This window comes from Miscanthus floridulus, chromosome 6 (genome assembly GCF_019320115.1).
Source record: "Miscanthus floridulus cultivar M001 chromosome 6, ASM1932011v1, whole genome shotgun sequence".
NCBI classification, from domain to species: Eukaryota; Viridiplantae; Streptophyta; class Magnoliopsida; order Poales; family Poaceae; genus Miscanthus; species Miscanthus floridulus.
In genome coordinates, this window is record NC_089585.1 from 93427098 (window position 1) to 93499186 (window position 72089).

Genomic DNA, 72089 nt, shown 5'->3' on the forward strand with positions numbered 1-72089 from the left:
TGTAATCGAGCACTATTAGGAAAGTAGAAACAAATAGAACCTGCACATCAAGGAGAATGGCACGATCAATCAATAATTAGGATTAACCTGTAATCAATGTGTAATCGGTTTGACCAACCTATAGTACACTGTATATTATTTATATGAACCTAAAAAACGAAATTGGTTGCAAGTGCTACATCTACAAGAAGCGGCAACACCTAGGGAAGTTTCAAAGGCGTTGTGATATAGGTTTTCTTGTTGGTTACTCATCGAAGTCCAAAGCATATAGAGTATTTAATCATGCCACCGGCTTGGTTGAAGAAACATATGATGTGGAATTTGATGAATCTAACGGCTCCCAAGGAGCACATGAGAATCTTGATGATGTAGGTGATGAACCATTGAGGGAGGCTATGAAGAATATTCTGGTGGGAGACATCAAGCCAAAAGATGATGAAGATGATGTACAAGTCATTAACCAACCCTCTTCATCAAATGTACCACAAGATGGTGATAAAGTTGGGAGAGTAGAAAATGAAGATACTCACATCTCCCATGAGCAAATGGTGGTACAAGCACAAGATGTTAATGCTCCACAACCTCCTCCTCAAGTGGTCAATAGAAGAAATACACCTCTCCTACAAGATCATCCACAAGATCTCATCATAGGGAGTCCAACAAAGGGGGTGATGACTAGATCTCAAAAACTTACCTCATTTATTACTCATCACTCTTTTGTCTCTTGCTATGAGCCTACCAAGGTAGAAGAAGCTCTAAAAGATCTGGATTGGATCAATGCCATGCATGAAGAGTTGAACAACTTCACTCGCAATGAAGTATGGAATCTTGAAGAGCGACCAAAAGGTGCAAGAGTGATTGGAACAAAGTGGGTGTTCCGCAACAAGCAAGATGATCAAGGTGTTGTTGTGAGGAACAAGGCAAGACTAGTGGCAAAGGGGTTCTCTCAAGTTGAAGGTTTAGATTTTGGAGAAACCTTTGCACCGGTTGCAAGATTAGAAGCCATCCGTATCCTTCTTGCATATGCATCACATCATGAAATGAAACTATATCAAATGGATGTGAAAAGTGCATTCTTAAATGGCTTTATTAATGAACTAGTCTATGTTGATCAACCTCCCGGGTTTGAAGACCCTAGATATCCTAATCATGTTTATAGGTTGTCCAAGGCACTATATGGGCTTAAGCAAGCCCCAAGAGCTTGGTATGAGCGCCTTCGGGATTTCCTTATTGAGAAGGGCTTCACCATTGGGAAGGTCGACACCACACTATTCACCAAGAAGCTTGATGGGCATATCTTCATTTGTCAAGTATATGTTGACGATATTATCTTTGGATCATCAAATGAAGACTCATGCAAAGAATTTGGTGAATTGATGTCTAAGGAGTTCGAGATGTCAATGATTGGTGAGCTTACATTCTTTCTTGGTTTTCAAGTCAAGCAAATGAAAGAAGGCATCTTCATCTCTCAAGAGAAATACACAAAAGACCTTCTCAAGAGATTCAAGATGGATGAATGTAAGCCAATCAAGACCCCAATGCCTACCAATGGACATCTCGACCTAGATGAGGGAGGTAACTCGGTTGATCAAACTCTCTACCGCTCTATGATTGGTAGCTTGTTATATTTAACCGCATCTAGGCCTGACATCATGTTTAGTGTGTGTATGTGTGCTAGGTTTCAAGCTAGTCCTAAGGAAACACATTTAATTGCCATAAAAAGAATCCTTAGGTATCTTAAGCACACTCCAAGCATTGGCCTTTGGTATCCCAAAGGAGCTTTATTTGAATTAATTGGCTATTCCGATTCGGATTACGCCGGATGCAAAGTTGATAGAAAGAGCACATCCGGAGGGTGCCATTTGCTTGGTAGATCACTTGTGTCTTGGTCCTCCAAGAAACAAAATAGTGTGGCTTTGTCCACCGCCGAAGCGGAATACATTGCCGTGGGTGCTTGTTGTGCACAAATATTATACATGAAACAAACTTTACTAGACTATGGAGTAGTTCTAGAGAAAGTACCTCTTTTGTGTGACAATGAAAGTGCGGTGAAACTTGCAAATAATCCAGTTCAACACTCTCGCACCAAGCATATAGATATCCGCCATCACTTTCTAAGAGATCATGTAGCTAAAAATGATATATCACTAGAAGGTGTAAGATCCGAAGATCAATTAGCGGATATCTTCACTAAACCGCTAGATGAAGCTACATTTTGTAGATTGCGGAACGAGCTCAATGTACTTGATTTTAGTAACTTCACAAAAAATTGAGCTTGTGTTGTCCCTTGCATTCATTGTAATATACGACATGTTTAATTTGTGGAAATGCATATAGGGCTTATCTAACATGGTTAAGATAACCGCCGAAAAGCGTGTGAAGAAGCTTAACCTTGGATCAAACTTGACAAGCAACTAGATTTACTTACAAGCATTACATATGCATGATTGTTGTTTTGTCGTTGTGTTCCATTTGCCCTCTTGTTGCTTATTTTCTTAAAAAGAATTATAGCCTAAGGCAAAATACTTTGAAAAATATGAGGGTTTGAGAGAGGTCACTCACATCAGTCCCAATTGGTATTTATTTGGATCTTATTCAAGTTGGGACTTGATTGGGAACAGGCAGCGCGAAGGGAGTTTGAAGATTTACTGGAAAAGGTGCACCGGACGCTGCTGTCCAGCGTCCGGTCAGTTCATAGGGGGTGAACTGCTGTTGAAGGAGTGACCGGACGCTGCGTCTGTGCGTCCGGTCAGAAAGGGTTCAGCGTCCGGTCGATTGGAGGAAGATCAAATTGTACTGACCGGACCCTGCCTGCGTCCGGTCATGGACCACCGGACGCGTCCGGTCCCGATTCCAGAGGATTTGGACCTCTCTGGAATCGACCGAACGCTGGGTGGTAGCGTCCGGTCGCTACCACCGGAGCGTTCAGTCAGTGGATCTCACGTGGCTTCAAGACTCTTTTCCGTTTCCTTTTCTGTCGCGTTTTGGGGGCTATTTATCCGAACCGTGTTTTTCTTCTTCCTTGATCTAAGCCTGAACCGCAGCCGTGCCCTAGCCCTCGCGCCACCAAGCCGCGCTGCCGCTGCCTCGCCGCGCCACCGCTGCCTCGCCATGCCGCCGCTGCCTCTCTGAGCCGCCGCAGCCTCGCTCGCCAGCCCTAGCCCGAGCAGCCGCGTTGCCGCCTCCTCGCGCCTCTCCTCGCGCTCGCGCCTCCGTGCACCTACCCAGTCGCGCCCGCGCCTCCGTGCCCCTGCCCAGCCGCACCGCAGCCTCCTCGTGCCCTGCAGCCGAGCCACCGCGCCAGCTCGACTCTGCAGCACCGCGCTGGCCACCTCGCGCCGAAGTTCGCCGCTCCACCGTTGCCAGGCTGCTCGTCTTCACGCCAAGTGCTCTTGCCCTTTCCTCCCATTGGTTGGTAAGGCGAGTTCTACGTTTCAATCTTGATCTCCAATTGTGATCTAGATCAATTCTAAATGCACTGATTTCCAATTGCATTCAGGGCGTTTGACCTAACCCTAGCCCGGTTCCGAGGATCCCCCGCGTGACATCTTATCTCTTCTCGATTCGCTGTTTGTCAGGTAGAAAGCCATTCGATTCAATTTCGCATCTACATTGCTTTCTCTGCTAGGGTTTCGTATCTATTAGACATATGGTATTTATTTGTATATCCATCTATTCTATCGTGCAGCGAGTCGGTTCCGTTGTGGTTCAATTGGCAGTTGGCAGTTAACTCGGAGCCAAGCTCGCGAGTAAGGATCGAGGCCAAGCCTCGAAAGCGACAGTTTGATAGTTGATCTTCATCAGCGTCAGTTCACCATCTTGTCAGTTCAGATGGCTCGCACCAAGAATGTTGGTGGTGGCCCAGGTGATGATGATCGGAGGCCCCCACCTCGTCAGCCAGCCGGATCTAAAGGCAAGTCAACCAAGCAGGTAACATCCAAGAAGCGGAAGTACCCCGACGTAGAGACAGCTAGAGCAGCAGCTGTTGCAGAGGCCGCAGAGCGTGCCGAGAGAGGTGGCACCCGCAGCGGAATTGTCATTGCAGATCAGCCAGTTTCACCCGCAGTCAGAGCTGCGATTGAGGAGGTTGAGCGTCGTCATGGTAGTCCAGCTGGGACTGCCACGCTTGTAAGACGACGGGTTGCCATTGAGGAGGGTCCGTCAGCACAGCAGCAGCCTCCACCAGGAGAGCCTCAGCCAGCCCAGGAGACTCAGGAGAGTCAGGAGACCGAGCCGGCACCTCAGCTACGCCGCTCGAGTCGTACCAGTGCTGCATTTCCACCGAGGCCAGCTACACAGCGTAGGGGTTCACACCCTCCGCCCAGACCACAGGGTCCGCCTCCAGTGGTTCACCTCGACTTGAGGGCTGCTACAGCCAGGCAGGTTCAGCAGCTGCGGTTTGTTGAGTTTGAGGTCTGGTTTCCTCCGAGGAGGGATAAGAGAGCAGCTGAGGGGTTCTACACGCCACTGCAGGAGGATTTCTACAATACATATCTAAACAGTGGGGCAGTGTTCAGATCACAGAGGGTCTGTCCGATAGAGTCCATTGTGGCAGCAGCCGGAGAGGGCATTCGGCAATACTTGTCATATTTACCAGGACTGTCAGATCTGATTGGACGGACAGGGATATATGCACCTTCTTGGGTTCATTAGTTTTATGCCTCGCTCTACATCGATCCTCACCACAGATTCATTCACTTTGCCTTCAACGGCAAAGACTATAGAGTGACGAGTAGCAGGGCCAAAGAGATACTGAGACTATAGGAGCAGCCTGTAAGGATGCATGAGGTTTGCTATGGACATCAGGAGCCTCCCAGGCGTCCTCATGGAGGGTTGGTGCCCCCTACAGACTTAGTGCGCCATTGCTTCAAGGAGCCGTTTGGTGAGGGGTCGAGCAGGAACCCCAGTGACTTGACTCCTACAGCGAGGATACTAGAGGCCATCATCAGGAGGACATTGCTTCCCAGGTTGGGATACAGGGAGGGCCTGACTCGCTTACAGCTCTGGCTTCTCAATGCCATTATGCAGATGACAATGTTTGACATCTGGGACCTCCTTCTTTCAGAGATGGAGGATACTATAGCTGAGGGATTCAAGGGTCGTAGGCAGCTTCCCTATGCTCACTGGATCACGTTTCTCATCCGCAGAGTTGTGATTGATAAGCCCCCTGGCATGATGGATGAGTATACAGGTGCCACTACGGAGTTCCTAGCTTACAACCTATCACAGAGGATCAGACACGCCACTCCTCCGGCACCCAGACAGCCTAGCCGTCGTCCCGACGTGCTAGAGTTCGCAGCTTAGCAGGACGAGATCATCAGAGGGATTGCAGCCACTAAGGAGGCGGAGCTAGAGGCACAGCAGGAGGTGAGTGAGTACAGTGACAGCTCCGACGACGACTACCAGCCTATACCTCAGATGCCTCCACACAGACACGATGTAGAGGCAGGTAGCTCCAGTTCTGCTCCACCAGCTCCACAGATAGACCCCGCTCTCATTGCTATTCTTGAGCGGATGCAGCAGGATCAGACACGACAGGCACAGGAGACTGCTACAAACTTCGCACAGTTTCAGGCTCGTCAGGACAAGTTTCAGCGGCAGCAGCAGCTCCTTCAGCACCAGCAGTTACTTATGCAGCAGCAGCTCATGGGATTCATGCAGCATGTAGTGACAGCCATTGGGATCCCACTGCCACAGACTTCGCCCCAGCTTGCACAACCTCCTACCACTTCGACGACTCTAGCAGTACAGCCTATCGGGCTTCAGAGTCAGGGACAGCCTCCAGCTCAGTTTCCTTCACCTCCTGTACAGGTGTCCCAGTGGTTAGCTTCACCTGGTATAGCCCCGCAGTTCACTCCTTATCACACGGGTTTCTCACCAGAGCAGACGTCCTCACTATTCATGCCTGAGTCGTCAGTCTCCAGGAGTCTTGGAGCATCATTCAGTGAGTTGACCGGCATGCCTACCCCGCCTCACATGCATACTGCCAGTCCGTCTACAACCGCTCCAGCTATCATGACTACTCAGCGGCTCCCCTCGTCTGTCGCCTCGTCAGATCCTATGACAGACATACTTGCAGCTTCACAGGCAGCACCAGCTCAGACCCAGACCACTTCAGCAACACTTCCTGCTTCAGAGGGTCAGTCAGTTCAGAGCTCAGGGTCAGATGATGTTGGCGCCCAGTTCCATCTTGCTCCACGTACTTCAGCGCTCGACTCGTCCGCTGTAGCCCCGCCGTCCGACCCCTAGGTTTTGGTGTTTGATGCCAAAGGGGAGAGGGTTTGAGTATGTAGACTTAGGGGGAGCGAGTTTCAGGGGGAGCTAGTTATCTAGTATTAGCTTATTATATACTTTTGGAGTTTTATTTGTGTGATACACTATTACTTATGCATTCGTGTGTTTACTTTCATGCATACTCTTATTTATATGTGATAGTGCTATCTACGTGGTTGTGATATTTGACATGTGTGACTTCTACTTTGCTTTATCTCTATGTCATATCACTTGTGGAATGCTCATTTGCTTTTGCTTCCGCGTTTACACTTCGAAGCAAATGAGCTTTGTTATTGGTACTCATGCTCAATTCATATCCTTTGAGTACATTGTTTTGGCTTGAGTCATATAAGCTTGACTAACTCTTTTTGTTCTTATTGACAAAAGCTTATATGAACCAAGCCCGTCAAAAACCTCACTCCATAACATACTCGAGGTGGTATTGTCATCAATCACTAAAAAGGGGGAGATTGAAAGCATCTAGGCCCCTAGTTGGATTTCGGTGATTAATGTCAATACAAGATTACTATGACTAACGTGTGTTTTGTAGAGACAATTAAGTTAGGTCATGGTAATAGAGATCGATTGGGCAATCGAGGTTGTCATGCCCCTACGATGGAAATCGTTTTGGTTTTTCAAAGGATGGACGACAAGGTTAAGGATAACTAGTTCTAAGTGTCGATTGAAGTTGGAGAGACACTTAGAGTAGTTTAGGACTTTGTTTTTCCTTTGGCCGTACTATGAAGGGGGGTATGAACGGGTAGCTTGACCTAGTTGAGTCTAGTGAGTTAGGTGTGGTGCACACTTGTTCTAACTAGCTCTAGGTAGCTCCTATGAATGCCTAAGATCCTTTGGAGCAAACTTCATTCACATATGTTCGGAAGTTGGAAGTGAATAGAGGGTCAAATACTGACCGGACGCTGGCTCCGGTGCGACCGAACGTTGGCCGCAGGGTCCGATCAGTTCATTTGACCGTGAAGATCAAGTCTGGTGTGACCGGACGCTGGGAGGTCATGTGACCAGACGCTGAGGGCCAACGTCCGGTCGACTCCAGTAAGGGTCCAGACTTGGAAAAGAGTGACCGGACGCGTCCGGTTAGTGTGATCGGACCCTGTGTATCCAGCGTCCGGTCGTTTATAGTAAGCATCCACGAGCGACTGGACACGTCCGGTCGGTACTGACCGGACCCTGACAGCGTCCGGTCATCACTTGAAAACTGATTCGCAGGTTGAACTGACCGGAGCGTCCGGTCATCATGACCGGAGCGTCCGGTCATCCCGCAGAAGCTCATTACGGTTCGTTTTTCAGGCTGGCTTATAAATAGAAGCTCCACTCGTGAGTGGAGCATCTTTTGCTCATTCCAACAGCTGAGAAACATGTTTGTGAGTGCCAAGAAGAGCAAGGTCCTAGTGAGGTGTTTGTGATTCGAGAATCCAAGAGAGTAGCCTCACTAGCAAATCAAGAGTAGCAAAGTGTGCATCCATCTTCTCATTAGGCTTTGCATGGTCAAGTGAGAGTTCATGCTTGTTACTCTTGGTGATCGCCATCACCTAGATGGCTTGGTGGTGATTGGGAGTTTGGTGTTCACCCGGCGGAGCTTGTGGGTGACCCAACTCAAGTTGTGAGCGGTTTTGGGTGATTCGCCGCGACGGAGTGTCGAAGAATCAACCCGTAGAGAGCACTTGATCCTTGCGCGGATCAAGGGGGAGCTACACCCTTGCGCGGGTGCTCCAACGAGGACTAGTGGGGAGTGGCGACTCTCCGATACCTTGGCAAAACATTGCCGCGTTCCTCTCTCTCTCTCTATTTACTTTGAGCACTTACTTTGAGCATTTACTTTGAGCAATTCAATACTTGTTTTCATTTCCATAAGAATTGCTTGCTAGAGTAAGTTTGGAACTTAGGTTGAGAGGTTGTTGTGCATTAGTTTGATATAAACACTTTTCTAGGCACAAGGGGTTAATTGGGCTATCCGTAGGATTTGATTATTGCAAGAAAATTTAGAATTAGCCCAATTCACCCCCCCTCTTGGGCATCTTGATCCTTTCACACTTCATACACTTGTGCACACCCTTTGAAAGCTGAGCAACACACTCCACTCACTTATTCACTTGATTTCATCATTTTGAGTGAGTTTGGAGAGCCTCTAGTGCATTGCATTGAGTTGCATCATCTTGTGGCACTAGTTGGGTGATTTGGGCTGATTGTGAGCTTATTACTCTTGGTGTTTGCTGACACCTAGATGGCCCAATGATAGAAAGATTGTTGAACGGAGTTGGTGATTGTCTCTGGCCTTAATCGGTTGCTTGTGGTGTCTTCCCCAGTGGAGCATCAAAGGCAACTCTAGTAAATTGCCCGTGTCATTGAGCTACCTCACTTGTGTGTAGGTTCTTGCGGCGCCCCTTATGGTGAGCTAGGCGTGTGATACCTATTAGCCGCCGAACCACCAAGTGTTGGTTGACACACGGGGACTAACGTGCCGGCAAGCACGTGAATCTTGAGAGAAAAATCTTGTGTCTTTTGTGTGATTGGATTTCTCCTGGTGAATGGTCATCTTCATATTGTGATTGGTTCATTCCCCGACATGGCGGTATAATCACCCTACTCACTCTATTTACTTTCCCCCAAACTAGTTATAACAAGCTCTTTAGTGTAGCTAGAATTGTGTAACACCCCTAGTATTACGAGCTTGTTTAGCACCGAAATTTAGGTCCGAGAGGAATTAGCCAAACAAGTTTTTGGGTTTTAAAATTTTAAAACACACATGAAATGAGAAACAAACCATGTGCGACTCTCTTTTATGGTTGAGAGAAATCAAATAAATATCTAAGTTAATTTACTCAGTGCGTAAAAGTGCTAATGAAAATCCTAACAAGAAGAATAAAATAAGTAGTTTTAATTGTTTGATGCGAAAAACAATTTCTATAAACAAAAATAAAACATAACTTGTATTTAGTACTTAAATAAAAATTGAAGTACAAGTTTAGTAGATGGAAATGCAACTTTAACTTTTGGAAAATAAATATTGTTAACTAGTGTTTTGGGAGCTCAAAAATCAAATCCGAAATTTAAATAGAACTTTTGTTGAATCAGCAAGAAGTCAAAATTGTAGTTAAAGTGTTATTTTTTGTGAATTATATTGAGCAAAATAATTAAAGAGTGTTTAAATGTTTTGCTCCTATGGGTTAGTATGAAGTATGGACTATTGTGTGAAATGCTTATTGGTTGAAATTAATAAGGTTTAGGCCTTTTAAAAATTGTAACAAAAGAGTTAATGGTTACTTAGTTCCAACCGAAAACCCTTAACTTTTCTAAGTATGGAAGGGTGGCAAACAATGCTATTTTGACATTTAAGTTCTAACTAAAATACTTAAACACTAGTTTCGTGTTTTTTTACTATTGGTTGCTTCTAAGTAAGCACTTGAGCATGGTGTAGGTTGAAGTTGTGTTGGGTGTCACGTTGCTCTCGTAAAAATTGTCCAAACCTCCTTAGAGCGCGTTGGAAACCATGATTTGGTGCTCGGTTCGCGAACCGGTGTTCAGCGTGACGATCTTATCTTGGTGTCTCTCCATCTTTCTCTTGGGCCATCTTCTGGTCATAAGCATTGTTTCGCTAGTTAGCTGTTAGCACTAGGTACATGTTAGTGGAATTGGTTGAGTCTTAATCGAGACGCTAAGTAGTTTTGGCTCGCTTTAAAAATCGTGCTTGGCACCGTTTCAGACGCTAGCCCCATGGGCGTGGTCACCACGCGTGCGTGTGCTACTAGCGCCGAACTCAGGCTATGGCCAAGCTATTGCCGCTAGCTAGCTCATGTGCCCGGTCGATGCCACGCCGCGCCTTTGGCCTCGTGTTGGCCATCCCGGCTGGCTATGGCATGGCCCCGCTATAACTTTGTGGGCGTGTCACCCTCTTGTCGTCGAGCCGCCCGTGGGGACGAGACAAGGCTACGGTGAAAGTGGACCGTGACGTCTATGAGGGGGTGAATTAGGCAACTTAAAACTCTAACTCTAATCTATGACCACTTTTTCTATTCTTAGCAAAACCTATGTAAAAGATAATCTATCTAAATGTGCAACTACGGTTTTGCTAGTGTGCTGCTATTTCTACCGCAAAATTGAGTTATACAAACAATGTGAATGCGAAACCTAAAGAGTAAGGTAGAGATATGTAAACTCCCATCGATGACTCCAGTATTTTTACCGAGGTATCGAGAAGCACGTAAGGTTCCCCCTAGTCCTTGTTGGAGCCCCTCGCAAGGAATCCCTCGTAAGGGCCAAGCTTTCGGTCGAGTAACTCCGTGGATAGCCCCGAGCCTTCCCCACGCGCAAGTGGGTCTCTGGTGTGCCTTCCGGCAAGCCTCTCTCGGACCACTCCCCGCTGTCTTCACTATCAAGCTTCCGGCGGAACTGCTGCGGGTCTTGTTTCCTTCGGTACACGGTGGCGGCCACACCACAAACACGGTTGGTGTGATCTCGCAAGACTATAAGCCCCTCCTATATACAACAATAGTGCACGCAAGCACCGAGTGGTAAGAGGTATGCAAACCTCACTAAACACTAGGCTTAAACCTAGAGCAAGCGCATAAGCGGTGGTCTAATCAACCTAAGCACTTCGCAAAGCACCTACGCTAATCACCTAATGAATCACTAAGCACTATGCAAGTGGAGATCACAAAAATAGTGTATCAACACCCTTAGTATATTTTCTTAGCTCCACTCCCACTAAATGGCTGATTGGGGGTCTATTTATAAGCCCCACTGAGAAAGTAGCCGTTGGGGACAAAACCTAGCTTTTCTGCTACTGACCGGATGTTGATCACGTCTTGACTAGACGGGTCTGGTCATCCTGACCGTTGGAGCGCACGTGTTGATCGAACTCTAGCTGAGTCCAGTCATCATCGACCGAACGTGTCTAGTCGCGCTGGCTCCGCTCTAGAACCTCTCTAGACTCGATCGGACGCTGCACTTCGTGCGTCCGGTCATCCAGTCTGCTGCGTCCGATCACGCTGAAAACACTACTGTGATGATGAATAGTGTTATAGGTGCGTCCGGTCACTGCTGCTCAACGTTTGGTCATGCTGAACACACTACCGTGATGATGAACAATGTCGCCGGTGCGTCTGGTCACTGCTTTGATCAGTGTTTGATCACAGTTGCTAACGCCTGCTGTTGCCTGACACTTGATCGGAGCATCCAGTCACTTATAGGGCCGTGTCTGGTCACCTCTGCCAGGCTCGTTTCTTCACGATCTTGCATCCGGCTTGGTTCCAATCTTTGTGCTTGGACTTTGCTTGACCTTGTATGTCTTCTATGCATCTTCACATGTCTTTCTTGATGTGTTGATCATCGGATCATCACATCATCTTCGTCTAAGTCACGTTTTGCATCCTAATAAACTACAAAACAATTACTTATTAGTTCATTAGTCTAATTTGGTTGTGTTGGTCATCAAACATCAAAATTCAAAGTAAATGGGCCTAGGGGCCATTTTCCTTACAGCTGTGGCTATCATTGCCTTGCCATTATGGCGCTCGCCTCACCCCTCATTTCACCTACCATGTCGAGGCTCTGGGCAGGTGCCAATGCCACCACGTCTTGGCCAATGACCTCGGTCGCAGGGGTGATGGTGATGTCCCTCTACCGTGCTTGCCCCCGCTAGCCGACGCCGGTGTGACCTACTCAGGTCCGGCTCCTCCAATTCAAGTGCTTCGCGCTAAGCCTCTAGGTCTCGTCGTCTGTGCGCACGTGCTCGTACTGCTACCATTGATCGGGTTCACCTCGTCTTAATCCGCTCGGGCTCACTCGTGTGACCTCCCCATAGCCGCACCGTGTGTAGAGCCATCCTTCCTTCCTCTTCCTAGTCACCAGCTCAGGCTTCATAGCATAATTCCCCGCATCAGTGGGTGGCATAGGTGGTCAGCTAGGCGCCCTGTTCTCCTCAAGCCCGACCGATCACTACCAACTGACAATTTGGCGTTTTGCTCACCGCCGGCCGTGGGCGCCACTGAATCGGTAGGTTAGGAGGTAAGGCATGTAGGAGTGGTAGCAGTTAGATTGCTAGTAACCCTAAGCTTGCCTTGACTCCCTCCATCCGATGCTCTCGTTACTTTGGCCAGGATGCTCGACGACAGAGTGTGGACATGTCGGTGCCGTGCTCGGAGCGCCGCCACGCCGTGCGGGCACGCATGGCCAGATCGCCACAGCGCTCCCCTGCTTCAACCGTCAGTGGGATGTGCACCACGGTGAGCCACTGATGCTTATCCGCCACTTCTACTCTACCAAGCATATGAAGGTTCGTCGAAACAGGCGTGCCACTGCCGCAGATAGCCGCTCGCCGCTGCAGCTCACGCCAGTGCGTCTTTGAGCCCCTAGCCGCCACCCATCTTAGTGTGTTTAGCCATAGATGGCAATCAACCCGCTAAATGGGTCCGTGCAGGCCTCGGTAGCTGGCGTGGACGCCTAGTGTCGTCGTGCATGGGGTGGCCGGGGGTACGCATGGGGAATTTGGAAAAATCTAGGGGGTTAAGTGAATTCGTCAGAGAAAGAGAGAAATAGTATTAGAACCTAGTCGTGGTTCAAGAAAAGTCCGAGGGCTCATTTGCTAAAGTGCTAGCGCTGGGCCGCCGGGCTGCTGGGCCGAATGGTTGCCACCGACCCTTTTTATTTTCTAAGTATTTTCTAATTTAGTTTCTAAGGTAAACTTGTAAATTCAATATAAAATTGTGTAGTTAACCGAAAATTATGAAACCAATTTTGTTAGATTCCTAAAATCATGATCTACCTGCTAGTATATTTTGTTCGTATAGTTTTATAATATTTTCATAAGTGACCTAATTAATTTGGGATGCTTAATATTGTTAGGATATAAACTTAAAGGAATTTTTGTGATAAATTGGTGATAGTGTTGACTCTGAAACTTTCACAGTAAATTCCTAACATTATTAGATGCTCACCGTAATTTTTGTAGCTCCATAATAATCAATTTGTTAAGGTAGCTAAATGAGTCCTAGTTCAAAAATATATATTTAATCGATAAAATACCGAAACACCTTTGGGATTGTAGGACAAACATTTTTTTAGAGACAACCTTACTTGATGACGTGGACACGTAGACTAGTACATTAGTCATTAAAGCTAGCTCGTTAGCTTGCAAAGTGTAATCGTATTTTAGAGTTGCAGTTACCGTTGATTATTTACGTCTCTGCGTTGCGTCCACGTATATCATAATAGGAACAACGATGGATCGTGGAGTCATCTGGAGTAGCAGAAAGGATGGTGCCTTGATGATCGTGTCACCAATGGATTGCTAATCTTTGATTATATCTTGCCCAGACAAGCCCCGGTGCGTAACCCCTATTATTCTGTACTTTATTTTATGCTTGTGCGTTAAGTTTTAAGGAGTTGAATAAAACCACTTGCATATATAGATCATTTTCCTATGAATCCTACTAGTATGTCAGGATCGTGTAGATTGCTATGCTATAGGATCCGGTAGAAGTCGAGTGATTACCTGTCACTTGCGAGAGATAGGAAATATATTATTGTTGTTATTATAATTATTACTATCACATGGAATATACATGAAGGATAATTGGAGACCGAGCGAAATGGTAATTTAGATCTAGACTTGGTTAGGCATTCGAGCGAGGCTTGGATTGTACTTGTTCCGCCTGTGTCGATTGAGGACCGTCTATTGTTGTAGATGATAGACATATCGCAGACTTATTATCCTGTGCACATACTTACTTATGGGAGCGGGAAGGCTCGTTACACTCTTGTGGCGGGTTCTGGCTCTTTTCGAATCAACTAATTGAAGGCGGGAAAAGGTGAAGGTCTAAGCACCATACTAAGATGGGGTCTCAAGTGTGGGGGCTTGGAGTCCAAGTTTGGACGGAGACCTGGACCCCTCGACAGGAGTGGAATAGGTTAGTCTTGTTTGTGTCTAGAGTACAAACGGGGTGTGTGTTTTGGGGTACCCAGCTGGAATACATTGATTCACGAATAGCCGTTTCTGTGAGATGATACAACTTGGCTATGTTCTAGCATCGTAGTAAGAAGTGGAACTTAAAAGGTGATAAAATAGTTCTGATTTCTTACCACCTGCTTAAAAGTAGCATATGTACTTACATAGAATGGTTAGTTAATGAACTAATGATGTCTGCTAATAAAATTAAATATAAGGACACACGTTTAGTAATGCTTCCGTAGATGCAATAACCCACAAGTCAAATAAGCCTTGCATATTCTTGGAGTCTTTTATTTCCTCCTATCGGATAAGTCTTGCTGAGTAAAATTGAGTACTTAGGGTTTTATTCCCCCTGTTGGAGATGATCGGAGGATACTTAGAGCTGACTCTTGTGTGGAAACCTCCTGATGGGCTCAGAGAGGATTTCTTCACGCTACGACCATTGTGTTTATTTATAACCCTCACTATAGATTTTTATAAGAAAAGATGTAAAATCTGCTAGCATCTTTTATATATAAATGTCCATTATATTAATGCTATACTATGTCATTAAATTAATCTTTGTTTCCTCTGTAACTCTAATAACATTATTCTATTCCACTGTTATAATCAATTAAGATAATATTCTGTTATTGTAATAAAGTGATGTGAGAAATGGCTTAGGAATGTTGTAAGATTTATTCTCTCATTCATGATCCTGATGGAAAAATATGGATTTTCGAGTTCTTCCTTAGGGTGTGCTCGACGGAACAACACGATTTAGTGCGCTCTATTAGGTACTTAGTATCTAATAAAGACAAGTACTCTTGAGAGGGCATTAGATTAGGCGGTTCTACCATAAATTGAGAGCTTGCTTTGTGGTTTAGTTTCATCTAGTGTAGCTCTTTAGTGTAGCTTTCTTGCGAGCTCTTAGTGAGTTGCAACATAGCCTTGTTGTGTGCCTAGCGATCATAGCAACTAGAATTGTTGGGATACGTGGCTTGCAACCCTTGTAAAGCTACAACAAAATTGCATTACGCCATTTGTTATACTAATTAATTGATCTAGTCAATTTGTAGAGTTTTAAATAGGCTATTCACCCCCTCTAGCCATATTAGGACCTCTCACCCTGTCGCGGCGGCGGCACCTGCCCCAGAAGCCGCTGCATCAACGGAGAAGGAGCATCCGCTGCGTCGCCGGAGCGAGATGCGTGAAGTCCGGGCGGTGAAGTCTCGCATCGGGGGCATGCGGGCTGCCGGGACGAGCCGCACGCGACATGCGGCGGCGGAAGCAGGTGAGCGGAGGCGCAAATCGCAAAGACCGGGCGGTGACGAGACTTCACACGGGGGCTTAGCCAAGCCTGAAAAAAAGATCTCCATCTTGTTTTTCTGGAGCCAGGCTAAGGCTTCCAAAGTGGCTTAGTTGAGCCTAGCTTTAGGCTATTTACAGACAACCAAATAGCTGAAAGTTGGCTTTCTGGAGCTTGGTTGGGGTTAGCCACCCAACTAACGGACCCGTGGTTACTGCGAAACAGCGAACGGATGCGGGATGCCAAGCCCGTCGGCCGTGTCGCAACCGTGCGAGCGACAGAGGAGAGGAGCGGAGTCTGCTTTAATTTTGTTCCGAGCAAAAACGTAGGAATCAATTTGTTTGATCCTGTAATAGGCGCGCGGGCAGGAATCTGACGGGAAATGAATGGAATGGAATGGAAGCCAACAGCGAGGTGCCGGAGGGCCAGGCAGGCTAGCCTTGATCCTACGCAACCCCACTCCCCTGAAGCAACCGATGTCGACCGCTGCGTCATCCTATCCCCTCTCCTTTTCCGCCTCCTCTGTCCTCTCTCCTTGCGATCGCACGGCCGGGGATGGACGAGATGAAAGCTTTACGCACGCGACAAGGGCAGAGGTTAACTCTTAATAATTACTTGCCCTGTTCGCCTGCATGCATTATGAGAGAAAAATAGTATTCATTAACTTAAAAAAGTACGATTTATAAGGCAAGCGAACGGACGGATGGACGGTTCATCCAAATCCAGAGGGGATAAGATGAAACGGACTGTGTTAGTTGTGCTTTTCGTACCTGTTGGCTGCTGCTCTGTTCATATGTCAAATATGCCATATTGCCATCTCCGTCGCATTGTCCACGTAGAGTACTGTTTCCACGCAAAGCAGCATATAGTAGTTTATTAGGCCGGCACCTTACGTGGGAACAGCGAACAGGATTATATATGTTGATCAGCTGTGCCTTTCTGGCGGAGCAAGTTAGCAGCTTGACAAGTCGATTTCCTAGCTCACCAACCCAATAGTCCAAGCTCCTAAGAAAGTCCACCTTCTGGTGACAAATAATTAAGCAATGCTTCAAGTAAGATTGTTTGAAGCCAATCATATTCTAGACTCTTGCTGTGATGAGTTACTTTTTTATGTACCAAATTTTAGTGAATTCAAAGTTATATACGAGTAGATTTTGTCTTGGAAATATACTTCCACGCATGCAAGAGAGAGAAGCTCAGGGAGTGGCTAGGCAAACAGATAAGACAAATGGTTGAAGTTGATTTCAGTGGATCCCACATTAATTGCCCTAGGTCACGGCTGCTCATCATCATCTATGAATTGCATTCTTTCTTAGCTAGACAACTCAGGGAGTGGCTAGGCAAACAGATAAGACAAATGGTTGAAGTTGATTTCAGTGGATCCCACATTAATTGCCCTAGGTCACGGCTGCTCATCATCATCTATGAATTGCATTCTTTCTTAGCTAGACAACATCCGTACTCAACAAATTGCTTTCTTTTGCGAACGGTGTTAAGAGTGCATTTTATAGACATGTTAGAACAAAAGAAACTAGTGGACAAGGTTTAGACAACTTCAAAGTATCGCTTACTACTAGTGATTGGAGGTAGTACCAAAAATGATCAAGAATTAATTGTTCTCATTGGTATTCACAAGAGAATTTCTCATAGTACCATAAATAAAAGTCGTTTTAATTTTGTTCTAAGTTAATCTTCTCTAACTTTAAGATAACCAAGTCTATTGAAATGCATGTGTATCTACAACATCAAGTTAGTTTTGTTAAATTTAATTTGTCATGAAATATATCTTGATGATGCATTTATTTGTTATTTTAGATGTTACTATGTTTTTTTATTATAAACTTAGCAAAGTTTGACTTAGAGAAAACCAAACAAAATTATGTTTTGGAACTAAATGGAGTAGATCCGACTAGCAGCCTCATGGTAAAATGTTGGATTAGTGTGATGCTGTCAGGGGCAGAGCTACAGCTTATCATCAGGGTTAGTTGACCCTGACGTATTTTGAGAATTCCAATAGAATTATAGCATATAGTGCCAATAGTTTCTAATGGCTCCACTATTTCAAACAAGACCTCGATGACCATCTGACCTAGATTCGTCCCTGGGTGCTGTGATATACTCCCTTCGTTCAAAAAAGATATAATTATCATTTTTCGAGGAGTCAAACAATTTAAGGTTTATCTAAATTTATAAAAAATGCTAACATTTATGATACAAACCAAGTATAATTAAATTAATTATAGAATATACTTTTATAGTAAATCTAGTTGGAGACATAAATGTTAATACTATTTACTACTATAAATTTAGTCAAAGTCAAGCTTAGTTTGACATGTACAAATCTTTTTTTTAGAAGGGCAGCAAGAGCTTTGCCGTATTTTTATTAGACGATTGAACCAGAAAAAAGAGTTTACAAACAAGAAACACACATGTACAAATCTTCGGCCTGTTCGCTGGTTGGTTTCTAGGCTGGTTTGGGCTGGCTGGTGCTGATTTGTTGTGAGAGGAAAACACTGTTGGCTGGCTGGTTTGGGCTGGCTGAAACCAACAAGCGAACAGGATGCTTATAGTTGTATTTTTTTTAGATCGAGGGAGTAGTCCTCCACACACTTGAATGAGCTAACAACGTGACAAACGACAAGTTTGGGCTTTTCATAAAATGGACTAGGTCTATGCATGATCTCGGCAAAGGGTGTCCCTTGCTGGCAAGGTAGACACGATCGATGTTGACTTGGGAGTTGAAATACTACTAGTATATATTAAAAAAAAAATTATACCCATGCTTGTTTGACAAGAAGGCTCACGCACTTGTTTGTGCTGTGCGCACAGAAGCTGCAGACGTCATTACGAGTTTATTTACTGTAAAACGAACTCACCCGCATGAGGGCAGCCCAAGCATTGTGTTTAAAAAGAAAACATTTTCAGATAGGTCAAGAAAACCCTTAAACCTTTATTCCACCTATACATAGTGGCACCGTAAGCTCCTGTGAGACTAGACTTACCTTAGACCTATGCTTTGACGTGGGACACACGGGATGATTTTTTGAACATGTAGATAAATTACGTCTCCTTCGGCCAACAATTCTGTCCCATAGGGGGTTCGAACCCTGACTGATAGGACACAAAGCATACAGTCTGACCAACTGATCTAGCGTTCGTTTGTGAGTTTATTTACTGTACTAGATAGCGTGTCCGTACATTGCTACGAGATAACTAAACTTTTATACTAAAAACACACGGATCACATATTAAGATAACAATACTATAAGACATTAAACTGACATTTAATAAAAAAACAAAGTTTATGAAATTAACGGTCACTAAGAGCACGGCACCGCAGGCTCACAAACTCTACTATATAGACATTTTCGTGATACGACTAAAATAATATTTTATATCGGCAAGAAGTCTCTGATATTACAAACTAAATGAAACAATCAAATATGTCAAACAAACATTACTCAATCCACATATTTTGAACCTGTTTGACCAATGAAAATGCACAAAATAACTATTATATTAAACTAAATTCATGTTCATCATCTATTCAAAGTGCATGCCACAAACGTGTAAATAATTTCAATATTATTTAGTTCTCTAAATCTATAAGACGCGGCACGATGTCCTTAGCAAATTCTTGAACTCGGTGACATCTGTCTTCATAAACAAGCAGACGATTGTGTAGGCCTATAAACAAATAAAAAACTTTTGGGTCATTGTTGTAGTCAATAAATTAAATCAATGAATTGCCCCAAAAGAACCTCACTTTGAAAATCATGCGCCTGATTACAAATAGGATTGAATACCAATTTGCTGAAATCGTAAGTAGTGGTCACTCCGCCTATCATGCACGAGCAAAAAATGTAATAATTGATACTTTATTTAGTCAATACATATGAGAACATCAGTGATATAATACCTCTCTTTCTATTAATTTGTACATGGAGACCAGCTAAAATACGCAACTCTGATGCCGCTCGCCGCCATTCCGATAAGTGACGGCATATGTGTGTATACTTGACGGTTATTATGATGCAGTGGTACCTATGAGTTACAAAATTGATTAGCACCCAACAATAAAAAATTGATAGCATAGAGCAATGATAAATTTTTCATTCTAAGCACCTTTCATTCATCAGCACCACATATCCGTACGGTCTCATCCGCACGTCATCCCTTCCTCGAATATTAGACACATGCACAACTATATCAATGACATCTACAAACACAAACAATAGTTATTGATGGAATAGGAACATGAACAGTTAACTATGTATTTTTAAATATAGGCGTTTGAGGTATGCCTACAAAAAAGTACTCCTCTTGAGCGTATATATCCTCGAATTCCATAAAGGTACAAGGACACTGACAAATCCATAGCTCTCTCGGTGGTGCATTAGCCATACTTTGTGGAGATAGAACCATAAAGTAATCGGCACATAAATGGAAGATGTAGCTCAAAGGACTAACATGAGTAGGCGCAAAGCCAACTCTCATGAAGTCATAACATTCTCCTACACGAAGCAAAGCGTCGAACCTCATGGTTTGGTCGCCATACGCAACCGCTTCCATTTTGGTTCGCTGTAAGAATATTAGATCCAACAGATAGATAACAATGGTACGTAGAAAAAAATTTAGACATGTTCCAAAAAGATGAGCTAAAAATGCACCTGCCCATCCTTCAAAACTACACGCAAATATATATCACCATGGTGATATCGTACGTTGCCTTTCCAAAAAACCATGGCACTCACATCCCATATGGAAGATATGTGTTCCATTCTCACTTCATGGAATTCAACCCATCTACAATCCCGTCCGTATCAATCAAAATGATAAAACACACGAGTAAACCTATGTTGACAGAAAATGATTGCCTCGTCAATTACAAGATAAATGTAACGTAGTTACCTGTAGATGTGTGTATCGGTGATTGCAGGCGGCGGGTCAGCGTACACCCTCTTTCTTTTGAGCGACCGAGAGCCAAAACCCATATCGGCAACTGAGAAACCAAAATCATGAAAAATATACAAGATGACATTAGTCAGTCTGAACATAATATACTATTATTCTATGGAGATCGGTAGGCAATTAAAGATTTAAAGTTGTCCGCGTGCTCTGTGCCTCTGTCCTGTTATCTTGATGACGTCATGTGAGGCATCTGAAATAACTACAACACCTACATTGTTAATTTGTTAGCATACATGACCACAAATTTAATGCCCATGCGTGGCCACGTGCCAATAAAATTTGAACTGCAGTATACGGTGATAGATCATGATGCAAATCAAACCACCAAAATGAGATCATGTTTTGGTTGCTATCATGATGCCTTAGAAATAATTTTTAGTCAAAGTAACCAAAGCAATGCATGGGTAACAAATTCATTTTTAGTTATGCCAAAGCGAACACACATGGATTGTGGCTTAGATGAATATATAAAGTCTATTTTACGATCTTTAGTGTAGATCAAGAGAAAGATTGCAGAAGTCTCACTAAATAGAGTGCTATTTTGAAGTCATAGAAAATAAGATAAGATAGCTATGCATAAAAAATTAATGTGTGGAATATGTGAACATTCCATATCAAGGTTTCAGAAATTACAACACAAAAACTCAATGCATCATATAATTTGGACTCAAAGTAGCATATGAAAATTCTGTGTAGGATGATGAATCAATGCAGTTTTCTCTTAAAGGTTTCAGAAATTACAACACAAAAACTTAAAGCATCATATAATTTGGACTCAAAGTAGCATATAAATTCTGTGCAGGATGATGAATCAATGCAGTTCTCTCTTATGGTTCAGGAACAAGTAAACTAAAAAACTCACACATCTCATTGTAAATAATATTGTTCTGTACATGGTTGCATTATGTGATCATTATAACAAATTAAAATTGGTTATAGATAATATGACAAAAGTTCATACAAAGGAATAAGATTTGAAACACTAAAACCACTACAGTGTTGCTATTAACTGCTACATATGTATTCTTAGAAAGAAAGTGGATCTCCTCTAAGGTACAAGACTGTACTAAATTTGGTTAGATGGACACTGTGCATCTAAATAGGATCCTCCAGTATACAATGAACTCACCTATATATTCCAAATCACAACCACAGGGGAGTTCGACGATGGGTCAGAAACCGGCAGCAGGTGTCTTGGCAAGGGAGACGTGGTGGCCTCCAAGTGCAGCTGTGCACTTCACCTCCAGTCGCAGCGTGGCTGTGTGGGTGAATCACGTGAACACGAGTTCTAGCATTCTAGATGTGCATAAAGTAGGTAACGTATGCCAGCATTAGAAAGCACAAGGTAGAAAACACATGCCATCTTAAACTTGAGTTGGCTGCCATCTTAAAATAGCAAGAAATTAATATGAACATGAGTCTGGGTTCTAGCCCAACAACTATTGTGTAGGGGATTTCTAGACTTACTACCTCTGACTTTTTAGTTGAAAGGTACATGAATTATGCAACAATTATGCTTTCAACAAAAACAGAGATTAATTCTGACTTTTTAGTTGAAAGGTACACCGATTATGCAACAATTACGCTTTCAACAAAAACATAGATTCTCTCTTTTCCAGAATAAAATAAAGTATGTCAGAACAAAATCAGAATACGCCCATGAAACAAAAGGCAGAACTATCTAAGGATAACTTACAAGTTCCAAGGCCACCCCAGCTTTTGTTATTGAACTGGACAGTAAAGATTAAAAAATTACTTTAGCAGTTTAGCCCACTGTATCTGCTCATGATTAGTTAGATACGGTGGAAGAGCTCTTCTTACAAAATTTATATTCTACATTCTAAATTTTAGCCTAAATGCCTTTCATCAGCTTCATTAGGTTTTCTTTTCCCAAAGCACTCAAGCATGATGAAAGAACAAGGATTAGTTAATATGCAACCATAATACTGCATCATCACTTGCTACCTAAATTGTTGCTCTAAACTAAACTACAACATCATGCCCATAATAAAAGGAAAAAAACAAGGAACTAAATATATGGTTGTTCAGTAAACTCAGATTAGGATCGTCTCCAAATCATCATGCTAAACAACACAAAGTACCAAATAACAGGAGATATGATATGAAAAAAGTTCTATCTATTATTGGGTATCACCAGTGATGGATCCAGGAAAAATATAGGGGGAGGGGCTAAACAAAGAACGCTATATAGCTTTAAGTCTACTGTATGTCCCATAGAAGATAAATATAGTAGTTTAGAGTAGTTTTATATTGAAACATCGATGAGAAGCATGAAAACTAAAATATATCATGAAAAAATGATGCAATTTATCTGCACCCAAAGTCTCAAATCAATAGATGGCATGTGGCGATGACGCTGAAAGGTCCTTGTTTGGTTTTGGTAATTGAGTGACAACCTAGGTGGACTAATTATGTTTATGTGAGATACACAGGTGATTAGTCCACAGGTACATGTGTGTGAGCAACATATGCCATGAAGGTGAAAATGGCTTGGAGATGTTGCAAAGCTCACACACGTGATGATGAAGGAGCTCATTGTACATGAGACATGACATTGAGTCATGTGATCAAGGTGGAGAAGATCAAGACAAGACTTAGCTTGATGGACCGGTTGCAAGCGTGAAGGGCAAGTCGAAGGCTTTGGAGTGATGGACCGCGTGGCGGTGAAGCTTGAGCAAGACTTAGCGCTGATGGACGATGGCAACGGTGAAGAGCAAGTAAAGTCAAGATCGATGAACCAATATGATCATGTGATGATATAAAGTGGATCATATCATTATTGATCGTGTTGGTGCATGTGTTGCATCGACATTGGAGGAGATGGAATGGAATGCGCAAGGCAAAGGTATAACCTAGGGCATTTCATTTCACCGGTCATAGGTGTGTAGAGAAGTTTATAACCGGATTTAGGATAGATGGCCGTACTATCAAGAGGGGCAAACTTGTTTGCATATCGGTTATCTAGTGCCACTCGAGTGATCTAACTTTGCATCATCGCTAGGATCGAGTGGCATGGCAAGTTGAGTGGCTAACATCCTTTGGGAAATGATTATGAAAAGCTAACACACATACACATGGTGGTGTACACTTGGTGGTGTTGGTACATCTTCAAAGGAGGTGATGTTTGCAGGGTTGAGTCGGCGCTTTCAGAAAAATGGAATGCCTATTTTCTATTGCGCCGGATGCAAATTCTTGTGGTTGGCACATTGGAGCAAGGGTGAAGAAGTTAGAAGTGAAAATGAGTTGATCGCGAAGACGCCGGCGTCGGTCAACTGACCGGATGCTGGGTCTGAAAGCACTAGACCCTGGCAGCGTGCGTCCAGTCAAACTGATGGGTCTGCACTGTACTGAGGATATTGCACCGGATGCTGGTCTGTGTCCGGTCAAGGTGGACCGGACATGTCCGGTCGAAGAAATACGCCTCGGGGAGCTTACTGGAAACGATCGGACGCTGAGGATTCTACGTCCGGTCAGTTGAAGCTGCTGCGTCCGGTCAGGTCAAGTGACCGTTGGAATCGAGACATGTGGCCGTCTACGGGCGACCGGACGCTGAGGTCCAACGTCCAGTCAACATGACCAGAGCGTCCGGTCGACCCGACAGTTGCCTAGTGAAGGGGTAACGGCTAGTTTAGCCCTTGGGGCTATAAATAGAAGTGGCCTTCGGCCATGGCCGGTGTTGAGCACCTTGGGGGACTTTGTGTCCATGCTTGTGAGTGCTTGGGAGCCCTCCATCACACATATACATGATAGTGATCATTCGATTGTGTGAGTGAACGATTCTAGTGCGATTGCATCGTGAGGTTGCATCAAGTGGCACTAGGTGATCGGGTTGCAAGTCGGTGGTGCTTGTTACTCTTGGAGGTTGCCACCTCCTAGATGGCTTGGTGGTGGTCTCCGTCGAAGCCTGCAAGAAGCTTGTGCGGCGCTCTGGAGAAGAGCTTGTGAGGGGCATTGTGCTCGCCCCGCGGGAGCCGCAAAGAGCAACTTTAGTAAAGCGTGTCATTGAGCTACCCTCACTTCCGGGGTAGGTTCTTGTGGCGCCCAACGTGCAGGCTTGGCGGGTGATGCTAATTAGCCATCGAACCACCAAGTGAGCAGTCGACACAACGGGGACTAGCGTGTTGGCAAACACATGAACCTCAGGAGAAAAATCATCGTGTCAACCTTGTTCTTCCCGTTGGTTTGCATTCCCATTACACAAGCTTGCAATTACTTTTATATACATTGAGCTTGTGTTGTTGCTTTAATAATTAGTTAGCTTACGTAGCTTGCTAATTATCTTCTTGCTTGTGTAGCATAGAAGTAGCTCCCTTGCGTGGCTAATTTGGTTTGTGTAACCTTGTTAGTTATATTGCTTAGTTTGTGTAGCTAAGTAATTGCGCTCTCTAATTTGGCATTGGTTGCCTTGTTATTGAGCATTGCTAGTGAGGTTAGTTGGCTTTGTGCTTTTGCTTACTAGCATGTGTAGGAGCTCCCTTATTGCTTAAAGTACTAGTGGCATAGGTTTGTGTGACCTTGCTCCTAGAATTGGTTAGGTGAGCTCTAGCTAGCCCGGCACCTTTGTTGCTTGATTAGTATCTTTGCAAGGTGCTAGTGAACATAGATAGAGGGGTGTAGTCTTGGCTAGACCGATAGTTTTAATTCCGCACTTGTTTTGGTTAGCCAACGCGATTAAGTTTTAAAAAAGACTATTCACCCCCCTCTAGTCGCCATCTCGACCCTTTCAGACGCCCATTGCAATCTATCCAAAAGACACAATAAAATGGCCCCTCAAATATGAAATTCAAAAACCTAAAATTTGAAGAGAATGATGTATACCACTAATCTTTTAGGCACTAATATATGCCTAATCAAGCAATGCCATCACAATTGATGGTGCTCTGCATAGGCTATCGCAAGACACCAACCATGATAAAAATCGCAGATGGCAACCCTTATCAGTTATCACAACAAACCACTGAGTGAATCCCTTCATTCGGGAATTGCATGAAGCAAAGTGGGGCAGTACGATTCTGAATTCCCTTAGTTGACATAACAAGCAAGTCTGAATTCCCTTAAGTTAACATAATAACAATACTATGACTAACAATTGTCAGACTCAACTACTCCAGACAGTCAGACACATCACATGACACTACACTTTTAGAAGCTCGCAACAGGATATTGCAAAGAAGCAAAGCAATAGGGTATTGCAATTCCTATTTCTGTGTTGTGCCACAAATAGAAAAGGTACGGAGTTGAATAATTAGAAAAATGACTTCTTAATACCTGCAGGTCGCAGCTACTAATTTCTATGCCTAGCCCGATGCCGTCTTGCTCTGGCAATGGCAGATCATAACCCCAGTGCCCAATCTTCAGTATATACTAATGAGCCCATTCCATCAAGTTAGCCCTAAATTAGTTTTTAAAGGAAAAAAATAGGAACCTAAATTTGTTTTATTCAGCATTTCAACTGTCAATAACTCAATCTTGCACTCTATTTTCACAGGTTGTAGATTTCATCTGGGAAAAAATAGGAACCTAAATTAGTTTTTTATTCAGCATTTCAACTGTCAATAACTTAATCTTTCACTCTATTTTCACAGGTCGCAGATTTCAGCTGAAATTCATGCCTCATCTTCTAACTAGACATCATCTATCATCTATTGTCCAACCAGAGAAGCCAAGCAGGGGCATTGCAACCACAGGGAGAATAATGCATTGACCAGGAAAAAAAGTAAAAATAAGACCTGGTGAGGGTAGGGATGAGGCGATAGAAGGCGGGTTGGGTCGGTGGCCTGACCCTGCTGGGTTCCTACAGGGCAGCAACATCTCCTCACCAATCAGCTGGAGGGAGCTATGGTGTCCTAGCTACGAGGGTGGGCGCTATGGCGGGGCCATAGGATTTATAGAAGAGGATTGATAGCAGTCTCTCTTTTTCCTTTTGTCTTAATTCTCTTTTCTTCTATGTTAATTCTCTTTCCTTGGAGCAAGGCGCAGGGGAGCTCATTGCCATGTATGCTGGTGCATGCAAACATGCAATGTGTATATGGATAGTACAATAATTTTCTACTTCCTATTTTACCGTGATTCCTCTATCATATGACAGGAAATATTCAATCAAATGGGAGATGTAATCGAGCACTATTAGGAAAGTAGAAACAAATAGAACCTGCACATCAAGGAGAATGGCACGATCAATCAATAATTAGGATTAACCTGTAATCAATGTGTAATCGGTTTGACCAACCTATAGTACACTGTATATTTATTTATATGAACCTAAATAAACGAAAGTATAGTACTAAAAGGACCTAGGATGCCGCCAAGAGGGGGGTGAATAGGCGTTTCTAAAAATTAACACCTTTAAATACGGAAACAATTAGTAAAGGGAGTTTCCAAAATAGAAACTCCAAATAAGAGTGATACCACCCCTCACAAGTTAGCCACAGAGTATGTAAAGGATACTAAATAAATCTAGGAGCCACAATCCTACATCACAAGGATTAGCGCAATGATAAAATAAATTCAGCACTGAGCTCTAATACCGGACGTGTCCGGTAGGTATACCGAACGTGTCCGGTATGCACGTTCTGCAGAACAGCCTGACACAGTGATCAATACCGGACGTGTCCGGTATACATGATTTCTACAAAGTAGCCCCAAACTTGCTCCTTTCGATTTCTATCTTCAAGCCAAATTGTAGGTACCTACAAGAGATGACAATATACACAAAGAACCTACACAAGAGCTAGAGCAACACAAATATCGAATGAAATACAAATTGAAACACGATATTTGTTTTACCGAAGTTCGGACTCGTTCGAGTCCTACTCTCCGTTGAGGGGGCTACGGGCGACCCAGCGAAGGTCAGCCCTAGAGGGTACCACGAAGGTCACTCTAGCCAGAGTCTTTTCCAACTCCTTTTCCTCCTTCCACTAGATGATTCTAAGACAGCGGAATCAACCGTTACAAATTTTCTGAGGCACACCACAATCTCTCGGGTGCTCTCCGACGACGCCTAACCCTCTAGGACCAAAGAGTCCAAGAGTAACAAATGCGAATTATGAGATTGACAATATGCACAAGTGCTCAAGTGGTTGGATTGCTCTCTTTTTGAATTTCACTCAACCCACAATTTGATTTGGCAAATTTGATCACTCACTCACTAAAAGAGGGTTGGGAGAGTTGGCAAGGCTCAAAAATGTGTGTGTATCAGCAGAATCAGCAGCCTCCAGAAATGGAGGCTTGGGGTATTTATAGCCCCCTTGGAAAAACTAATTGTTTTATAGCCGTTGCAATACCGGACACGTCTAGTATGACTTACACTACGCCAACGGTAACTAAGTTACAGTGAAGTTGTGAGGCGTCGGAACTCCCGATGAATGCCAGAACTCCTGACCGTCGGAACTCCCGACTCACGTCGGAACTCCTGACCCTCAGCAATTTTGAAAAACATGTAACTGAGTTAAAGTTAGTGAGGTGTCGGAACTCCCGATGAAACAACCTGAGAACAACAATTTTACCACTGCTTGGCCCATACCGGACACGTTCGGTATGAATAGCGGACACGTCCGGTAATGCTAGACCAGCAAAAATAAAGTTAACTCTTTTGTCGCTCAAATACTCAAAACTCACATGGGTTGGCTTGAGCACTTATGAAATATTATCTATCAACATGATGCATCCTTCTTAATAGTACGGTATTCCTATTAACTCAAAATTAAAAGTATAACAAAATTAAACCTTTTGAGTTAATCTCTTTCAACCGAAGCCGTGTATTCCAATCTTCATTAAGTGAGGGTGCTAACATGTCAACTTTGATCTTTTCTCTTGAGCATAGCCATCTTGAGCATGTGACTTGATTCCATTCATCAAATTTGAATAATCCCAAATGTATCAAGTCACTTCCATCAAACACTCCAATAGTGATTTGATCCTCCACATCAATATGAGTATCGTGGCTTGATTAGTACCTCAACTAAATGCAAGTACTTTCTTCTTTACCCTAGCTAGGTTCTTCGGCCGCCAAACCGTCGCTTGCCCTTCACCCTTGCTTAGTACCTCGAAGCCTTTCCTTGCTATCTTCACCATCTCAAGCCATCAAGTCACATCTTGTGTTGAATCATCCATTCATGTATTGTTATCTTTTTCATTTCAATTTAGCAAGCTTCAAATATGAGACCAATCCATATGCAATCCCTTATGTCTCATTAATTAATTCTTACAAGCTTGCTTTCACATAGAACATGGAAATCCCACAATAAATAAGCCTTTGTATGAATTCTATTTGCATTGTTGTCTTATACTTGAACTAGATTGTTTACACAACAACACATCATTTTGGTTTTCATTAAGTACCTGTGAGATAACCTATTACCTGTCCATACTTAGCAAACAGGTTAGTCCTTTAATCACGTTGTCATTCAATCATCCAAAACCCACTAAAGGGCTAGATGCACTTTTAATCTCCCCCTTTTTGATGATTGATAATAACTTGATTAAAGCTTACAAAATGATATAAACATTTAAACTTTTGGGTTCAGTGATTTATGAGAGGCTCCCCCTTAATATGTGCTTATGATTAGAATTCACAAAATGACCTCAAATGTCAATTGCACATACTAAAACATATAGGAGACTCCCCCTAAATCATTGCATCCGTGGGGTGCATGTGTGTGTGATAGTGAAACCGTGATGCATATGACAAGATATATCACACAGGAATAAACATAAAGGCATCACATCAAATATTTTCATTCTAGCATGCATAGTCCTTATGAAAATAAATATAACACATGTAATTCACACATATCACTCATTACACATTTTCTCAAGTCCATAAGCCACTAATATATAAATACAGATCATGTCTCAAGAGATACATAGATAAAGCATAAGTAAGTCTCATATCTCACATGATACAATCTATCTCAAATCCAAGATACATCAATGAAGCTCAAAAACAAGAAACTATAGCCTGCAGTACATATCTTCAGATACAAAGATAAGCAAATGAAACTATCCTGAAGCTTTAATCAGTCTCTCTCCCCCTTTGTCATCTATCACCACAAAGGTCCAACAATAACATACTAAGGAAAAAGGGGCTACAAGCTGTCACTGAAAGCTGAGATCACTCATCATCATCATCATCATCATCTCTACCAGCATCCTCGTCATCTGAGCGTGTAATACTGGCTGGACGAGAACCACCCGCACCAGACGAGTCATAGCCACCAGACCCATAGTAGCCGCCACCACCTATGAGGTCACTCTACCAATCTGTAGCATAGTTGTCTGTAGTACTAGGACGTGGCTGAGAGTGAGTAGGCACATGAGCCTGAAGTGGTAGAGTGTTAGGGTGCTCAGGTGCTTGTTGCTGCTATCTCTGAAGGAACTCAGCATACTCTCTGTCGTATCTGGCCTGCTGCTGCTCCTCAGTCTCAGGCTCACTAGCTGCCTCATCTAATAGTGGAGACCTAGGAGGATGAAGCTCAAGCCTAGAAGCAATTTGCTTCAAGGTTCGAGTATCCTTCCTCCTAGCCTCCCTCTCCTTCTGCTGCCTGGTCTGGATGTCCCGGCACATCCCAAATATGGAGCTAAAAAGCCTGTGGATAGGCGAGAGAGGACTGCCATGGCGTGAAGAAGAACATGAAGGAGCACGTGGTGGAGGTGAAGCTCCTGCTACTGCACCACTCTCAGGTGCATCTGCCTCAGTTGTACCTGCTGCTCCTCCTGGACCTACTAGAGGTAACCCTATCTTAGGCAAGTCTGCAATAATCTTCAAGCCCTTGTGAATCTTATCATACTCGAATGTGTGCCCTATCACCTGCTCAGTCATATACATGATATAAGGAGCAAAACCATAGCCCTTGAGGGGCCTCTCTCCCACACTCCTGATCTTGGACCAAATAAAGTCAAACACACTGAAGGGCCGAGCATCAGGTGCCATCCTATGGTGTAGGTTCCTAGAATAATCTGCAATGTTGCCCTTGTCTCCACCCTTGCAGTCAATAGTCTTCCTGAACATCCTATCTAGGTATCTATAGGTAGGGTGAAGACCTAGAACCTTCCCCACTGCTCCTCTCTCACCTCCTGATGGATACATATAGGCGAGCTGCTCAGGGGGTAAAACCTGCTCGGTGTGGATCCGGTCTCTCTGGAGGTCATCCTCTGAAAAGCTAAGGTAAGCGGTGAAAACATCATAATCAACATTGTACCACTGACCCTCAAGCATCTAGTGCATCCGCCTCTCATCCTCCTCAATAAATAGAGTAGCATAGAACTGAGCTACTACCTCTGTGTTCCAGTCATGCTAGAACTCCATGATCTCATAAACCCCAGTGCGCTGGCAAATAGCAATGGCATGATCAACTAGGGCCTTCTACAACTCTCTAACGTATTGCCAGTCAATCTACTGAGACCTAGCAATAACTGGGTTCCTGGTGAGAATCACACTAGAGTAGAAGTCAAGGTGAAAAGCTATCTGGAAGCAGTGATCATACTGAACCTTAGGTAAGCCTCTCGGATCAACCCTTCGTTCATCTCTAATTTTCCTGGTCATACCCTTTCCCCTGTAGTCAACTCTAGGAACATAAGAGGGCACATTGGGCAAACATGTCTTAAGGAGACCATAATGCATACCCTGACTAGGCTGGTGCTAAACTAGAGGAACTGGCTCCTCCTCCTCAATCTCCTGCTCCTCATCTGAGCTGTCACCATCTGATCCTCTGTGAGTGCTCTTCCTCTTTGTTTCTTCTCTAGACTCCACTCTGAACTCATCAGTGTCAGTGTCAGAAGAAGAGCTCTCGGACCCCTCTGCATACTGAGGTGCTGCACTAGAGGTAGCTCTAGGAGGCCTCCTATTGCTCGGCTTGAATCCAGGATGCATCTTCTGTCTTGCCTTCTTATACTTTTCTAGTGCTAGATCATGCCTGTGCTTGGACCTAGGCTCCTATCATCCACTCATGGCTGCTGTCCTGTATCCAAAGATTTGCAAGAAATTTTAGATATATGCCCAAAACTTAATCTTGAATTGCGATTAGACATAGAATCTTTTATCCATGGTTTTACAATCATCTTGACATACAACTGTCAAAAAGTTTGCAAAACGTAGATACAAAAGAAGCTAAGCCTAACAAACAATTCTAGGATATGATTGAATCAAAGGAGAGCAGAGAGCCTGCTCTACTGGGCCATACCGGACATGTCTGGTAGCATACCGAACACGTCCGATATGGGAGCCCAGCAACCCTAACCAGGGTTCCTCAATTCAAACCATCATGGATCAATTCCAAACTTTGGGCATTGCTTCTATATCACCAATGCAGCATATTGACCGAAGGAATTTCAATATCAAGCATTAACCATGTAGATCGGACGAGGTCCGTGATTAGGGTACCTTGAGAGAAGAGATGAGAAGGCGATGAGAAATCCAAACCCCCAGGTCTTTAATCTTGATGCAAGCCTTCTCCAATGCGATCTCCTCTCTCTTTTGTTGGTGAAAGTCTCGATCGCCCTAGGTGAGGAGAAGAGTGCCGTCATGGTTGGTTGGAAGGAGACAGACAAGTCTAGGCTGAAGGGGTACGTTTGGTTTTATAGTCCCGCTCATACCAGACACATCCGGTAGCATACCGGACACGTTCGGTATACGCAGGCTAGCCCAAATAATTCCAAAAAGTATTTTCTCTCTTCCAATCCCCTTTTCTGTTATTTCTCAGTCCAAAAAGGTATATAATCTTGATCCAAATCGAGTATCATCACTTTCCTTATCCAATGCCATAAAATGATTTTCTCTTTTCCAAATATTTAGCATATACAAGATTTCGCTTACTTGAGAGAGATAGAGAGAGACATAGTAGATTGTAGACTTAAGAAAGCCATGTCATGTGTGATTAGCCAATCAAACAATCAAGGAGAGCTATAATCACCACATGACAAGGCTAGGTCACAAAGACCAAGATTCAAATAGTTTTTCAAATTCACACTTCCTACTCATGCTAGTTAGGGGTTTTGAAAAACATCTCTCCTATGTCACACAAATGCACATTCTAACAAATAAAGGGCCTTAGATGCACTTACAATGCATGTATGTAAATACATACCTTTGCCTTGAGCCCACAAGAATACCACTGAGAAGATACATAGCATGATGATCTTTATGTTGTCCTTAATTGCCAAATAATCATGCTAGATACATTTTCATCCAAAGGACTACAAAGAATGCTAGATAAATTTGTTAGTCCACAATGGTGAAAAATAGAAACTTAGCTCCCCTAAATAAGTGCCTCATGTAATTTGAATGACTTTCAACAAGCACTTTATTCTATTAAGAATTTGGGAGTCAATTTTCTATTTTGAACCACAACCAAATAATTTGCCATAAGTAAATTTGAGTCTAAGAGACGCTCACAATCCATTTAGATTTGGTAAACCACAAGCTTCTGAGTAAATTGAGGATATATGAAAATATATGGGTCAAAAACTCAGTTGCTTATCCAATTAGTGTTCTGGTTCCTACAATACCGGACACGTCCGATAGGTATACCGAACACGTCCGGAATACACAGAACAGAAACACTCAATTTCTGTCCCTAGCCATACTGGACACGTCCGATAGGTATAGGACAGAACCAATTAATTCACTGCTTGTAATTCTTTGTTTAGCTCTAGTATTTATTGTAAACTTGCACCTCAACAAATGAATTGATTTACTAGAGAGCCGTTAAAAGCATCATATGGCAAAGTAAAATTATTTTTAATTGAATCTAATTAGCCACTTTCATTATTTCACAAATGTACCTATTTGTGAGCTATAGAACATGAAACGTACAAAGTGGCTATCCTAAAAGGTTTAGATACTTGTTACCAATGGTGAGGATGAAATATATGATATGTTCATTGAATTATCTTTGGGTCAACCATATAAGGGATTATGATAAGAATTGGTTGATAGATTGAGTGAATATTGTCAAATTGCTTGCTCAACCACCTCGAGAGCTTCATCTCATCACCAAGTACCTACATCATTAACCTAAGCACACTTTGGTACCCAACTCTTGTTGGGTCCTTTTGAGTTAGTCAACAAGTGCTTAGGCACCCAAATGGCTTTAGCACTAGTTTGTGGTGAACACATCACCTTGCTAGTGCTAACTCCATTTGTGGTGTTCCTAAGCTTATCATTATAAACATATGTGTTTGGCTTAGGAGCGTTACCATTTGGGCATTCATAGCTTAGATGCCCCTTTCTTCTACAAGCATAGTATATGCGGCCTTTGTTTGTTCTATGCTTGCTTTGCTTGTATGGACATCTATCAACCTTGTGGCCCATCTCATTGCATCCATAGCATCTTTTTGTTGCAACTTGAGCTTTCTTTCTTGCCTCTTTGTACATTTGGCATTTCTTGATGGGATGCCCCAATTTCTTGCTCATGAGACAAGTGCTTTGTCCATCACTTTTCTTTTGGTTGGCCAACTTGTTAGATTCCTTTTGTTCGGTCACTTCACACTTGTCGGCCCAACTCTTGTGTGGACACATAGCCCACTCATGTCCATACATTCCACAACTATAGCACATCCTTTTTCCATGTTTCTTGCTCTTGGTTGTGTTGGCCTTGCTTGAAATGTGATTCTTTTGTTGGGCTTTGGAGGAAGCAAAGTTTGAACCCTTCTCAAGCTTCTTCACCATGTTATCACGATTATCTTGAGAAGGTTGTGCTTTCTCCTTACCCTTCAACCGAATCACATCTTTCTTTAATCTTTCCACCTCTTCTTTGAGCTCTATGTTTTCTATGAGATTTAGCTCAATCGAAGATTGGCTTGCTTGAGGAACACATTCATTAGTACAAGAAATATTTAATTGAGATGGTGTACTAGTGAGTGAATGTGTGAGAGGTTAGAAAAATTTTACCAATGTGATCATAACCTCATGAGCCACCTCAAGCATAATGCTTGATTCTACTACTTCATCATGAGAGCACTTTAGATGAACATAGTTTGCTTGTAGCACATTATACTTGCTTGATAGTTCATCTAGCCTTGCCTTGAGCTCCAAGTTTTCCTTCTCTAGTTGTGAAACACTAGAAGAGGATTTAGTAACTAAAGCATGCTCAATTGACAATTTTTCATACCTTTCACTTAGAGCCTTTAGTTCTTCCATCTTGGAGATGAGAAACAATTCTTGCTTTTAAAGTGATTGCTCTTGCTTCTCAATCTCTTCTTTAAGCTCATCATTCTCTTCAACTATCTTCATGATGATGAACTTGTCTTTGCGGTTGAGATGATCAAGGTTGTAGTTGTCTTCAACTTCAACATCACTCTCATCTTGATCATCTACCTGTGCTTTCTCCTTTTCTTGATCTTTCTTGTTACTCTTTTTCTTGCTTTTCTTGGCCATGAGACACAAGTGATGAGTATCATGAGATACTGAGGTTGACTCATCACTTGGTCATCACCGGGCTTGAGCATCGTTGCAAACAGCTGCTTGCTGTTCTGCTGCCTCGGCCATACCGGACACGTCCGGTAGGCATACCAGGCACGTCCAGTATGTGTAGGTAGACAACAGGTCATGCGCTGCTTGCACTTCTTGCTCTGGCTCGGTGCTCTTGAGGTCTTGTGAGGCTTCTTTGCTGTATGATGATACAATGGACATACTTTCCATTGACTTGATCTCAAGTGCATCATCATATTTGGATTTTCCATATAAATCAAAAAGTCTAGTCCAAATGAGATGAGCACTCTCTGGAGGTGGTTGTCCATTGAAGATTGTCTCATCTTGAACCTCTACCCTCAATGTACTCAAAATAATATTAATAGCTTGAGCATTGAGTTGCATGCATATCTCTTTCTCTTTTGACAAATTTTTGTAGTTGCTCCAATCAACTATAGAAAGAGGTATGCTTGCATACACAATATGCTCAACAAGAGGACTAATGTTTCTAAAAGCATTGAGTACATATATTGACCAAGGTAGAAAGTTTGAACTATCATTTTGGAGAAGCACCGGCTCCAACTCGATAGGCGTCGATATCCTTTTCTCACGGCGGTGAAGCTTTAGGTGAGAACCTCGCTCTGATATCAATTGAAAGGACCTAGGATGCCACCTAGAGGGAGTGAATAGGCGTTTCTAAAAATTAACACCTTTAAATGCGGAAACAATTAGTAAAGGGAGTTTCCAAAATGAAAACTCCAAATAAGAGTGATACCACCCCTCACAAGTTAGCCACAGAGTATGTAAAGGATACTAAATAAATCTAGGAGCCACAATCCTGCATCACAAGGATTAGCGCAAGGATAAAATAAATTCAGCACTAAGCTCTAATACCAGACGTGTCCAGTATGCATGGGTTCTGCAGAACAGCCTGGCACAGTGATCAATACCAAACGTGTTCGGTATACACGATTTCTGCAAAGCAGCCCCAAAATTGCTCCATTCGATTTCTATCTTCAAGCCAAACTGCAGGTACCTACAAGAGATGACAATATACACAGAGAACCTGCACAAGAGCTAGAGCAACACAAATATCGAATGAAATACAAATTGAAACATGATATTTGTTTTACCGAAGTTCGGACTCTAAGTCCTACTCTCCATTGAGGGGGCTACGGGCGACCAGCGAAGGTCAGCCCTAGAGGGTACCATGAAGGTCACTCTAACCGGAGTCTTTTCCAACTCCTTTTCCTCCTTCCGCTAGATGATTCTGAGGCGGCGGAATCGATCGTTACAAACTTTCCGAGGCACACCACAATCTCTCGGATGCTCTCCGACGATGCCTAACCGTCTAGGACCAAAGAGTCCAAGAGTAACAAATGCGAATCATGAGATTGACAATATGCACAAGTGCTCAAGTGGTTGGATTACTCTCTTTTTGAATTTCACTCAACCCACAATTTGATTTGGCAAATTTGATCAATCACTCACTAAGAGAGGGTTGGGAGAGTTGGCAAGGCTCAAAAAACGTGTGTGTGTATCAGCAGAATCAGTAGCCTCCAGAAATGGAGGCTTGGGGGTATTTATAGCCTCCTTGAAAAAACTAGCCGTTTTATAGCCGTTGCAATACCGGACACGTCCGGTATGACTTACACTGCGCCAACGGTAACTAAGTTACAGTGAAGTTGTGAGGCGTCAGAACTCCCGATGAATGCTGGAACTCCCGACCGTCGAAACTCCCGACTCATGTCGGAACTCCTGACCCTCAATAATTTTGAAAAATATGTAACTGAGTTAAAGTTAGTGAGGTGTCGGAACTCCTGACGCATGCCGGAACTCCCGACCGTCGGAACTCCCGACGAAACAACCTGAGAACAACAATTTTACCACTGCTGGGCCCATACCAGACACGTTCGGTATGAATAGCGGACACGTCCGGTAATGCTAGACCAGCAAAAATAAAGTTAGCTCTTTTGTCGCTCAAATACTCAAAACTCACATGGGTTGGCTTGAGCACTTATGAAACATTATCTATCAACATGATGCATCCCTCTTAATAGTATGACATTCCTATTAACTCAAAATCAAAAGTATAACGACATTGAACCTTTTGAGTTAATCTCTTTCAACCGAAGCCGTGTATTCCAATTAAGGATGGCAATGGGTAAATCTCCATCGGGTATGGCCACCCCAGACCCATCCCCGCCATAAAAATTTGGTACCGTCAGAATACTCATACCCATCATGGGTGGGGAATTTTCCCTAGACCCATACCCGGCCGGGTAAATCATATCCATCGGGTCACCCGTACCCGCCAACAATTTATTTACGCACATGAAAATCAACAATTCAACAGCAATCACCACTAACCAGAGCACATAAAATTAGACAAATAATAGCTATAATAATATCTTCTATAAATTAAGATTCCTTTCCATTTAGTTTCTCCTCTACATTAGTTATGATTAATGTAGAAGTTACTGATTATAGACATGGTTTTGAGAACTTCCAAGTGGAGTATTAGACTCGTTGACTCCAGAACAAGTGATGCACTACAACACTGAAGAAGAGTGTAGCCATCTTGCAAGTACCCTACCTCCTATTGAAGCAGCATTGCTTGAATGGGCCATCAATCTCATGGAAGATGTGGTGGAAAATGAAAGCTACAACAAGATGAATGCTCACAACATTGCTATGATTTTTGCACCAAATATGACCAAGGTTACTGGCAAGCATATTTGTTTCTCTCTACCTGCATTACTTTTCAGAATCTATAGTCTAACCACGGAGCATTGATCTCTTTTAGATGGCCGGGTATTTTTCACCCATGGGTAAACGGTTACGGGGACTGCTGAAACATACCCATACCTGCGTACCCGATGGGTGAAGGGTTTGGTCCATTTACGTACCCATGGGTAGTGTGTTTAGTCCATATTTAGACCCTAATGGAGTAAATACCCATCGAGTATCGGGTCGCGGATCCCCATTGCCATCTTTAATTCCAATCTTCATTAAGTGAGGGTGATAACATGTCAACTTTGATCTTTTCTCTTGAGCATAGCCATCTTGAGCACGTGACTTGATTCCATTCATTAAATTTGAATAATCCCAAATGTATCAAGTCATTTCCATCAAACACTCCAATAGTGATTTGATCCTCCACATCAATATGAGTATCGTGGCTTGATTAGTACCTCAACTAAATGCAAGTACTTTCTTCTTCACCCTAGCTAAGTTCTTCGGCCGCCAAGCCATCGCTTGCCCTTCACCCTTGCTTAGTACCTCGAAGCCTTTCCTTGCTATCTTCACCATCTCAAGCCATCAAGTCACATCTTGTGTTGAATCATCCATTCATGTATTGTTATCTTTTTCATTTCAATTTAGCAAGCTTCAAATATGAGACCAATTCATATGCAATCCCTTATGTCTCATTAATTAATTCTTACAAGCTTGCTTTCACATAGAACATGGAAATCCCACAATAAATAAGCCTTTGCATGAATTCTATTTACATTGTTGTCTTGTGCTTGAACTAGATTGTTTACACAACAACACATCATTTTGGCTTTCATTAAGTACCTGTGAGATAACCTATTACCTGTCCATACTTAGCAAACTGGTTAGTCCTTTAATCACGTTATCATTCAATCATCCAAAACCCACTAAAGGGCTAGATGCACTTTCAAGTACATCACGTAATACAAAAGAATTGCACAATTTATATAGTAGATAGCTACATTATCAAATTATCTAGAAAAAATATTATATTATTTGGTCAGGCAAGCCCATCTAACAGAATAAACAAGAATACAAAATGACTGAACAAATATATTCTTTGTGCAGATACACCAAAATTGGTATCATAAAAACAAATGACTATCAAAGTATGAACTGCAGGAACAAACATATTTTAGCAAGGCCAATAAAAATATTCTAATGTATAAGTATAGCACAAGGACTTAAGTCTAAGTTCAGTAGCCCCAAGCTCGATCTAATTTTTTATAACTTTTTTATAACAACAGCAGTTCGTTTAACTTACATAGAGCTACTTGTGTGCTGATTCAAGTCCACCAGAAGCTGGTGTTCGCCACTACAAGTACGGGCCACTGCAAAATTTACAAAGCATCATTGACCATTATTCTGATTTGGGAACTGCATCACTATTTGACCAATGATTAGTAGTGGAGCACTCAAAATACGTACTGCTACCAATTTCGTTGGTTAAGGATCAGACACAATGATCAGCGCATTCCATAGGCAATGAAGGGGAGGCAACAAAAGGGAAGGAAAGACCACATACCAGCACGAACGGGGTTAATGCTCATCTCGCCACCCTTCATTCTCGTGTCCACTGAGTAGTCGCCACCTCTCGCCATCCAGGAGCCAGATCTAGGCTGACCGCGCCGGATCCGCCATACACGCTACTTCTCACCATCCCTGGCCTGGCCGCGACCGTGACCAGGCAGCAGTGGCCGATGGAGGGCCATCGTCGGTCGAGGGGAGCAGGGCAGCTTGAGAATGTGCTCCACTGGAGGAGAGAACACCTGAAGAGCAGGTAAAGAAAAGATGGACACAATATCATCATTCATAAACATGCACTTTTCTTTGTTCACAAATAACCCAATAATTTTGTCTCTACAACAAAACAAGAACAGTGCATGCACTTTGCCGTACTTCATTCATTCAAGCATATATCAAAACTGCATCTGAATCTGAAATAATTGAGGCTGCAATGGAAGCAAACATCCATGAAAGCTCTAAGAATCATGATCAATGTACATGAAACATGGCCAGGTTGTGAGACAAAAGTCAACAACTAAAGACTCGAGGGATAAACTAATACATGAGCATGTGACATACGTGCCGCTGAACATTGGATTGGACACAGTAATCACAGGGTTATCTTGACAAAACAAATAATTGTAGGTATGTTTTTCAATTCATGGCTGCACCCTATTTTTAGAAAGAACTCTCAAGGCAATATGTAATTTCATCTAGAAGCGGATAACAGATAGCAACATCTGCTGATTCACAGGCAAAGTGTCACACAGCCCACCATCATCCACCTATGCCAGAAGCCAAGACATGGTAAGAGTCCAGCCAGAACTGGTACCCTGCAGCTCCTGGAAGTCAAAACCCAAAATGAATATTAGCATCGATCGCATAGGAACTCTACTGTTGCAAGCATCAAATCGAACCCATACTGAATACATCCAATGAAGCTGCAGCTTCAACTGACGGGTACAACTATTTTGTTGATTACACAAGGTATGGTGGTTGTTGCAGTTGAATAAAATCACATAAACGCAGAAGCAATTTCACCTGCGGGATCTAGGACTGCACAGACCCACGTGCAGCAAGCATGAACTGGAACAGACACGCACGGAGAAGCACACAGAACCGCGGTCGCCGGTGACCAGCTCGACGCACAACAGAAGAACACCGTGGGGGGCTCAGAACCAAACTCGACTGCAGGAGCTACGACATGGACTGCCACCGCCATGCCTGCCTGCACCAGTGGCCCAACGGTTCTCACACGGATGAGCACCAGGAGACCGACGAAGAACAGAGGGCCAGAGCTCTAGGAACAGAGAGAACTCGGCCCAAAAATTGAACGAAAATCGATCAAGAACTCCATCAATAGTTCCCAAAATTTGCACAGGTAAATCACCAAGGAGTTAGTGAGCTATCCCAAAAGAATCATCGCCCAATTTCTACCCAATCTCCAGGAAATTTCAGATCGAGCCAAGAACACGAAAAAGTCCCCCAAAACGAAAATCATCGATTTCTACGTGCTCGAGTCGATTAAGTTCAGTTAACTCTTAGAGTAGCTTCAACTCATGTCATAGCACGAATCAACGCAAAAAGAACGAGTTAATTTGCCTCAAATCGATGAGGGCGACGGTGCAGGCGAGGACAATGGCGCGGGCGATAGGGTAGACCTAACAAGCGCGAGGGCAGAACGAGGACGGAGGGGAGATGGATCTCGACGAGGGCGGCTGCATGGTCATCGTGGATCCCGATGGCGCGGCCTTCGTGGGAGCGGGCACGGACGCTGGCGGCGCGAGGGGTGAGGGCGACAGTGGTGCGGGGATGGGGATGGGGAGCGGCATGCGCCGCGGCGGCCTGTGGGATCCAGTGGGTCGCACGGTGGGTGGGGGGCGGTAATTGCGGCGTTTTAGCGACTTACGCACGGACGGGAGAGGAAGGAGGCAACCGGGCCCACCCACTCCGGCGCGCCGCTCGTAGGGGGCGCCGTCGCCTCGGGAGGGAAGGGGAGAGAGGGAGAGGAAGGGGAGGGAGGACAGAGCAGGAAGAGGAGGATGGGCGCCGCCGCCGTGGACCGCTCGCAGCAGACGCCGATGTTTGGAAGGGAGACGGGCATAGGGCGCGCGTGCGGCGATGGCGTGGAGCGAGGTTACGCGCCGTATCGCAAGGGGGGGCCTAACCCAGATCCGGCCATCGCTGGCGAGCCAGAGGTGGCTGCCGGAGCTAGGAGGTCGCCGAGGCATGTGGCGGCGGCGGAAGTTGAGAGGGCGTGGCTTCTGTCGCTCGAGCGGAGAGGAGGATGACGTTTTAGTTTTGAGGCTTTTACACGTATGCCATTAAAAAAAGTTTGTAATTACACACAAGCTATTAAAAAAATTAACCGCGCATGAGTGCCATCGTTCTGAACTTCTTTGCTCTCCAAACCATTTCGTCGGTCATCTGCTCGATTTTCACCGTTACATGTGGGTTCGATCAGTACAAAGGTCCAAAATACCCTTCTCTCGTCCACACCGCTCGCCAGCGCCAGCCTCAGGACTTGACGCGGTACGCCGTGAGCGCATGGAGCGGGAGGCGGACTCGAGGTGGCGTGGCTGTGGACCCGAATGCCGTCTTGACGAGGTCGCGGATGATGGGGTCAGCTCCCGGCTTGACAGGGCGGCAAGGCTCAGCTGTGCAGGCCGTCACGGCCAGCAGCAGCGACGTCCACTGCAGGCCGGGCTGCTCCCGACCGCGTGGCCCTGGGTGCGGCGAGCGTGCGCATGGGCGCACGTGGCTCGGGGAGCACGTGGTCGTGCGGCCATGGCGGCCGGAACTCGCGGGGCGGGGCGCGCAGGGCCAGTGTGGCGCTGGAGGTCTCACGGCCAACGACCATGTCGGGCAGGGGCGCACGCGCGCCATGGCGGCTGGAGCTCGTGGGGCGGGGCGCACGGGGATAGGGCGGCGCTAGAGGTGTTGCGGCCGATGGCACAGGACGCATCCGGTGGACGGGTGCTCGTCGGAGCTCGGCCATCGTCAGTCTCGCCCCTGGCCACGCACGGGAGCGGAGGTGCCGGTCCAACCACCTCCGGCTGCTGGGGGGCGCCCGGGGCAGGAGCAGCGCACGATGCAGGAGGTGAAGAGCCCCGCTTGGCGGAGCTCGGTGACCGCCTCGGCGCCGCTGCTCCGCGCGGCCGCCCAGCCTAGCCCCGGCCGCCGACGTTGTTGACTGGATCCGTTTGGGGCTAGCCGCGCCGGCAGGGATGAGCCACCAGAGACCTGGGGACGATGCCGCCGCCACCGCGGTGGAAGGGACCCGTGCCGATGGGGAAGGAGCAGCCGCGACCACCGCCGAAGATGTAGAGGTGACCATAGAGGGCGCCGCCGCCACACCCAATCTAGCCATGGAGGGCGTTGCCGCTGCAGAGGTGACCATGGAGGGCTGCCGCCGTGACTGCCGTGGAGGCCATGGACACCGCGCACGGAGAGGGCGGCACCACCGGTTGGAAGGAGCCGCCGCCGTGGGAGAGGAGGAGCCGTGGCCGCCGGTTAGGGAGGAGCGCTGCCGCCGGTGGGGAAGGAGGAGGCGCCGGCGCTGGTACTACTTTCCTGAGATCCGATGGGGAGGAAATGAGCGGCGGAGGAAAAAATAGAAAGAGAAAGGGTTTGTAGTGATTTATATACGGAAAAAATAAAAAGAGAAAGGGCACGACAGAAGGGTATTTTGGACTTTTATACTGACCGGACCCACATGTAACGCTGAAAAACAAATAGATCACCGACGGAATGGCTTGGAGAGCAAAGAAGTTCAGAACGATGGCACTAGTGTATGGTCAATTTTTTTAATGGTTTATGTGTAATTATAAACTTTTTTAATAGCATACATGTAAAAGTCTCTTTAGTTTTTTTCAGAAAAAAGGACGCCTTCAGGAGGGATTGAACCGTGGAGGAAGGCTGCGGGCGTGCGGGGCTGGCGGCGGGGGAGGATGAAGTGGAGCGCGTGATTCGGTATCGTATGAACGAGAACAAAGAGAGACTCTTAAAAAAAATCGCATCAAAAAATTGTCATACTCTTACTTTTTTTTTTTAGTCCTAGGAGATGTATGGATCGCGATGGAACCCAGAGATAGATATGTCACGTTACGTGCTGCGATGAGAGACAAGCTAGCTCCCGAAGCATGGTTGCATTGATTGGACAAGACTGCTGGGGAGCTGATGCATGCACGGCGGAAAATCAGGCTCGACCTAACTTGGACCGGCGCGTCAACTCCATCGAGGATAGCTTACATTACATTCCAGATAGGGCCAGGCGTACGTTCCGCTGCCTCACATAGTTCGTTGCATCTGTTCATGTGCTTCGATCGGCTCTAAGAACGTCCTGTTAGAATACACATTTTTCTCACTGATTTTGAAGATTTTCTTGGTAACCATACTACTATATGGTAAGCTTTTGGGAGGTTAGTAACCACAGTTTGTATACCAGCTTCAGATGCCTAGTAGCCATAGATTTGTCTTCTCTCATTTCAGTTGGAAGTTGGAAGAGAAATAATAATAAAACAAAGAGGATTATCTTCTGGTCGCGCTCATAGGGATCGCCCGTATCTGCGCGGCAGCAGCACACAAGTTGAGCAAATCAAGTTGGTTGTCTTTCCGCTTTCCGCAGCTCAGCTCAGCTCAGCTCAGCACTGATCGAGTCACTGACACAACGGAATTTGGAAGATATAGAGAGCGACAATGTCAACGCCTAGCTAAAAAGATAAGCTGAGTAGTACTCCCTGGCACATGTCGGCCTCTGAGCCAGTAGTAGGAGTAGGAGTACCAACCAGGCAACCAGATAACCCCTTCCATGAATCATCCAGTACTTTCCGTGCGTTGCTTAGCGCCTAAACAAGGCGCTTTATTTCCCCTGCCGCCCATCGATCCAGCTTTGAGTCCGCCGCACACAAGAATCAATTGCCACATGCGTCCAATCCGTTTTATTCCAAAAAATAAGCTGCGACCATGCATGAAAGTCAACCGATTATGATAACGAGAAAAAAAAGAAACCCATCAAGGTCAACACGACGAGAGGCTGGCAGCCAAAAAGTGGCAGCTGCACCCCACTGCTTCTGGGCGGCGAAACCCTTGTGCGGACAAATCTCCGGGCCACATGACGGGCACGCTTCTCAGCGTTTCCGCGTATTTTTTTTTAGCTGGCCGCTGCATGCCATGCCATGGTCCATGCTCCAGTCCAGCCTTCAGCCAGACCTTCCAATCTTATTATTATTTTTTTATATAAAAAAGTTATGCTGGGAGAGAGAGCCCGACCACATGCCTTATTACTAGCGGGCGGGCGGACCGCGGGTGGCACGCAAAGAAGTCAGGCGCATGAAGCAAAGCGAGAGCGGGGAAGAAGCGATGACCATCTCCACCTCCTCGACCTCGACCTCGGCCTCGACCTCTCCCCGTGTATAAAACCCGGCGCCGGCCGGCGTCCCCTACCCACCCCGGGCCACGCCTCCCGCTCCGACCTCCACCCCGAGCCATGGCCAGCCACCTCCCGGACGCCGACGCCGCGGGGTTCAAGCTCTTCGGCAAGGTCATCGAGCCCCCCGACGCGCATCACCGCGCCGCGGACGAGGGCGCCGCCCCTCCGCCGCCTCCGCCTCCGCCGACGACGGCGACGGTCCTTCCTCCTCCTCCTCCCCCGCCTCCGTCCCCGCCGCAGCCGCCTCTGCCCCTGCAGCAGGCGCCCGGGGCCGCCGGCGGCGGCGAGCCGCTGCCGTGCCCGCGGTGCGGCAGCCGGGAGACCAAGTTCTGCTACTTCAACAACTACAACGTGCGGCAGCCGCGCCACCTCTGCCGCGCCTGCCGCCGCTACTGGACGGCCGGCGGCGCGCTCCGCCGCGTGGCCTCCGCGTCCCCGGGTCGCCGCAGGCCGCGCCCGACCAGCGCCCGATCGGCCTCGGCCGCCACCGCTGCCGCCGCCGCCGCGTCGTCCGCCTCCGCAGTCGCCGAGGAGGTGAGCGGGGAGCGTTGATTGACTCGGCGGTCGTAGGGGGGCGCCGCGCGGCGCGGCGGGGGGTTAGGGCTCCGGCTCCGCTTCGCCCGGGGCTGGCTGCCTTCCCGTGTGACGCCGTGACGTGATGCCGCGCGGCGCGCCCGGGCCCCAAGCGTCAGTGACGGCCGGCTTGCGGTGGGGACCCCACGCCCACCCCTGTTCACACCTTCTAGTCCTCTCCTTTTGGTTTATTAGATTCTGTTTTTTCTATACCATTTTAGGATTCTTTTGGTGGCCAAAAGGATGCTGAGTTCAGTTTGGTTTGGTAGGCAGTCAAAAAATGAGTTACGAATGTTACTACCAGTAGAGTAGAAGTATCGCTGCTGCTGTAAAATTCGGCAACGGTGAATTGGTGACTCACAGGTCAGGTGGCGGATTCAGCCATGATTTGTTGGAAGGAAGGAAATCAATCATTCTCCATCTGCGCTTCTTAATGGTTGGTTCACGTGTTCTTACCCTCCGCGGCGCAGTCAGTTATTACGAGTGGTATGTGCCGGTGACATTCAATGAATTGGATGATGCATCATGTGAAATCTGTGACAACATTCAGCTTCCGTAGATCTGGAAACTTGAATGGAATGGAAAGGGGTAGTACGTACGTACGTAATACGTATGTAGGGGCTGTTGCAGTGTAGCAGGCATTTTCGATCAGATGATTTTGCGTGGAGTTTTTTCATTGCAACTCCTGGGAAATGCCTTTTGTTGTTCGAAACAAGCCTGGAATTGTGGATAGTGTTGTTCCAAAGAAAAGCCCAACCTTGTTTAGTGATATAGCTCAAAGCCTTGATAACAGTGCTACTACAGCTCAGAAGATGTCCGTCCCTTCGTGGCTGATTTTTAGTGACAACATTCAGCTTCCGTAGATCTGCAAACTTGAATGGAATGGGAACGGGTACGTGGAGTTCTTTTTCCCCCTTTGCAACTCCTGGGAAATGCGTTTTGCTGTTTGAAACCAGCCCTGTTCGTGTCGCTGAAATTTAATTTATGCCGATGCTTATGCTGAAATGCTATAAGAGAAAACACTGTTCGTTCGTTCGCTGAAAATTACTGTTGAAGTAGTGTTGTTCCAAAGAAAAGCCAAACCTTGTTTAGTGATTTAGCCCAAAGCCTTGATAATAGTGCTACTACAGCTCAGATGTCATTGCCCTCGTCAACGTTAAGCATCGGCCCTTACGTTTAGTAACACATCCTCTCAGATTTCCGAAACAGTTATCAAAGTTTATGGTATCAATCATAAACAATTTTGCTCTGGTGCAAGTCCCAATCCCAAGTCTAAATATAGACATCCTCAATGCTATGTTTTACTCCCTCCATTAAAAAAATGTAACTCTAGGTTTTGGATAAATCAAACTTTTCTAAGTTTGACCAATTTTTAGAGAAAAAAATATCAGCATCTCCAATTAAATTGACTAATAATATTCACTCGGTATCATAAACGTTTATTGTTTAACTCATCGGGAAGTAAGAATTGTATTTTTTTAGGGGACAGAGGGTGTATAAGTGATGAAATAAGACCCCACATTTCACAGTTCCATAGGTCTACATAAAAATAGTACCGTATAATAATAAAAATCAGACAGATGAATGTCTCCCGCTAGGACTGGCTAAATACATAGGTACTAGTGAACATTTGCCTGACTAGTGACTACGACTACTAGTATGCTTCCGGCCAATGCGTGTACTCTACTTAGCTACTTCTGACTTATTGGATTTATAGAGCTAATAGTTCACTGGTAATAATTAGCTTATTTGTATCCAAACAGGTCTATCTAGTAATAGTCTAGCTAATTGTTGGCTCAGTACCGAACTAACAATTATCTTACTGGTTGGGCCAAACCAGCTAATAGTTGGGCCTTTTTGATCCCATGGTCTAAAGTTTAGCCACTAAACTTTAAGCTCTTGATGCTCTAAATAGTGGTCTAGAGTGTTGTTTAAAGTTAGCCAACCTCACAAAAAAGCCTCAGCTCACTAGACCACTGTGCTAAAGTGGTCCAAACTTTAGTAGTCAACTAAATTTTAGACCATAAAATCTAAACAAGGTCTTAGCTAGAGCTAATATTAGCTAACCATTAGCAGCTATTAGATCCGAAAATGGCCTTAGTTTCCTGAAGATTTCAGCATTCGTAAGGTGTACTTCTGACCGACTTTCTTTAAATGAGTGTACTTGCAGCCTACATAATTTGCATTCCGTGCTTAATGTGAATTCAACCATACAATTGTGTTGTCAATTAATCATTGTGGTAAAAGTTCGGGGCCGTAAATGTATACATTGATGGTCTGCGTGCAATATGGAATGAATGTGGTAACATCACCTTGCACCACCTTTTGTCAGAATATTTGCGCAAAACATTATATTTAAGCACTCAAGATTTTCAAATGGCATCCTCAACGAGCATCTCATCCACTTGGTGATGACACCAGATCAGATTCTTCTATACAGACCTATAAAATAAAGCATTTGGATCAGGATTAACAGAAAAAAGGTTGTACTTCTTTTTCATTTCTCAAGGTGCAAGGATTAAAAAAAAAAAGATCTGCTGCCTGCAACAACGCTCATTCAGCCATTCAGGGACCCTATATGCAGAATATTTTACAATTCTTCCATGGTCAGAGTCACATGCATTAGCTGGGAGTGCACTCATTGCAATTTAAAACCAGTGTCGACATCAAAGAGTAGGGCATCTGAGATTCTGAATAGGTGTCTGCTCCTTCAAGTCTAGGGTCAAGGGCACCATGAGGTCAGGACACAATAACGAACATCCTTAATTGTCCTTAATGGTCAGAAGCACATGCATTGGCTGCAAGCATACTGGAAACACCTTTTTTTTTAAAAAAAAAACGAAAAACTGTTTGGTGTTTCCCCATAGGTGTGTCTTGGGTGGTGTTTCCCTTTTCGCGGCTAATGTATTGTCTGTCTGGGTTTAACTTCTTTTCTTTTAAATGAATAATAGATAGACATCCTGCTTGCTGTTTTCTTTTAAAAAAAAGCGTAAGATAAAAAAAGGAAAACTATTGTTGACACATATTGCTTTCATGATTAAGAAAAGAAGATTGGTACCTTACTACTGGGTGACCACTGACCAGGGATCAGGGCTACCACCTTTGTTTATATACAACAGGACACTTTTCAACCTTCACGATTTCCAACTGCAGGTATAGAGTCCTGGATTGCTTGAGCGAACATAGCAATCTTATAGGTAAAAAACCCAACAAGCATTGGTATTAACTGCAGTTGCATGAAACCATAATCCGGAACTAATATCCTGAACCACGATAGAAAGAACAGATTCTTGTAAGAAGAAGCACTTCTTCCAAATATTCTGAATCAATTGTAAAAGTTCACAGAGAATTTCATCTGCTTACCCATTCCATCTGTTATACATCATCACAAGTACCACTGGAATAAGCAACCTTGGTTGTGCAGCAGCACTCCTGTAAGTACACAATAACAAATTCAAGGGTTGTCTTCATCACAAACAAGTTCTACAAGCTGCCTAGCAGCTATTTTAGATCTGTCACATCCTCATGTAGAAAACAAAAGAGTGGCCACTCTATGACAAATAAATAATTATTTACTAAGGGCGTTGAATTAACATGATATTCAGATGAGAACCAACATTTTTTTCATGTTCTTTGGTTAAACTCTACAAAATGATAGATTACCAAACTAAAATCATACTACTCTGTTTGGTCTGAATGAAAATAAGATGCTAAAACCTTGTGGATCAACCAAAAACAGGTCTGGAACTCTGGACACATCAGCAAAAGTGTGGTGTGCTGACTGCTGAGTCACAACAAGAAGGTAATATCTGGATTTGATCTCCACAATCTACCTTGAAATTGAAGGACAACTCTACAAAAGATCTCATATGAAAAATATCTTTAGTCTGTATGTTTAGTTTACTGTCAAAGGTTATCAAACATTATTTTTATTCAAAGAAGCTGAACATGAGTAACTTTCAACTTTGAAAATAGAACTGACAGTCCTGTAGAATGAGGTCAGAAACTAAATTTAGCACAAACTGACTGTGTGAAACTGAAAGTCTAAGTACATTTTATTCGAGAGCCTATCTGTAAACAAGATTTGTAAAATAAGTAAATGACTAACTGAAGGAAGCATACTTGATAGTTTCTCCGGTTCCACCTGCTAGGGAATCTACACTGGTTCCAAGCATGCGGAGATACACCAATGATCCAATCAACCCTGCACCAAAGCTGAAGAGTAACTGCTGTCAGTTGAAGTAAATCGATCCAAGAACTGGTAACCAAAAAAGAGATTTTCCAACTTTATTTCTACATAAACAGCCAAAACTAAAAGTTATCTACGTCACATTAGAAGGTAGCAAGAAAATAAATAAACTCATACCTGGCAGCAACTTCAGGAGAGTATGAAATATAAGCAGAGATTACACCAACGCCACCGATGCCTAAAGTGAGCCACTGTAATCTTTGTTTCAGCTGCAAATACGAAAGTTATCAAAGACCAATAGATAATCTATGCATACTTCATATTCAAGAGCACATAATACTGGGACACATAAAATGTGCAGCATGCAACTCTCTAAAGAGGTTACATGCGGAAGAAAATGACTACCTTTAAGTAGTCTTCTCTGGACCGAGCTGCCAATACCTTAGGGTCCCCTTGCTTCACTCTTGACTTTGACTCCCTTAGTATAACATCCTGAAATGGGACCAAAAGAACGAGACAAAGTTTATGAAAATACTACAAAAAATATTGTACAAACCGTAAAAACATTGTGGACATAAGTTGTAAGATTGCTACATCAGGCAGGATCTAGAGCAACTAACAAGTCAGTTAAAGGACTGTAGTTACTTACACTTCCACCAGTCGCTGCCTTGGCTGCTCTGTCCCACTTTGCCTGCTCCCTGCGAGTTGGGACTAGCCTCCATCTAGGAGTGCTGGCTCCATTCACAGCCTACTTCCATATTCAAATATCACAACTTGTGTCACGACTCACCATCCCCAGGAGGCAAAGGAGGGCCATAATAATAAAGAAAAGGGAATTGAAGTTTGAACAAAGGGAAATCTCACCTCAGCACCAATTGCCCGTCCTCTCCAGGCAGCCTCAACCTGGGTTTGCAAGATTGGCCTGGTCGACGCCAGAAGCTCCTGGCTCAGGTCAACGTCCACACTGTAATCCATTCAAAGATCACTCAACTTTGCAGTCGGAACAACAATTGGTGAGCAGAGAGTTTGCTTGATAACCAGGTGGGGTGAGATAGTGACCTGTCAAGGCTCATTGCGCGGTTGATGCTCAGAAACCCGGACTCCTCCTCATCCACCTGCTCACACGAATTTTTGCTCAGAACTAACTACTCCTCGACTCTAAGCTCGATGAAAGGTTTGACACAACTACGACGAAGCAGGTGAGTTCTTTCGCTAAATCGAACAGGTCTGTGAAGGAACTCGAGATACTGATACATACCGGAGCAAGGCGGGTGATGGTGGGTTCTGCATCGGCGCCGCCGTTGGCGATGACGCGCTCCATGTGGGGGAGGAAGTCCTTGTTCCAGATGAAGTCGTCGGTGTTCCCCACGGGGTCGCGGTCCTCCTTCCCCCACCAGTACTTGCGCGGCTTGACTGTGGCCGGCCCGCCGCCGTACTCGCCCGGCGCCATCCCCGTCGACCACTTCTGCGGCTTCTTCTTCGGCAGGATCACCTTCACCGGCCTCCGCCCTGCGGCCTCCGTCGCACCAGGCGCCGGCGCCGGCGCCGCCTCGCCCGAGGCCGCCGAGGCGCACAGCGGCCGCACTGCCGCGGCGCGGGTGGAGGAGGCGACGGCGAGCAGCGACATGACCAGGAGGAGGTGGCTCTCAAGTCTCGGGAAATATCTCGTCGGGACCGGGGGAAGGAGCGGAGCGGGGAAGCCGAGAGGGGGAGGGAGAGGACCAGCGGCAGCCAAGTGGGCGGGCGCTGGGGGTCGCGGACTCTTGGTGTGCGTGCCGTCGGGTCTCATACTCTCAACTCAAATCTTGTTTGTCTATTTTGTTTTCGAAAATGTTTGCACACGGTCGCCAGTCTCATCAGGACACAGCCTTCCTGGGTCTGTCCAACGCACAGGCCCAACAGCACATCTACCTCACTTCCACCTTTGGAAATTTCTCCACTCCCCCACTCGCATCGGTGTCGCAGCGTCATCGTGCATACGTCCCGTCCCCGTCCCACTCAGCCTCCGTCGCGCCCTCTTTCCCCACTGCGCACCCATCCCCCGCCACGCTATGCCTAACGATGCCGTTGGGTAGATTTGGGTAAACCGGTCGTTTCCCCATGTCCAAACCCATAACATGCCTACCCACCCCGCACCCTCCCCATACCCACTTAATCTCTTATTACCCATACCCAGTAGATAATTAGGTAAAACATACGGGTATGGGTATCATCTAGAATACGACGCAGGCCAGCGTGTGATCACGCTGTCATTCGTTTCAGGTAACCCCATTTATGAAGTTTACTCGGTAATATTATACTATAGGAAGACTAAGCAGCACGTAAGTTTAGGGAGTGTTTGGTTCTTTAGTCGCTCCTAAAATTTATGTCACATTGAATGTTTAGATACTAATAAAGAGTATTAAATATAGATTAATTATAAAACCAATTACATAGATGGAGGCTAATTTACGAGACGATTTTTTAAGCCTAATTAATCTATCATTAGCATATGCTACTGTAGCACCACGTTGTCAAATTATGGACTAATTAGGCTTAAAAGATTCGTCTCGCAAATTAGCCTCCATCTATGTAATTGGTTTTGTAATTAGTCTATATTTAATACTTCATACATGTGTCTAAACATTCGATGTGACAGAAATTTTAGGAGCTCTTGTAGAAACCAAACATACCCTTATTTTCATTCATTTGATAAACATCCACGAGTTCCGGCTGCAGGGCAACGAGGAGGGTTGGGTCGTCCGCCGCGCCTTCCAGAAGGCAGAAGCACATGCCCACTCAGCAGCATAGGCACGCCTGCTACGCCGCCAGCTATCCACCGTCGGGCAGCTATGCCACCATGCTCGCCACCTAGTACTACGACGGACCTGCCCCTGCAGCACGGTCACCGATGAATGGCGCTGCTCCTGCACCTCTAGCAGCGCATGGCCACGACAGCTTGGCACATGAGTCCAAGCTGCACGTGTAGCTCCTCGCCGACATGCCGTCGCTCCACAGCCCCGCCATCGACGGCGGCTGTTGGTATTTATTAACGCACACAAATAAATCCGTAAGCGTACAGATACCGTTGTAACTTTTATCCAGAAGTATTTTAAATATTATATCCACAGAAAAATATGTGAGATTAACTACGTCTAACTTAACCTGGAGTAGCAACAAGACTTAAGATAACAAGAGTATAAAGAAGATCACTAAGGTCTCCTATAATAACTAAATTCTGTTCGGCCTACAAACGGGAGGTGGACTACAGATGATTCAACGAGGCTATAAGAGTCACCCTCGTAAGCTACCACCGATCCGGAATGTAGGGTACATCTACGAATAACCGAGTCTAAACACCACGCTTACACTATGAATACTACTTTAACCTAGGAATGACAAGGATTAAAGTACTAAAAAAGAGTCGTAAACCTGAAGAACAATATAAACGCATTACTTACTTAAATTAGAAGTTGATTACCAGAGAAATCTCAGAAGCAAGCTTGTGAAGAACTTGATTCCGCCAGGGTACAAGCCGTACAGAGAGCACCGACAGGCTGATACTTTCTCCAAACTCTTCCCTCACACTCTATCTCTCTATTTCTAATATAAAACTAGATCCTACAAAGCACTAATCTTCTCTTAATAGCTGGCTCTAATCCTGATAAGGAGGATATGTATTTGGGTTTCAGGATGGCTCTGCTGGAGGGGGTACAGGGCTGTATATATAGGGGGTAGCATCAATTCTGGACCCTCAGATCAAACCGACTTAAAAGGATGGCGTAGATGAAATCTAGAAAGCGGTGGAGAACCGACATTCGAAGGGGAGGCTGACCAGGGGGCCCATAGGCTGGCCGGCCTGTAGGTGGGACCGGCTGACCCCACCTGGTAGCCCCTTGGCCTCTGCTGTGGTGGGTTGCCCTCTGGTATCTTTCTGAAACCTTCTAGTACTGGTTTCATCGTGGATAAGTATGATTAATTCTGACGTTTAGGCTCCCCTTGATGGTTTTCTGGATATACCCTGTTGGAAACACAGATTCACCAAAACTTATGAAATTTGTTAGTTTAAACCCCTATACCTATGTTTGTTGATGGAATTAAGTATATATGTAGGTTATATTAACGGTTTATAATTGATGTTAATGGCAATAAACAAGCTTCCCTAAGTTTAACCTTTGCTAATTCCTGAGCAAAGCTAAACTTAGCAATGGATCAGGAGTTGCTATAATATTTTCACGCCTCAAAAGTACACATGCGTTCAATTAAAAATTCTCCTCCGGATAAATTGATCTGACTTTTCAAACTTACCCATGCACTACTAGAAATATCCACTTCTATAACGAAAATCTTAAAGATGATTTCAAAACTGTCATAGAAGATCGCTTTTTATGATGATTTTTTTGTTTTGTCATATATCAGTGGTGACGATCCTTCAACCCTTCCTATCTATGACGAAATCAGGCATCGTCACAAAAAATATCATAGAAGAGAAAAGGGTTTCGTCATAGATCACTCGCGCGACTCATATGTGATGATCTCCTTTAATACTGTGATGAACAGAGCTTCATCATTGAACTCATTACACATCTATGATGAACAATATCGATCTATAATGAATGGTGCTTCATCATAGATCTCCACAAGGTACTTTCTCCATCCGGCGTGTACCTATGGGACCTACAGTTACTCATCCATGATGTTTGCAATTCGTCATAAAAGTCTTCGCTCGATCATTTCTCCATGCGACGTGTACCTATGGGACCATTCTTCATCCGACATGTACCTTTGAGACCTGCAGTTACTCATCTATGACACTTGCAATTTATCATAAAAGTCTCCACTCGATCCTTTCTTCATCCGACGTGTATCTACGGGACCCTTCAACATCTGACCTATGGGACCCGATGGCTTACGTATCACGTGCACCTGTGGGACCGTTCTCCACCTCCATCTGATTTGTGGGACCCAACGACCCATCTCCATCTGACCTGTGGGACCTGACGGCTTGTGTGTCTTTTGACGCTTGCAATTCGTCATAAAAGTCTTCGCTCATTCCTTCTGTATCCAACCTAATGTAGACGGGGATCCCGATCTTCCGTTAGGTGATGGTAATTATCGTTGTGGTGGAGAATAACACACCGATCCGGCTTCAGATCGAAAGATCAAACCCTGCAATCTTAGCATCATAGCTCCTCTGGTTATCAACCGAGTCACAGACCAGGTTGACCTCGCCAAGAAGGCTAATCCCTGCCTATACAACGAAGAACACAAGCAAGAACAAGAAAGAATGCAACCAAATTACAGATGAATGATTAAACTCACGAAGTTGGGGTCTCACAAACCGATGAACAGCGAAACTGTTCTTGACAGATTAATCTAAGAAAAACCCAAAACCTAACGACGGTGACGGCGTATGATTATAAAGGTCTTAGGGTCGTCACCTACCTTGGACGCGCCCCCTAATGGGCCCAAACACGATATACGGTCCAATGGACCAAAAGACGGTGTCGCAGCACCCTGATATATTCTGGATGCTGACTTGTTTCGACGATTCCCATTGATTTCGAAGAGCTTTTGATGTGAGACCACTGGGGTTGGCTTCCTTATCAAATAAGTTTTCCATCCATATGTAGATCGTCGAAAACAGAGTTCGGATGCGTCCTGGGTGATCAGTTTAAGGCAGACTGGTCCTAGAGGCCGAGGCAGACTCGAAATCATGTTGGACTGGGCCTTTGGTTCGTGTTGGACGTCCTTGCTGGTCATCATCACCTCCTCCACATCCTCTTAGTCCCTCTTGACCCTCTCCAATATTCCTAAGCAAGATAACATCATTAGGTAGTAGTCTATTCTCAAAAGTTTGAAAAGGATCGCTTAAGAACGAGCTCATCTCTAAATTGAGTTGACGCATTCGAGCCCGGATCATTGGACCTTACATGACGGTTGGAGGATCAGCTGGTACATCTGAAGGAGTGATGTCCTCATCATCCTCCCCCTCTTGAATTGGAGTCGTCCTCGACTCAAGCTCATCTTCTCCCAAATAAGGTTTCAAATCTGCAATGTTAAATGTGGGACTAACTCCGAACTTGGGTGGCAACTCATGTTTGTATGCATTATCATTTATTTTCTCAATAATCTTATAAGGACCAGCTGCTCTTGGCATTAATTTAGACTTACGTAGCTCAGGAAATCTATCTTTTCTCAAATGTAACCGAACTAAATCACCTAGTTCAAGTTTAATCTCTTTTCTACCTTTACTACCAACAATTCTATACTTTTCATTCATTCTTTCAATATTTGCTTTAGTTATTTCATGCAACTTATGAATAAAATCAGCACGCTCTCTAGCATCACTATGTATTCTCTCAGTGGTAGGTAAAGGCAAAAGACCAATAGGAGCAATGGGGTTAAAACCATACACTACCTGAAAAGGACTTACCTTGGTGGTGGAATGTTTCGCCCTGTTATATGCAAACTCCACATGTAGCAAACACTCTTCCCACATCTTCAAATTGCGCTTCAAAATGGCTCTCAACATGGTGGACAATGTTCGATTCACAACCTCATTTTGCCCATCAGTTTGGGGATGACATGTTGTAGAAAACAACAGCTTGGTCCCCAATTTATTCCACAACGTGCGTAAAAATGACTCAAGAATTTTACATCGTGATCTGAAATAATAGTAGAAGGCATACCATGCAAGTGAACGATTTCTTGAAAAAAAGGTCAGCAATATGAACAACATCATCGCTCTTATGATAAGGAATAAAATGTGCCATCTTAGAAAAACGATCAACCACCATAAAAATACTATCCCTCCCCCTCTTAGTCCTTGGCAATCCCAACATAAAATCCATAGATATATCTGCCCAAGGAGTAGAAGGAATAGGAAGAGGCATATACAAACCATGTGAGTTCAACCATGACTTAGCTTTTTGACATGTGGCACACCGAGCCACGTACCGCTCTATATCTCACCTCATCCTTGGCCAAAAGAAGTGTGTGGACAACACCTCCTATGTCTTCTTGGCACCAAAATGTCCCATCAACCCGCTTCCATGTGCCTCCTGCAACAACAAAAGATGAATGGAACCAACTAGAATGCATAGGCGGTTAGCTCTAAATAGAAAACCATCGCTGATCATAAACTTATTCCATGTGCATCCCTCTCTACAATTAAGAAACACATCCTTAAAATCAGGATCAAGCACATATTGTTCTTTAATAGATTAAAGACCAAAAATCCAACAATCAAGTTGGGACAGCAATGTATATTTTCTAGACAAAGCATCAGCAATCACATTATCCTTTCCTTTCTTGTGTTTGATAATATAAGGAAAAGATTCAATAAATTCAACCCATTTAGCATGCCTATGATTCAGATTATTTTGAGAGCGAAGATACTTAAGCGATTCATGATCAGAATGAATAACAAATTCTTTAGGCCACAAATAATGATTCCATGTCTCTAAAGAACGAACAAGTCCATACAATTCTTTATCATACGTGGAATAATTAAGAACAGGACCATGCAATTTTTCACTAAAGTAAGCAACTGGTTTACCATCTTGCATCAAAACACCACCAATGCCAACTTCACTAGCATCACATTCTAACTCAAAAGTCTTACCAAAGTTTGGAAGTTGCAGCAATGATGCATGTGTAAGCTTGTCCTTCAAAGTGTCAAAGGACTCCTCATGTGCCTTTCTCCAATGGAATACCACTCCTTTCTTTGTCAACTCATGCAACGGAGCAGCAATGGTGCTGAAATCTTTGACGAAGCGGCGATAGAATCCTGCAAGACCAAGAAAACTCCTCACCTGTGTGATGGTTTGAGGAACCGGCTAGCTCTTTATAGATTCAATTTTCATCTCATCCACCTCAATTCCCTGTGGAGTTACAACATAGCCAAGAAAAGAAACTCAATCCGTGCAAAAGATGCACTTCTCAAGGTTACCAAATAAACGTGCATCACGTAAAGCATTAAAAATAGCACATAAGTGATCCATTTGTTCATCAAAATACTTGCTATAAATCAATATATCATCAAAGTAAACTACCACAAAATGACCAATAAAAGCTCTTAAAACCTCATTCATTAAGCACATGAAAGTGCTAGGTGCATTTGTCAAACCAAAAGGCATAACTAACCACTCATACAACCTGAATTTGGTTTTAAACACAGTTTTCCATTCATCTCCAAGTTTCATTCTAATCTGGTGGTAGCCACTTCGCAAGTCAATCTTAGTGAAAATTATAGAACCACACAACTCATCAAGCATGTCGTCTAGCCTAGGAATAGGATAACGATACCGAATAGTAATATTATTAATGGCTCTACAATCAACACACATACGCCAAGTTCCATCTTTCTTAGGAACCAAAAGTACAGGAATGGCACAAGGACTAAGGCTTTCACGTACATACCCGCGGTCCAAAAGATCTTGGACTTGCCGCTGAATTTCCTTAGTCTCCTCAGGATTGGTTTGATAGGCAGCTCGGTTGGGCAAGGTCGCTCCCGGAATCAAATCTATTTGATGCTCTATCCCTCTCATAGGTGGTAGCCTCAGGGGTATCTCAGCTAGAAGAATGTCCTCATACTCCTGCAAAAGGTTAGTGATAGCAGGAGGTACCGAACTAATAATATCATCAAGCGAAAACATAGCTCGTTTGCATACCAAAGCATAGCAAATATCATCATCAGAAATTTTAGCAAAGTCACATTTTGTTGCAAGCATAACACCACCCTTCAATTTAATCCCCTCAGCCTTAGAAATAGATGTAGACTTATCCTTTTTAGGTGGGAAAATAGAATTGGCAACTTGCTAATTTTCAGATTGAACATCATTGAAACTAGCAGCGCGTTCTCTATCAGCTTGTATAATTTGAGCAGGGGTCAAAGGTACCAAAGTAATTTTCTTTCCTTTATACACAAAAGTGTATTTATTACTTATACCATGGTGTGTAGCATCATTATCATGTTCCCAAAGACGACCCAATAAGAGTGAACAAGCTTGCATAGGTACCACATCATAATCAACAGAATCAACATAAGAACCAATGGAAAATGAAACTCTGCAAGTTTGTGTTACCTTTGTTTTACCAGAATCATTTAGCCACTGAATATGGTATGGATGTGGGTGTGGACGTGTGGTCAAGCCAAGCTTCTTGACCAAATCAGAACTCACCAAATTGTTGCAGCTACCTCCATCAATAATGACACATGCTCGACGGTCGCTGATGACGAAGAAAATCTGGAACAAGTTATGGCGTTGTAGCTTCTCAGGTTGCTAGACTTGTGAGCTGAGCACCCACTATACAATGATGCTCCTATAGGACGCCATGGCCTTGTCACCAAGGACTTCGCGTCCTCCTCATCTGCATCTTGGTCTTCTTCATCCTCAATGTTAGAGGTGCTGATGTAACCATCTTCTGTAGCAATATATGCCCGCTGACTTGGGTAGTCCTTCTGCACATGGCCAATGCCATGGCAGTGGTGGCACTGAATGCCCGAAGTGCGTCTCGTCGATATAATGGATGAGGAACTCTTGGTAGGCACCTACAAAGAATTTTTACCTAAATCTAAAGGTCATGCGGGAGGTGCCTTAGGTGTAGCGGAAATTCCAGAGGTTGCTGGTCGCTTGCTCGCTGGTGGAGGTGCCCAAAAAGTGGTTGGCTTGGTCAGCCCCGAAGATGGTGCCGAGCGTGGTGTGTATGTGCTGGTGCTGACCTTGCTCTTGCCCTGCTGTTTGTGCCCCTATAATTCCTTTTCTGCAAGCATAGCAAATTGAAATAACTGGTTGACAGTGTTAAATTGTTTATAATCAACAATGTCCTAAATCTCACGTCTCAAATCCGAATAAAAACGACAAATGGCATCTTCGTTTCCCTCCACAACAAGCATCAATCCCTTTTGGAGCTCACCATAGTAATCCTATACAGATTTATCTCCTTGTTCTAAACGCATCAATTTCTTACGCAAATCTCTATGATAAGGAGGAACAAAATGATCACGCATAGCTACCTTAAGTTCTTCCCATGTACCAGCTAAAGCATCCTGTGTAGCTAGCCCATTCCACCAAATAATGGTAAAATCCTTAAACTCACTAGTAGCTTGACGAACTCTATGATGCTCAGGCATAAGGTGGGCACTAAACTTTTGTTCTACTGTCATCTAATGGGGACAAGGGTCCTGATCTTCCATCATCTCCCAATCAAGATATCCCTTAGCATCATAATGACCCGAAAAAGATGGTATTGTGAACTTAATTTTAGCATAAGGATCATCAGGTACACGGTGACTATTACCTTGACGGTGGTGGTGGACACCACCCATACCTGTCGTGTTGCGTCGAAGACGTTGTCGTAATCTCTCTTGTCGAAAAGCTGCTCGACCTATGTTTCTGTTGGCATCATACACATATACGGTCCAATGGACCAAAAGACGGTGTCGCAGCACCCTGATATATTCTGGATGCTGACTTGTTTCGACGATTCCCATTGATTTCGAAGAGCTTTTGATGTGAGACCACTGGGGTTGGCTTCCTTATCAAATAAGTTTTCCATCCATATGTAGATCGTCGAAAACAGAGTTCGGATGCGTCCTGGGTGATCAGTTTAAGGCAGACTGGTCCTAGAGGCCGAGGCAGACTCGAAATCATGTTGGACTGGGCCTTTGGTTCGTGTTGGACGTCCTTGCTGGTCATCATCACCTCCTCCACATCCTCTTAGTCCCTCTTGACCCTCTCCAATATTCCTAAGCAAGATAACATCATTAGGTAGTAGTCTATTCTCAAAAGTTTGAAAAGGATCGCTTAAGAACGAGCTCATCTCTAAATTGAGTTGACGCATTCGAGCCCGGATCATTGGACCTTACATGACGGTTGGAGGATCAGCTGGTACATCTGAAGGAGTGATGTCCTCATCATCCTCCCCCTCTTGAATTGGAGTCGTCCTCGACTCAAGCTCATCTTCTCCCAAATAAGGTTTCAAATCTGCAATGTTAAATGTGGGACTAACTCCGAACTTGGGTGGCAACTCATGTTTGTATGCATTATCATTTATTTTCTCAATAATCTTATAAGGACCAGCTGCTCTTGGCATTAATTTAGACTTACGTAGCTCAGGAAATCTATCTTTTCTCAAATGTAACCGAACTAAATCACCTAGTTCAAGTTTAATCTCTTTTCTACCTTTACTACCAACAATTCTATACTTTTCATTCATTCTTTCAATATTTGCTTTAGTTATTTCATGCAACTTATGAATAAAATCAGCACGCTCTCTAGCATCACTATGTATTCTCTCAGTGGTAGGTAAAGGCAAAAGACCAATAGGAGCAATGGGGTTAAAACCATACACTACCTGAAAAGGACTTACCTTGGTGGTGGAATGTTTCGCCCTGTTATATGCAAACTCCACATGTAGCAAACACTCTTCCCACATCTTCAAATTGCGCTTCAAAATGGCTCTCAACATGGTGGACAATGTTCGATTCACAACCTCATTTTGCCCATCAGTTTGGGGATGACATGTTGTAGAAAACAACAGCTTGGTCCCCAATTTATTCCACAACGTGCGTAAAAATGACTCAAGAATTTTACATCGTGATCTGAAATAATAGTAGAAGGCATACCATGCAAGTGAACGATTTCTTGAAAAAAAGGTCAGCAATATGAACAACATCATCGCTCTTATGATAAGGAATAAAATGTGCCATCTTAGAAAAACGATCAACCACCATAAAAATACTATCCCTCCCCCTCTTAGTCCTTGGCAATCCCAACATAAAATCCATAGATATATCTGCCCAAGGAGTAGAAGGAATAGGAAGAGGCATATACAAACCATGTGAGTTCAACCATGACTTAGCTTTTTGACATGTGGCACACCGAGCCACGTACCGCTCTATATCTCACCTCATCCTTGGCCAAAAGAAGTGTGTGGACAACACCTCCTATGTCTTCTTGGCACCAAAATGTCCCATCAACCCGCTTCCATGTGCCTCCTGCAACAACAAAAGATGAATGGAACCAACTAGAATGCATAGGCGGTTAGCTCTAAATAGAAAACCATCGCTGATCATAAACTTATTCCATGTGCATCCCTCTCTACAATTAAGAAACACATCCTTAAAATCAGGATCAAGCACATATTGTTCTTTAATAGATTAAAGACCAAAAATCCAACAATCAAGTTGGGACAGCAATGTATATTTTCTAGACAAAGCATCAGCAATCACATTATCCTTTCCTTTCTTGTGTTTGATAATATAAGGAAAAGATTCAATAAATTCAACCCATTTAGCATGCCTATGATTCAGATTATTTTGAGAGCGAAGATACTTAAGCGATTCATGATCAGAATGAATAACAAATTCTTTAGGCCACAAATAATGATTCCATGTCTCTAAAGAACGAACAAGTCCATACAATTCTTTATCATACGTGGAATAATTAAGAACAGGACCATGCAATTTTTCACTAAAGTAAGCAACTGGTTTACCATCTTGCATCAAAACACCACCAATGCCAACTTCACTAGCATCACATTCTAACTCAAAAGTCTTACCAAAGTTTGGAAGTTGCAGCAATGATGCATGTGTAAGCTTGTCCTTCAAAGTGTCAAAGGACTCCTCATGTGCCTTTCTCCAATGGAATACCACTCCTTTCTTTGTCAACTCATGCAACGGAGCAGCAATGGTGCTGAAATCTTTGACGAAGCGGCGATAGAATCCTGCAAGACCAAGAAAACTCCTCACCTGTGTGATGGTTTGAGGAACCGGCTAGCTCTTTATAGATTCAATTTTCATCTCATCCACCTCAATTCCCTGTGGAGTTACAACATAGCCAAGAAAAGAAACTCAATCCGTGCAAAAGATGCACTTCTCAAGGTTACCAAATAAACGTGCATCACGTAAAGCATTAAAAATAGCACATAAGTGATCCATTTGTTCATCAAAATACTTGCTATAAATCAATATATCATCAAAGTAAACTACCACAAAATGACCAATAAAAGCTCTTAAAACCTCATTCATTAAGCACATGAAAGTGCTAGGTGCATTTGTCAAACCAAAAGGCATAACTAACCACTCATACAACCTGAATTTGGTTTTAAACACAGTTTTCCATTCATCTCCAAGTTTCATTCTAATCTGGTGGTAGCCACTTCGCAAGTCAATCTTAGTGAAAATTATAGAACCACACAACTCATCAAGCATGTCGTCTAGCCTAGGAATAGGATAACGATACCGAATAGTAATATTATTAATGGCTCTACAATCAACACACATACGCCAAGTTCCATCTTTCTTAGGAACCAAAAGTACAGGAATGGCACAAGGACTAAGGCTTTCACGTACATACCCGCGGTCCAAAAGATCTTGGACTTGCCGCTGAATTTCCTTAGTCTCCTCAGGATTGGTTTGATAGGCAGCTCGGTTGGGCAAGGTCGCTCCCGGAATCAAATCTATTTGATGCTCTATCCCTCTCATAGGTGGTAGCCTCAGGGGTATCTCAGCTAGAAGAATGTCCTCATACTCCTGCAAAAGGTTAGTGATAGCAGGAGGTACCGAACTAATAATATCATCAAGCGAAAACATAGCTCGTTTGCATACCAAAGCATAGCAAATATCATCATCAGAAATTTTAGCAAAGTCACATTTTGTTGCAAGCATAACACCACCCTTCAATTTAATCCCCTCAGCCTTAGAAATAGATGTAGACTTATCCTTTTTAGGTGGGAAAATAGAATTGGCAACTTGCTAATTTTCAGATTGAACATCATTGAAACTAGCAGCGCGTTCTCTATCAGCTTGTATAATTTGAGCAGGGGTCAAAGGTACCAAAGTAATTTTCTTTCCTTTATACACAAAAGTGTATTTATTACTTATACCATGGTGTGTAGCATCATTATCATGTTCCCAAAGACGACCCAATAAGAGTGAACAAGCTTGCATAGGTACCACATCATAATCAACAGAATCAACATAAGAACCAATGGAAAATGAAACTCTGCAAGTTTGTGTTACCTTTGTTTTACCAGAATCATTTAGCCACTGAATATGGTATGGATGTGGGTGTGGACGTGTGGTCAAGCCAAGCTTCTTGACCAAATCAGAACTCACCAAATTGTTGCAGCTACCTCCATCAATAATGACACATGCTCGACGGTCGCTGATGACGAAGAAAATCTGGAACAAGTTATGGCGTTGTAGCTTCTCAGGTTGCTAGACTTGTGAGCTGAGCACCCACTATACAATGATGCTCCTATAGGACGCCATGGCCTTGTCACCAAGGACTTCGCGTCCTCCTCATCTGCATCTTGGTCTTCTTCATCCTCAATGTTAGAGGTGCTGATGTAACCATCTTCTGTAGCAATATATGCCCGCTGACTTGGGTAGTCCTTCTGCACATGGCCAATGCCATGGCAGTGGTGGCACTGAATGCCCGAAGTGCGTCTCGTCGATATAATGGATGAGGAACTCTTGGTAGGCACCTACAAAGAATTTTTACCTAAATCTAAAGGTCATGCGGGAGGTGCCTTAGGTGTAGCGGAAATTCCAGAGGTTGCTGGTCGCTTGCTCGCTGGTGGAGGTGCCCAAAAAGTGGTTGGCTTGGTCAGCCCCGAAGATGGTGCCGAGCGTGGTGTGTATGTGCTGGTGCTGACCTTGCTCTTGCCCTGCTGTTTGTGCCCCTATAATTCCTTTTCTGCAAGCATAGCAAATTGAAATAACTGGTTGACAGTGTTAAATTGTTTATAATCAACAATGTCCTAAATCTCACGTCTCAAATCCGAATAAAAACGACAAATGGCATCTTCGTTTCCCTCCACAACAAGCATCAATCCCTTTTGGAGCTCACCATAGTAATCCTATACAGATTTATCTCCTTGTTCTAAACGCATCAATTTCTTACGCAAATCTCTATGATAAGGAGGAACAAAATGATCACGCATAGCTACCTTAAGTTCTTCCCATGTACCAGCTAAAGCATCCTGTGTAGCTAGCCCATTCCACCAAATAATGGTAAAATCCTTAAACTCACTAGTAGCTTGACGAACTCTATGATGCTCAGGCATAAGGTGGGCACTAAACTTTTGTTCTACTGTCATCTAATGGGGACAAGGGTCCTGATCTTCCATCATCTCCCAATCAAGATATCCCTTAGCATCATAATGACCCGAAAAAGATGGTATTGTGAACTTAATTTTAGCATAAGGATCATCAGGTACACGGTGACTATTACCTTGACGGTGGTGGTGGACACCACCCATACCTGTCGTGTTGCGTCGAAGACGTTGTCGTAATCTCTCTTGTCGAAAAGCTGCTCGACCTATGTTTCTGTTGGCATCATACACCGTGTCTTGACCATCGGTGTTGCTGCCGGAGATGTCGTTGTTGCCCGCCACAAAGGTTTCCAACTCAGTAACCTTGTTGGTTAGCGTGGAAATTCGCTTGTCCAATATCTCCATGCTATTGCCAATGTTGAGTTCAATGAGTGCGTCAGTGACGGCCTTCCTGACAGCCTCATTCATCCTTTTTTGGGCATCCTCTACAACAGCTTGTAGTTGCTCTTGACTGACACACTCGTTGAAACCCTTAGGATTATTATCTCCAATCTGTTCACCTCCTACCATTGAAAACACAAAAACAGGAACAAACAAGTGAAAGTTATCCCTACCAAATGACTACATGGTTGCAGTGGTGTCACTTTTCATAGCAAGTGGAAGCATCTTACCAAGCTTTTACAAAGTTCTTACCAACACAAACAGTGGACGGTACAACCGGCGGTTGGTTCATGATACCTATGAGGCAGTGGTACCGAGATTGCAAGGCCCTTTGTCTGTATTGATCTAAAGAGTTTGTGGAGCTTGGAAGGCACACAAATAGTAATATGTATATCTGGCACACAAGTCAATAACAGAAAGTAATGCTGAATTATAATCCAAAGTACTTGTTTTCGTTGCTGGTCTAAAGTATTGCAAGTACCAGGTGTGTGACAAAAGTATGGTGGATAGCAAGGTGATAGGTGTGAGAAAAACAAGTATGCTGGATGGAGACAACAACACAAATAAGGAACCAGACAACACACGCTAAAACAGCTCACTTTAGTCTTCTCTATGTGCTCCTCTAAATATTGTTCCTCTTTTGTCCCTCTCTTTTTTTTCTATTTTTGGGCTATCGTTGTTTTTTGGGGAAATTTTGACTTTTTTATTTTATTTTTTTATATTTTTACTTTACTTAGGAGTACAAAAGAAGTAACCACAGAAAATATGAGCTCAAACAAGTGAAAGACGTGGCCTGCGGAATTTTCAGAAAACTGGATCAAAATCGATTAAAACCTTGTGACCATGAAAAGAGGAGGATCTTGTGACCACTTTTTGACCAATTTAAAAATCTCCGACCTCGGCAAAGCTGGGGATGGACGGATCCAAAATTTTGACCTCACCAAAAAGGCTAATCCCTACCTGCACAACGAAGAACACAAGCAAGAACAAGAAAGAACGCAACCAAATTGTAGATGAATGATTAAACTCACGAAGTTGGAGTCTCACAAACCGATGAACGGCAAAACTGTTCTTGACAGATTAATCTAAGCAAAACCAAAACCTAACAACAGCGGCGGCGTATGATTATAAAGGTCTTAGGGTCATCGCCTACCCTAGACGTGCCCCCTAATGGGCCCAAACACGATACATGGTCCAACGGACCAAAAGACGGTGTCGCAGCACCCTGATAGATTCTGGATGCTGACTTGTTTCGACAATTTCCATTGATTCCAAAGAGTTTTTGACATGAGACCACTTGGGTTGTCTTCCTTATCAAATAAACTTTCCATCCATATGTGGATCGTCGAAAACAGAGTCCAGATGCATCATGGGTGACCAGTTTAAGGCAGACTAGTCCTAGAGGCCGAGACAGACTCGAAATCATGTTGGACTAGGCCTCTGGTTCGTGTTGGACATCCTTGCTGGTCATCATCACCTCCTCCACATCCTCTTAGTCCCTCTTGACCCTCTCCAATGTTCCTAAGCAAGATAACATCATTAGGTAGTAGTCTATTCTCAAAAGTATGAAAAGGATCACTTAAGAACGAGCTCACCTCTAAATTGAGTTGATGCATTCGAGCCCGGGTCATTGGACCTTGCATGACGGTTGGAGGATCAGCTGATACATCCGAAGGAGTGATGTCCTCATCGCAACCTATGGGACCTGACGGCTTACGTGTCACATGTACCTGTAGGACCTTTCTCCAACTCCATCTTACCCGTGGGACCTGACGTTTATATGTTGGACCGTTCTCTATCTCCATCCAACCTATGGGACCTGACAGCCCATCTCCATCTGACCTTTGGGGCCCGATGACTTACGTGTCACTTGACGCTTGCAATTCGTCATAAAAGGCTCCACTCAGTTCTTCTGCATCTGACCTGTGGGACTCGACGGCTTACATGTTACGTGTATCTATGGGACCTTTCTCCATCTTCATCCGACCTGTGGGACCTGACGGTTTGTGTGTCACTTGTACCATGTGTACCATCGGGGTTTAATTTCTCAAAAAAGGTCTTATACCTGGTAGTCGAACATGGGATTTGGACCAAGGATTGGAGCGTCTTTACCATTCCACTAGACGCCTGGCTGTGCTGACATCTCTTTGGAGTCGCTATAGTATCCTATTAGCTATGTGGATGCCCTATAGGTTGACCTAAATTGGATATATCCCCTACAAGTGGAAACAAATATGTGTCTGCTGGACTTGTGGTGGCAACAGCAGTGGCGGTGGAGGTAGAGGTGGAGGCGGAGGATCCTTGGACTGTTGTGGTGGCTCAGGCATCCTTTTGGTGGCGTGGCAGGGCTCTCCCGGTGGAGTGTGATGGTATTGGTGTCCACATGATCAGGTGTGTGCCGCAGCAGAGGCGGCTTGCAGCCGAGCCATCTAGTTCATAGAATGAAGGTATTAGTACCTTCTTCTGTGATTATAGAACTTCATTTTCTATACACAATAAAGTAAAGAACACATAAAGAAAGGCTATTATGTATGAATTTCAATTGAAATAAATGCTTTTTTCACACAAAAATAGAAAACCAGACTGTCCCATAGTATGATATGAACAAATATACAGATTAGTGCTCTCGAACACTGTATGCTTTGTTGTAATGTTAGTTTTGACATTGTCCACCCAATGGTCGAAACTCTAATGGACTTTGCATACTTTTGCTGTAACAGATGGACAGATCTTGGATTCCTAATGGGAGACCATTTTCATCAACATTCATCATAGGAGTTGAAGAGTTCATGGATATGGTTAAACAAAAATACCTGAAGGAAAAGATCCCTTGCCCCATGTACACATTGTCTTAACTAGGTGGTTAAAACTTGGTAGGAGGTGAAGGATGACTTACTGATACACAGAATGTCACCCACATACACCACATGGATTAATCATGGGGAAGAGGAAGGAGGTACTAATATTATGGAGCCATTAGATGTGCATGGATCTCATCATGATGGTTGAATTGTGGAGGAGCAGGAGGACTGCGATGATAACATACTACCAGATTTTGATGATTTAGTTCAAAACCTATTGACATCTGAAGAGCGAGCTAGAAGAGTCCCAAAGTTTGAAAGAGTGTTGGATGAGTTGAAGCAATCAGTTTTTTCTGGATCTACCTTCTCAAGATTCTCCTTCCTTGTTAGGTTGCTCTATATCAAGTCCCACTATTGAGTTAGCAATAGCTATTTTGATGCACTATTGGTGTTGCTGTTAGATGCATTCTCTAGTAGCAACGTACCAAAATCATGTGAGGAGGCATGCAAATATATTCGAGAATTGGGACAAGGTTATGAAAGTATCCATGTGTGCAAGAACAACTATGTGTTGTTTTGGGGTGATCATGAGGAATTACAAGCATGCCCAAAATGCAAAGAGTCTAGATGGGAGGATGCAGATGGTAGCAGGTGGGTTCCTCATAAGGTTTTGAGGTATTTTCCTCTAATACCGAGGTTGCAGAGGATCTTTATTGCTCAAGGAACAGCAGCGGACGCCGAATGGCACAAGACTAAGCGAGAGAAGAATACCAGTGAAATGAGCCATCTAGCAGACGAGGAGGCATGGCAGGACTTTGATAGAAAGCACCCAACTTTTATAGATGATCCAAGAAACTTGAGGCTTGCCGTTGCCACAGATGGTTTCAATCCATTTGGCAACTTTAGCTCAACATATAGTATGTGGCCTGTTCTTGTAACGCCTCTGAACCTGCCACCATGGAAATGTGTGAACCCATCGAATTGCTTTATGTCTCTACTGATCCCGAGCCCAACCTCTCTAGGAAAGGATTTTGATGTATTCTTGGAGCCTCTTATAGAAGAACTAAAAGAACTATGGAAGGGTGTCGACACTTTTCATGTACTACATCATGATAATAAGAAAGGCTTCACTTTGCGTGCTACCGTGCTTTGGTGCATACATGATTTTCTAGCATTGAGCACCTTGTCAGGCCAAACTACAAAAGGTTATTATGCATGTATTTATTGCGACAAAAATCCATTATCAAGGAGCCTAAGAAAGAAGCTAGGCTACATTGGACACCATCATTACCTTCCTAGGGATCACCCTTGGAGGAAGAGCTTGAATTTTGATGGAGAAACTGAGGACCGAGATGCGCCAAAAAAGTTCACCTTATAGGAGGTCCTTGAGGAACTCTAGAAGGTGAAAGTTGTCTGCCCAGGTAAGCACGCTAGAAAAAGGAAACAAAAGCATGGAGAAGAGCCAGTGATTTATAATAAAAAATCTGCTTGGTGTGGGCTACCATATTGGAAGGACCTATTGATGCCACACAATCTTGATGTCATGCACATTGAGAAGAACATATGTGAAAACATTCTTTGGACATTGTTGAAAGTGGAGGGCAAGACAAAGACACAACGAACGCTAGGCTAGATTTGCATGATATGAACATAAGGCCTCAATATCACGGCATGCAGCAAGGCACCTCGCTTAAATTCCCTGAAGCTCACTATGTCATGACGGAAAAACACAGAGCAGAATTTTTCAAATTCCTTAAAGGTGTTAAGTTTCTAGATGGTTATGCAACCAACCTAGCAAAATCCATAAGTGCAGATGGTACCATGGTAGTTGGCAAGCTAAAAACACACACTTGCCATGTCCTTCTCTAGAGGATCATACCTGTAGGCTTAAGAGGTTTTGTTCCCAAAGATGTATACGAAGCTATTTCAGAACTTGGGAACTTCTTCAGGCAACTATGTAGAAGAACTCTGAGGAAAGAAGTCATGGAAAAGCTGAAATAGGACATCCCACTCATCTTATGCAAGCTTGAGAAGATTTTTCCACCAGCCTTTTTTGATGTTATGGTGCACTTGGTTGTCCATCTACCTGATGAGACACTTCTTAGAGGGCCCGTACAGTACAGATGGATGTACCCAATAGAACAACGACTAGGCACGTTGAAGAATTTATTAAGGAACCGGGCCAGGCCTGAAGGATCAATTATGGAGGCTTACTTAGAAAGTGAGACATTGGCATTTTGTATGAGGTTCATGGATGATGTTAAAACAAGATATAACCAAGACGATAATATGTCACATGATGGGCCAACACCTGGTGACCCCATTGGCCAGATTAGGGTAAAGGGCATCAAGGATAAAGCCAAAATCAATAAGCTAGCTTGGTGTGTGCTTAATAACTGCGACGAGGTTGGATCATATGTGCAGTAAGTATGATTTTTTATATGTTGATTTGTTGTTTTCTATATTATGTACGAAATGTTAGCAATAATAATGCTTATATGTGCTACAGAATATACAGACAAATTTTAGAGGAACAAGGGGCAAGTGATGATGTTGATAGTAGGCTAGCAACAGAGTTTCCAGCATAGTTTAAGTCTCATATACATGATTAGCATATTTTAGTTCTGTTAGGCCGATCATTGGTAGAATTTTACGACAACTTAGTGGTGACGGTGGTTTCATGTTTGTGTGCAGATCAAGGAGCTACGTAGAGACAAACCAATAGAGGTCAGTGAAGGTTTGTATGCACTGTTATATGGTCCTAATACCTGAGTCCAGGTCTATGTAGCTTGCAGTGTTAATGGAGTCAGGTATAGCACTGTTGATCATGAGAAATCCCTACGTACATAGAATAGTGGTGTCATAACCACCGTCACACATGAAGGCCAATCAGTGGAATTTTATGGTGTCCTTAGAGAAGTTATTAAGTTGATGTATGACTCTAGTATACAAAGCCATAGGACGGTGGTTCTTCTGTGTTGTGACTGGTACAATCTAGATGGCAATACAAAGTCAGCAGGCATTAACGATGACGGAAATTTTAGATCCATCAACATTAAATCATTCTGGTACAAGGATGACCCTTTCATTCTCGCAACACAGCCAAGGAAGATTTTTTATCTGCAGGACACCTCCTTGGGCAAAGATTGGTGGGTCATGCAGAAATTTAAACATAGGGATATGTATGACATGAATGAAATAGAGCCTATCGTGCACCAAGATGATCACTATTCTAACAACAAGCATGAAGTCCTGCTAGGTGATGGTGATCATGTTATGCATGAAGCTAGTCATGATGGAGAAGGCACTATCATTGAAGCCAATTTAGAAGAGCTTCTAAGAGATAAGAGGGAAGCAGTTGGCATACTTAAAGGCAACGAGGATGAAGATGATACTAGAAACCAGTATTACAGTGACAACAGTAACTGTGGTGGCAGAGATCACATGTCTGGAAGTGACGATGACTTGTAGGAGATTTCATGTATAATCTTTGGGAAAATGTGTATTCTAAAGCTACACTTTGTTTTGGATTTCTGGCTTTGTATTCTGAACATGTTCGGTATGCTCAGTTGTTATAAACCTGTGCTTCAGTGGACACATAGGCTTTGTTCATCGGGGTCAGTACTACACTATGTGGACTGTCTGTTGTGTACATGACTATTCCATTCAACTGCAACTAGTACTTGTTATAGGTTCATATACACTGCATAAGCCATTGACATAAAACATTCCTTTCACACAGCATGCTTCAACCACTATGGTGAGATCATTAATCAGTTCGACAAGCATGCCAAGTGCGTATACTGATACGTGTCTGGTTTACCAAATCGAGGCACAAAGTAACCCTTGTATGGTTGCCAATAGTGAATTGAATGTAGGAGAAAAGCCTCTGCAGTTATTTCACTCTGAAAATATAGTCATAACAGTTGAGGGGCAGATTGAAGAATGAAGAGGAGTTGCTTTCGTAAGCAATTTCTCTTGGTTGGTTTTGTAGAGGCATGCAAGCTGCTAGCTAGAGATGGCTACACTTTTTATTATCCGACGAGAGATCAAATGGATAGCGCCAGACTTTCTGGTGTGTGCAGTAAAAAATGCAACAGCTATGCCTCCTTCATTGTGCATTAGATCAAGGTGACACTTGTTTAGATGAACTCCTCGCTGCATGGTTCTTGCAAATTCAATAAATTTTATCGAAGACATGAGTTGGGTTCACCATAGATCAAAGCCACTCATGACTACTACCACTACTAATACATTTTTTTGTTCATCAAATTGAGGCACAAAGGTATCCTTGCGCGGTTGGTAAGAGTGAGAAGTGCCTGGCCTGGTTAGGTGGACGATGCTTAGGCCATCATGTGCACATGAAGATAATGGTAAATGTTACTTTGTGAACCAAAATGTT

General features: G+C 43.9%; 2 protein-coding genes and 2 long non-coding RNA genes across 5 annotated transcripts; 1 reads left to right on the forward strand and 3 right to left on the reverse strand.

The window, feature by feature from the left end:
* Positions 1 to 19345: 19345 nt before the first annotated feature.
* On the reverse strand, positions 19346 to 20796 carry LOC136458656 (uncharacterized). Its single transcript, XR_010760037.1, has 3 exons — positions 20439 to 20796; positions 19447 to 19571; positions 19346 to 19368 (listed from the first exon to the last, which is right to left on the reverse strand). It is a non-coding gene; the product is annotated as an uncharacterized lncRNA (long non-coding RNA).
* Positions 20797 to 20880: 84 nt separating this feature from the next.
* On the reverse strand, positions 20881 to 40906 carry LOC136458655 (uncharacterized). The gene is made up of 4 exons (XR_010760036.1): positions 39983 to 40906; positions 39227 to 39470; positions 38966 to 39032; positions 20881 to 21756 (listed from the first exon to the last, which is right to left on the reverse strand). It is a non-coding gene; the product is annotated as an uncharacterized lncRNA (long non-coding RNA).
* Positions 40907 to 44320: 3414 nt separating this feature from the next.
* LOC136458657 (dof zinc finger protein 2-like) lies at positions 44321 to 45985 on the forward strand. Its single transcript, XM_066458587.1, has 2 exons — positions 44321 to 45346; positions 45433 to 45985. The coding sequence occupies exon 1, from the start codon at positions 44696 to 44698 to the stop codon at positions 45188 to 45190; it is 495 nt and encodes a 164-aa protein (XP_066314684.1). The 5' UTR covers positions 44321 to 44695; the 3' UTR covers positions 45191 to 45346; positions 45433 to 45985.
* A 1382-nt stretch (positions 45986 to 47367) lies between these two features.
* On the reverse strand, positions 47368 to 51163 carry LOC136458658 (protein CONSERVED ONLY IN THE GREEN LINEAGE 160, chloroplastic-like). 2 transcript variants are annotated; one of them, XM_066458589.1, is made up of 10 exons: positions 50659 to 51163; positions 50460 to 50515; positions 50265 to 50364; positions 50050 to 50148; positions 49806 to 49892; positions 49578 to 49669; positions 49334 to 49426; positions 48575 to 48643; positions 48270 to 48358; positions 47368 to 47653 (listed from the first exon to the last, which is right to left on the reverse strand). In XM_066458589.1, exons 1-9 carry the CDS (start codon positions 51025 to 51027, stop codon positions 48346 to 48348), a joined length of 978 nt encoding a protein of 325 aa, XP_066314686.1. In that variant the 5' UTR covers positions 51028 to 51163; the 3' UTR covers positions 47368 to 47653; positions 48270 to 48345. The 2 variants fall into 2 exon arrangements, with proteins under 2 accessions (XP_066314686.1, XP_066314685.1); XM_066458588.1 differs by having other exon boundaries at positions 48270 to 48474.
* Between the last annotated feature and the right edge of the window lie 20926 nt (positions 51164 to 72089).

Excerpts from the sequence above, each read along its gene's own strand:
- LOC136458657 (XM_066458587.1), top strand. The coding sequence starts at position 44,696 with ATGGCCAGCCACCTCCCGGACGCCGACGCCGCGGGGTTCAAGCTCTTC.
- LOC136458658 (XM_066458588.1), bottom strand. The coding sequence starts at position 51,027 with ATGTCGCTGCTCGCCGTCGCCTCCTCCACCCGCGCCGCGGCAGTGCGG. Across the intron at positions 49,893-50,049 it reads AGGCAGCGACTGGTGGAAGT|GATGTTATACTAAGGGAGTC; the intron begins GTAAGTAACTAC and ends GTCCCATTTCAG. Across the intron at positions 48,644-49,333 it reads GGAACCGGAGAAACTATCAA|GAGTGCTGCTGCACAACCAA; the intron begins GTATGCTTCCTT and ends GTGTACTTACAG.